Source organism: Vigna unguiculata, chromosome 6 (genome assembly GCF_037176805.1).
Source record: "Vigna unguiculata cultivar grain cowpea cultivar isolate G323 ecotype 2 chromosome 6, ASM3717680v1, whole genome shotgun sequence".
Classification (NCBI taxonomy): domain Eukaryota; kingdom Viridiplantae; phylum Streptophyta; class Magnoliopsida; order Fabales; family Fabaceae; genus Vigna; species Vigna unguiculata.
Window position 1 is genome coordinate 46,840,930 of NC_140797.1, and position 65,531 is coordinate 46,906,460.

The 65,531-nt window shown below is 31.2% G+C and overlaps 6 protein-coding genes across 6 annotated transcripts; 1 reads left to right on the forward strand and 5 right to left on the reverse strand.

The window, feature by feature from the left end:
• Positions 1-2,360: 2,360 nt before the first annotated feature.
• Positions 2,361-4,280, reverse strand: LOC114187579 (squamosa promoter-binding protein 1-like). Its single transcript, XM_028075857.2, has 2 exons — positions 3,891-4,280; positions 2,361-2,704 (listed from the first exon to the last, which is right to left on the reverse strand). Exons 1-2 carry the CDS (start codon positions 4,199-4,201, stop codon positions 2,599-2,601), a joined length of 417 nt encoding a protein of 138 aa, XP_027931658.1. The 5' UTR covers positions 4,202-4,280; the 3' UTR covers positions 2,361-2,598.
• A 19,476-nt stretch (positions 4,281-23,756) lies between these two features.
• LOC114189037 (Dof-type zinc finger DNA-binding family protein) lies at positions 23,757-25,256 on the forward strand. Its single transcript, XM_028077736.2, has 2 exons — positions 23,757-24,004; positions 24,210-25,256. Exons 1-2 carry the CDS (start codon positions 23,945-23,947, stop codon positions 25,215-25,217), a joined length of 1,068 nt encoding a protein of 355 aa, XP_027933537.2. The 5' UTR covers positions 23,757-23,944; the 3' UTR covers positions 25,218-25,256.
• Positions 25,257-39,062: 13,806 nt separating this feature from the next.
• LOC114186825 (uncharacterized) lies at positions 39,063-41,140 on the reverse strand. The gene has a single exon (XM_028074863.2). The coding sequence runs from the start codon at positions 40,327-40,329 to the stop codon at positions 39,406-39,408; it is 924 nt and encodes a 307-aa protein (XP_027930664.1). The 5' UTR covers positions 40,330-41,140; the 3' UTR covers positions 39,063-39,405.
• A 3,676-nt stretch (positions 41,141-44,816) lies between these two features.
• Positions 44,817-46,011, reverse strand: LOC114187445 (uncharacterized). The gene is made up of 2 exons (XM_028075705.2): positions 45,788-46,011; positions 44,817-45,543 (listed from the first exon to the last, which is right to left on the reverse strand). The coding sequence occupies exons 1-2, from the start codon at positions 45,908-45,910 to the stop codon at positions 44,944-44,946; spliced, it is 723 nt and encodes a 240-aa protein (XP_027931506.2). The 5' UTR covers positions 45,911-46,011; the 3' UTR covers positions 44,817-44,943.
• Positions 46,012-48,629: 2,618 nt separating this feature from the next.
• Positions 48,630-50,735, reverse strand: LOC114186695 (small ribosomal subunit protein eS6-like). The gene is made up of 6 exons (XM_028074669.2): positions 50,596-50,735; positions 50,449-50,513; positions 50,292-50,349; positions 50,083-50,191; positions 49,533-49,805; positions 48,630-49,039 (listed from the first exon to the last, which is right to left on the reverse strand). Exons 1-6 carry the CDS (start codon positions 50,599-50,601, stop codon positions 48,801-48,803), a joined length of 750 nt encoding a protein of 249 aa, XP_027930470.1. The 5' UTR covers positions 50,602-50,735; the 3' UTR covers positions 48,630-48,800.
• Positions 50,736-54,195: 3,460 nt separating this feature from the next.
• LOC114187303 (Telomerase activating protein Est1) lies at positions 54,196-59,972 on the reverse strand. Its single transcript, XM_085674749.1, has 6 exons — positions 59,678-59,972; positions 58,205-58,300; positions 57,519-58,121; positions 57,300-57,422; positions 56,981-57,183; positions 54,196-56,534 (listed from the first exon to the last, which is right to left on the reverse strand). Exons 2-6 carry the CDS (start codon positions 58,262-58,264, stop codon positions 54,773-54,775), a joined length of 2,751 nt encoding a protein of 916 aa, XP_085530875.1. The 5' UTR covers positions 58,265-58,300; positions 59,678-59,972; the 3' UTR covers positions 54,196-54,772.
• Between the last annotated feature and the right edge of the window lie 5,559 nt (positions 59,973-65,531).

Consider the following 65,531-nt stretch of genomic DNA (forward strand, 5'->3'; position numbering starts at 1 on the left):
AAATTATTGAATTAGATAACAAATTATAAATTCATTTTAATCCATTATTTTTATTGAAAAATATTGCATCCATCCATAATAATAACATTTTAAAAAATTAAATTGAATTAAGTTTGAAATTATATTTTGAAAAAAAATTATAAACAAATATAAAAAATGTTTTTTTAATTATTTAAAAATTAAAATAAATTTAGTTTTCAAAAATAGACTAGATTATTTTTTATCAGTTGAGTATTAATCGGAAGATCAATTGAATCTTAAAAAGAAAAATAAATCACTGAATATACATAGAGTAATATTAATGAATGTGATCTCATTTATATTTTTAATGTTTTTGTGCATATTAATTAAATATTTTAAAATTTTGGGGATAAATCACACTAATAATATAAATAAATAAATAATTTGTTTCATCACCATAATTATGCTTATATAAGATTTTACCCTTAATTTTTATTTAACTTTTGTGTACTTTGAATATTAAAATGTTGTAATTAAACAGAAGTGATTTGATGTTAATGATTTTCTTAACACCTGTTAATGATTAATAGGCTTTGGTATGGTCAACATTTGCCTCAAACATAAGATTGAACACGTAATTCACTCTGCATCTTTATTTTCAATCAAACTAAGCACTTTATTTTCTTGTTAACCAAAGTTGAGAATTTTCACACCTTTAATATGGTTCTTGCTACTTTTTTATTAAAAGTTGGTCGATTTACGTGTATACTAAACAAAATTCATATCCGATCAACCTACAAAAATTGAAACTAGATTTGAATATTTAGTCGAATTCGGTGAATAATTAAATAAATAAAATTAAATAAAATAGGTAATTATGGTTAATTATAAATATTTAATTCAATTTTATTTTATTTTTTAATATTTTAAACTTTATTCTTTGTACATTTTTTTTTTTAAATTACAAACCTTGTAATTTTTCTTACAAAATTTTTAAATTCTCTTTGTGCAATTTTATGATAAAAATTGCAGATTATCACCTAACACAGAATTATCAAAATATTTAATACATCCAAAGGCTTATTAATTTATGGTAAAAATACTCAAATTAACTTTTCATTTCTATAACATTTTATATAGTAATTGTTCAATGCTTTTCTCTTTTTTATATTAGTTAGTGTGAGATTTTAATTAATATGAAAACCAACACTAACACAGTATATGACTGATCCTTTCTTTTACTAATAACTCAAGTCAAAATCAAAATGATAAAAATATCATACATTTAGAGTTACCAATTTTCAATAAAATGACTTTAGTGTATAAAGTTACCAAATGAGATCTATATCTAAATAAATGTTATTGTGTAAAAGATATATACTGCACCTTTTAGATTCTCAATAAAACTTAACACCTTAATTCTCAAAGTAGATAAATTTAGATATTTTAATTAATGTGGTGAGATGGATGATGAATGTGATTAAATTTCATTTGTTAGTTGACTAATATGGATGTATTTGTAACACAAACATATTTATTTTGTATTGTAATCCCTATATAAAAGAAAAAAATTATTTACGTTTAATGTAATAAGTTTATTTGTACTAAATACTAACTAAATAATATATATATATATATATATATATATATATATATATATATATATATAAATGATTTGATTTGATTTATTTAATAACAATATTGGAATTTTTTATGATCTTCAGTAGATACCATTAATTAGATATCACATTTTAATTTTAGAGTTAAGATTTTGGAATAAAAGTTGACCAGAATTTAACAACTCATAATTATATCAGGAGAATTTTGAAAGAATAAATCGTTACAATTTAATATTTTATAACACTCAAACTCTTTTTTTTTATATAAAAATAAATAAAAACAGTAATTAGATTTTAGTTGAAACATTATCTCTATCTGAACAGAAAGCTGATGTATCGAGAATATAATTGTTAAGATAATAACATATTGCATACTTGTTTTATTTTCCAAGTATTTTCTTTTAAATAATTGTCTGGAGAGTCATATAATATAAGTGTTTGTATTTCAAGATATTGCATTGAAGATCAAAGGAAGAGTGTTATAGAAATAAGCAATTTTTTTATGGAAAAACATACTGTAAATAATTTATTCTTAAAAGTAATAATGTTGAATATTTACTTAGAGTTAGAATGCGGCCACTGGTTGAAATATCTGTATTTGTCTGATCAAGTGACAAATAACTGTTTTTTTCTCAAAAAAGTATGTGGTTGAATTCTTATATTCATGTTTTGGGCAATATTTTTGTTCTAGTTTTGGAACACTGATTGTTACTGTTTAAAGTACAAGACAGTAGAGAAAGACTTATGATATATGCTAAAAAGATTGAACAAACATATACATATTTCAAAAAGATATTTTATAATATTCTCATGACATAACAAGCACAGCAATTTCAGCATATAGGAAAAAAATTGATAGAAGATAGAGAGCTTTCTCATAGGCCATTAACATGGGAGACATTATTTAAATTATTTGTTCTTGTTTCTTTTGCCTTCTCTTGCTCACCGAATGGCAAAAAGGCTCTTTTGTTGCTGTTATTGTTATACTATCTTGCATCAATATTCATTCTTCACTTCATCAATGTCCATATTCAGATGCATTCTTGCGACGCCTCTCGTTATGTCCAGCCAAACGTCTTCTACAACTCCTTTTTGATTCATCAAATTCTGATAGCTCATGAAACCTGGAAAATCAAAATATTACTAACTCAACTCATCGGGAATTTTAACAACATCGTATCTTGTTCCAACAAAGTACTCATTACAAATGAACATTAACTGATTTGATCTTGATATTTTTTAAATGATCAAGTAAAATTAACAGCTTTTGTGAAAGTATGAAAGGACAATTTTTTTTACAAAATTCAATTTGTATATAAGTTGATTTCATATGTATTTTTTTTTTCTTTAATAAACACTTGGAGAGAAAATTATTTAAACTAAACTTTATACAATGACATGTTTGAACCTACATTTTCCCAGAAGTGAAAAGAAATACTATTTTATATGAAATCATTTTTGTGAATTCAAGTAGCTTGAAATTTTAAAAAGGGTGGTTCTTGATTGACATATTTGAAGTTTTCTTTCTTAGTGGATGAATGTGTGTATTACCCTAAATCATATGCTGAAATCAAAATGATTGATAATTCATATTGCTTTAAAATCATCCCAATTTTCCATCTTCATGGAAGGACCTCCGATCTGATGGATGAAACAAGATCAACACTTTTTGTCTGTCAACTTCATGGATTAAAAACAATGAAACCAAAAATTAAGTAAAACCTTAAGTCAAAATGCTATTCATTCTCTCGACAGAATGGTAACTGCCATTTAGAATGATTCTATGTTACTCTTGAACGCAGACAGTGTCCCTGTTTTAGCACAAACAGTTTGGCGTCAAGAATGTATCATACCTTTGCACAAAATGTTGGGGTAATCGATTTTCGATTTGAACACATTCCATAAAATGCACCTTAATGCATAATAATGTTCAAGAAGAGTCAAGACTATGTTCAGGAGGAGTTAATCTTTTTTCTTAGAACTAAGGCAATACAGTTAGACACTATCAGTTAACGTTTTCCTTAGCTCTATGCTATGTAGGAAATGAAAACAAAAGTGGATGAAATTTAAAAGACAAAACAACCTCAGACACATTTCATATACTGTTTCTTTGGACACTTGAGCCAAGTATACCCTAAGAGCTTTGTCTCTGGCTAGGGTTGAATGGAAAGGGCAAAGGGTATACATAAACAGTTCTAAAGAAAACTAACTGTTCAAACACAAACTCAGGCACTGTAGCTGGATCCACAGACACAACATGAAGGAACAGTTAAATTGCATAGAAAACATTGATTAAGGTTGTCAACCTACCTACTGCATTGTTGGCAAAACCGTTGATGCTGCTCTGCAATGAGCACCGCAGGAGCCTTGGCATGGTACTCACAAACCTTGTGACGCCTGTGGTAGGGCTTAGCATCACTGAGATCAGCATTACAACCATCAACCTGACACAAAGGTGGCATTGAGCCTCCAGCTTTGGACCCTCTCTTGTTAGTCACCACCCTCTTCTTCCGACCGTCCTCTCCGTACTCACTTCCCTCCTCCTCTTCCTCTTCCTCATCATCATCTTCTTCCTCCTTGTAATTTATTCTCCTTTTTCCCTCACTCCAACTTTCATCCATAACTTGAAGGAGATTTCGGAGAGTAAGAGAGATCGATGATGATGATCTGGCTGGAAAAGGTTACGGAGAAGTCAAGGAGTAGTCCACAACTACTTCATATAAATAGAAAAACTAGAAAGGTAAATAGAATGAGGGAATGAGTGTGGACCACTTAGGGTCTTCATTAATTGATTGCCACCTCCAGGGTAATAGTGAAACAACATTCAATATTTTCTCATCTTACCTTTTGTTTTTTGTTTTTCATAGCCCATTCTCATCTTAGTTGTATTTTACATACATCTTTCTCTCATCCATCACATCTAATACTTTTACCATGTCAGTTTTTTTCTTTTTTTTTTTCTCAAATCAGATGAGAATAACCCTTTTTGGTAATTTTTCATTTTTAACTTTAAAAAAATATATATTTTAAAGACAGCATAACTTGTATTTTTTTATTGAATATAAATATTTGTATAGTTTATTTTCGTTTTCGTTCATCGAAACCAGCAAAAAAAAATTCTGCTCTTCTTATTTACATGCATATATTATTTTGACTTTAATCTCTTTCTTTCTTTCTTTTATTTATACTTCTCTTATTTAAATCAAATACAGTCAAACCAGTGACCACTACAAGGACCCTAGAGAAGCTTTTCGGTGTGGGACAAGCTAGGAAAATAAAAGATAATAGATGTATGAAGAAAGAAAAGGTAAATATTAATGAGTGAATGTATAAGAAAAATAAATGAGAAGTTACAGAAGCAAACAAAATATATGCATGAATAACAATACATCAGAATATAAGTGATCAAGTGATCGTTGTATACAAATAGTTAATCAAAAACAAAGGAGAAAAAGGTGTTTTTAGATAACTATAATCACAATCAATGAAACCAATAGATTATTACCAGTCAAAATCATTAGGATTTTTTTTTTTAATTTTTATATTTACTTTTTATTAATAAACAATATTAAATGGAAGTGTTCTTTCCGCTCACCTTTTTTTTTTAAAGAAAATAATTTTTTTCCCACTCATTTCTTCTTCTTCTTCTTCTATTATTTTATCTTGGGCTCTTTTATTTTTCTTTTGAATTAAACTGAGATAAAGTGAAAGCTTCCAATTAGCTAGGGTGCAAGAAGACATAGTGAAGACTTGGGGGTTTGTGTTGTTTGAAAGGAATTTTATCTAGATAATACATGCTGATAGCCTAGTTAGAGAATCTACATGGACTACATTGATTCCTTTTTATTTTGATAAAAAAAAACTCGTTTCCATATTAAGTGGCTCTCAATCATCCAACCAGATTCTTTTGAGATGTGTTTGGTTAAATATAAAGAAAAAGAAAATGAGAGGATAAAATTAATTTAGATGGTGTGGTGTGCCACAAAGATAATATAATTGATTTTAAAAAATAATCAGACTTATTGTTTTTTTCACCTATTATGTTTTTTATTTTATTTTATTTTACTCTTACATATCTTTACTCGTTTTTGTTTCCATCTACTTTATTTCTCTTCTGAGTACCAGAAGAATCATGAACTATCTTACGACAGCAGAGAAATAATTATAGTCAACATTAAAGAGAGAAGGGGGGATCGAAAAAAAAAAGAAACGGAGAGGAAGGGAATTTAATTTAATGAAGTTCGTGAAATTCCAGAAATAATTAATCCATGTTAATGAAATAATTCGATGTTTACTCTTATTCTCTATAATTTTAAAGTGAATAAGTATGAAAGTAAAATAGAGTAGAGACGGACAGGGAGAGAAAAAAATAATTTATAGAAAATATGATATAATAAAATAAGGAAAATGTATTTATTAAAATTTTTTGAAAAATAGTTTGGTATAAAATATGATTATTACAAACTGAAAAGTTTTTGCCTTTTATGGCGGCTGTGCCAGGTCAAGTTGGAAAAAAGAGATTTATTTTGATTAAAAGAAATAAGTTTCATATAGCGTCATCCAATCGTGTTCTTTTCTAGCGGTACGAATGATCCAATCACGTTGAAGACATAAAACCCAACACGAATATAATAGCAATGAAAAATAAAAAAACAGCAATACCAATGCATGGTTTAAGTAGGTTGTCGTGTGCGTGGACAAAAATATTTCTGTCATCTAGCTACAAAGCAGTGGTAATTATTAGAAGACAACAGAAGGCTGTGCTCAAATTTTTGAAGAAAAGAAAGTGGGGTCCCCTCCTTCACACACACTCTCTCTCTCTCTGCCCAGATATAATATATATTCCATAATAATTTTTTTACACAAGTACGTTGTCTCCATTTTTATACTATTTTTAGTTTGGTCTTTGTCCAGAAAAAAAACAGTGAAGTGAAATTATTTACTGTATTTTGATGGTAAAAAAAAAATAGAAATGAAATAATTGTGTTGTCGAGAATAATAAGAGTTTGAGAAATATGAATGAAAGTGGAGGAGGGTGTGGTTGATGTGCATTATTGAAAGGAGAGGAGAAGAGAAGTTTTGGCGTATGTGAGTACGTACGAAGGAATGCATGTTTGGTGAAGAAGAAGAAGAAGAGAGAAGAGAAGAGAAGAGAAGAGAAGAGAAGAGGGAATACATAGCTTATAGCTTAGGACCACTTTTATTCATTATTATCGTTTATTGTATCTGCGCATTAATTGGTCCCCATTGGTACGAGGGAAACATCTCTGAAAGGGAACTATTTTGTTTGTTGTATAGAATATTCAATGCTTTCAATTTGAAGGACGCAGATTTTGTAAACCACCCTGGGCCAACCTTTTCTTTACTCCTACTCTTTCCCAACTGGACCTTTTTCTCAATTCAGATTCCACTCTTTTTTATGGACTACAAAATACCAAATTCAGCCCATTCCTCCCCATAAATATATATATATATTCAAATATTTTTCTCTCCCTTTTATTCAATTCTACTTCTCATTCCCATTCAAATTCTTAACACATATTTAGTCTTCTATTTTGACAATAGTATATTTTTTGAGAGCTAATACTCCTACTGCAAAAAATTGAAACGTTTCGAAACTTCAATTTCAATATTTTTTGTACTTATTTTTGAATTTTATCTTGATGTCAAATAATACACTTCGATTTTATAAAGAATTTAGGTATATTCCTTTACAAGGTTAACTTTTCACATATTTAAAACTTCACTAAAGACATCTATTTCATTGTGTCGCCGAGGATTCTTTTGTTTTTCTCTGCAATTTAGAGACGTGAATGTCACTATCATTTCTCTATTGCCATTGAAAACGCGAACATTGCCCCATATCTTCGGTGCTAAACTCGTGAGGTTCTATTTTCGCCACCGTTGTAGTCCTCTTCATTATTCTTCTATTTTCACCATTGGCTCACTTGTTTGTTCTCTCTTTCCTCTAAACATTTTGCATTCGGATTACATTGTAGCACGCGTTTCCTTGCTTTCAGAATGCATTTTGCATTATTGCGATACCTAGATGCTTCTAAGTTTTTTAAACTTTATATTTGATTATTTTGTTAATATATTATTTATATGTTTGATAAATCTAGTTTGTATTTGGTTGTTTCTAATTATTTTGTTTTTGTCTAAATTCATAACGTAGACAAAAAGAAAAAAAATTAAAAAATAATTCTATAACATATTTCAGTTATAGCAAAAACTTAAGCATATAGTAAAAAATAAACTTCAAAATATACAATATACAGTCAAATAGACTTCGATTATTTTCAAAATTGAAGCATATTCTCTACTTCAACTTTTTTTTTTAATCTTTTTTTTAATTGTTTTTGACTTCGGTTGGGAATACAACCAAAGCCTATTCAGAAACCGAAATAAAAAATTCCTTTTTTACCTTATCTGAAAAAAATAACTAGTATCAAAATCCTTTATTATACTAGTGACCACATTCTTTTTGAGGAATGACAATATAAAAATTCATTAAATTTTGTAGTAAATTAAAACTAAATTTCAAGAACTTTGTAAATACTTAAATTTAATATTCAAAATAAATACTTAATAAAACATCACTTTAAAAAAAAAATATAAAGTAATAAGACGATTTCTTTACAAAAATTATTAATAAAGTTAAATAAGTATTTATTTTTTACTAAGAAAATTTACAAGTTTATTGGAATTATGTTTCAAACATTTATCATTACATATAGATAAATTGTTGTTTGGATAATTATTTGTTGAAGTTATTATGTAATTTGAATTTTGAATTTTATACCATTTATATTTTAAATTTTTATAATTTTTTTAAGAATTTATATATTTTGTTATATTTTAAATTGATATTTTTATATTTTTCTAAATAAAACTTTTTAAAATATTCTATAAAATTATATACTTTTTTATTATTTTCTTTAATTATTTTAATAAATAAATCTAAATTTTTTATATTCATATTACAAATTTGTAACTTTACATTAAAGTTGTTTTCAAATATTTCTACCTATAATATAATCATATTATTATTTTATTTTTCTAACTTATTAAACAAAAAAGATATTATTACATAAATTATTTAACCAAATAAATATACATTTATTAAAATTAATTTTACAAAAAATAACCATAATTACAATATTTTATTATGATAATTTTTCTATTACCATAAGTAATCTAGAACAAGAAAAAAATCTATATCTTATCAACTTCTGTAACTTATAAACAAAATAAACTTGTTTTCCTTGTAAGATGCAACTTCTAATAAACCTAGATTCACACCATACGGATATAAGCCACCTGATTACAACATTAGAACATGGTGTTTCCTTTTACACTACGTTTTGAAGAAGTGAAAGCAACTCCTCAAATTACAACCACTGGATTTTCTAATCTACTCATCACACATCGTTCATCAAGCATAACTAATGGAAAATAAAATGAAGGAAAATTAAAAATCAGTTGGTTTACCCTTTTTTTTTTTTTTACTGTGTTCTAGCTCATATTGTCTTTTGTGCATAACAACTCTTGACCTTGTTATTTAAATTTAAATATTGTTTTTTTTTCATCAATAGCATGCATAATGTTAAACGAAAAATGAGAGTACTGTTTTAAAAATGGCAAGTTGCCTAATTGTTAGATCCGTTGTTCTATGAAAATTGTTAATATCTCGAACTTTCTTATTTGAAATTGCAACTCATCTAAATAAAAAGAATCCTATTAATGATTTTTGGATTAATATTAAAGATTTTATAACGGATTAATTGTCTCATAACAGACTAAATATACAAAATCATAATCAAATCATGAAATTTTGACTTTCTAATTTTAAAATTAAAAATATATATTTTATCTATTAATTATAATTTTTGTTCTAAAAATAATCATTAAATCTAGTATAATATTAGTATTATATATAAATTTCTTTAGGAGAGATTAAATCAAATAATAAAAGTAATAAGTTTTGAAAATACATAGAGATAAATTATTTTTATATCTAGTTAGTCATTGTGTATAATGGGATCTTATTCATGTTTGTATATATATTTTTTTAAAATTTAAATTTTGAAAGTAAATCGTATACAATATTTTTTTTTTTCATAACTTCATATTTTACTTTCTGAAAATTTATTTTAGAATTTAAATTTCTAAAAAATATGCAATTTATTTGAAGATTTCGTTATGTTGGATATTTATAGGATCTTTTTTATTCACCAAGAGAAATGAATATGAAAGAAGATATCACTTGTTTGGCCAAGTGATGAACTAAACATGCTAACCAACAGGACAACAAATGGAAAAGTAAGAAACATTATTGAACACTTAAATTATACTAAAAATATCAAGTACAGTGTCTTGTTATACCTCCATAAAGATTCTGAATTATAGTAATGCATTCACTTTGAGAGAAAATGGTATTTTGATATAACTTTATATTTATTGCATAGTTAAAATACAATGTAGAAATATGGATGACAATTTTTTTTAAAAGAATTCAGTTATAATAGAAATTGATTAATAGAAAGTTTTCGTTATATAAATTACAAGGTTTAATTAGTCACATGATATCCATTTTCATTTGAATGTGTCAGTTTGGTAATTGCTTTTAAAAAGGTATGTCAATTGAGTTTCAACTATTGAAAATATGCCTCAATCAGGTTTTTTTCAACAAAAATTATTAATGACATCAATGGTATTGATATTTAAAATGATTTACAAAATTAAGTATTGATATTTATATTAAAATTTAGTGGTAAAAGTCATAAATAACGGCATTAATAATTTTGGTCTAAAAAAGACCTAATTGAGACACGTTTTTAAAAGTTAGGACTCGATTGACACATTTTTTAAAGCGGGTACCAAACTGACACATCCGAACGAAAGTGGGTACCATCCGACTAATTAAACCAAATTATAATAATGAAAAAAAAAGATGTGAATTTAAAATTATTTGATATCTTTTCTTATATATTAAAAAAAAGAAGATATTATATTAAAATTACAGTAAAATATAAATTATTTGTGTGGTGTTGTATCGTTGTTACAATATAATCTAAAATGAATTGAATATATAGATGAAAGATTGCTGACATAAACATGCATAGTTCATGTATTTGCATCCAATGTTAAAGGATGTAATGGGGAATCAAATTCTGAAACTTTGAATTGGATGAGAAGAAGCCATAAGCATTTGATGAGCACATTATTGTTTGTTTTGGTGTTTTGTGGTATCATCAATGGAATTGACACAGAATATGTTCCCCACCAAAGATAGCATGGATTCAAAACCTAGTGGAATCCTCGCATGTGATCGACCACTCAAACCTCATGGCTATTCTACTTTTCTCTCCTCTTTAGATTAATACCATTTAATATACTTTTTTAATGTTTCACTTCTTTAAAATAGATAAACATTAACTAAACTTGTGCTAAAAGATATATATTTTTTTATGCAAAGTGAACAAATTAATGGTTAGTTTGTAAAATATTTGAACTAGAGTACCGTGTCATGTTTTAATAATGAAAAATAATGTTTGCTCTCTCTCACTTTATTTATTTACTCACATGGGTGAAATCCCTATATATCCTCCTTATGATTTTATTCCTATTTTTAGCATCTCACATCCAAAAGAGTGAAAACTACAACATTATAGAATCTTATCCCTACCTAGCTAGTTACATGTAAGTTAAAAGTTTATTGTCTTTCCTTTTATCACGTTTCCTAATTTTCTATTTTATACCTCATATTTATTTATTTTCTTTCTCTTCAAATTTTTTTATAATGAGGTTATGCACCAATTATTTCTGGTTATTATGTTCTTAAACCAATAACTACCATTCTTATTTTATTTTAAACAAATTAGTCTATCGGTAATCTATCACCTTATAACCTCGTGATCTATTCTTTAAAAACAATATATTCACTTGGTCTACCATTTTTTTTTAATAAACTCCTTACTTTCACTTTTTTTTTTCTTAAAAGTATTACAATTTATTAGGAATTCAACTTAGTTTAAGTCCCACATTAATTAAAAATGAGAAATTAGAGCATTATACAAGAATAAAGATTCTTAAACCTATTATCTGTAGGTTTTGGGTTGAGACTGGTGTCAATGACTTTGCCTTAATAATTGGACTCAGGTGTCATTGATGTTGTATCTCCTTAATGAAACCCTTTTTATAGATTTAACAAGACAATTACAGTACATTCACTCCCTCTATAGACCTAATAAGACAATTACATTACATCTCCGCTTTATTCAATATGCCTTTTCAAAAAAATGTAAACATATAAAAGTTTATATCTATTTTGTTAAATCTATTTGTCTTTTATAATTTTTTTTCTTTACTAGTTTTCTAGATTTTGCTGTAAATGTTTTAAAATTTCATAAGTTTAATGAGATAAAAAGAGGATGTTTCGTCAATATTAACTTTTGTTTTTGATGTCTCGGTGTTTTAATATTTTGAGGATGATCGAAGTTGCCGGAAAGAATTTCATATCCTCTTTGTTCCTCCAACATCCAACATCCCCAGTTTTTTTCCAAAATCTACTAAATAATTATTGACTTTTTGATTAAGTTAAAAAGTATTATTTTTTCCGTTTTTTATATTTATCCATCCGCAAGTAGTCATCCCCTCACACTTGTCACGCAGTTCAGGAAAAAAAAATGTTGAAAGAAGTACTGAATTTTGAAAACTCGATTTAGATAAGTATCGAATTTCAAATTCAAGATAAGAAAATTGTCAGAATTTTGAAATCCGAAAAAAATTTACCAGATTTGGAAATTCAATTAACACAGCTACCAGATTCGAAAATCTGATAAACAAACTTATCAAAGTTTGGAATATATATATATATATATATATATATATATATATATATATATATATATATATATATAAATATTTTTTTTTTCTTGTGTTTTTTCATAAAATATATTAAGAAAAATAAAAAAAAACACAAAAAATTAAAATAAAATAAAAATAATAATTAAAAAAAATAAATATACCAAATTTCGAAATCCGTCATATTTTTTAGTTTTACTTTTTTTTAAAGTATTAAAAAACAGTAAAACTAACCAACAATAATATTTAAAAACTAAAATTAATATATATATATATATATATTAAATATGTATAATTTTTTAATTTAATTGATTTTTTATTTTATTTTTCTTAACATATTATATAAAGTTTGACTCGTCCCCAAAATTTTGCCCTGATGTCTTCTTTATACAAGTTAGGTTAAGTTTGACATAATTCGATAGATCGGACCACGTCTGAATAAATAAACAATCTTGTAATTATTAAAAACACGTCAATAATCAACTTTAGAAAATAATTGTGTCATAATTAGTTTAATCTAATCATAAGGATAGATAGAAACTATAAATACAAGTTAAAAATGTGATTGTTAAAACTTTTTTCTATCATATTTATTACGACATTAATTATCATAGCTGATTTAATCATTGCTGCATTGCTGACTTAAGTATCAAAACTCTTTTAGCAGGTACACCAGTTGATAGGAGAACTAAACCAATTATAAAAGAATTGAATGACGAATTATAAGAGGATTGAATAAATGACTCTAATGAAGAGTTGGAAATCAAACAAATATTTTTAGTAGATATTGAGTCGCTATAATCAAAACAGATTAATTAATGGGTATGTTTATAATTAATTATTATTCTTTTTGTTTTGTCCAGAATGAAAAATCAATTTCTATACCAGTAAAAGAATGTAGTTCTTTCTATAATTCTATGTTTTATGAAGTGAATCGAATTGTACGCAATCCAATTAAAAAGTCGGATAAAATTAAGGGCTCATTCCTTCGTGAATCTCCATAATTTCAGCTCGTTTTTTTATAAATTTTTTGTATTTTAAAGGTATAATTTAAAATATAATATTTAATATTTTGGAAATTAAAAAATCATTTTGAATTACATGTTCGACATATTAATATATTTTTGATAAATCTAAATATAGCTTTATATTTTGCATTATATAGTTCATAATAAAAAGATTTATTTCTGTTGGGTTATATTTTTTCATATGTTGTGGGTTATGGTTATAATTATATTGAGAGATTATGTGACATTAGTCTTACACATATAAGTCATTTGACCCTATTTTTATCCTAAAATTTTAAGGCAATAGTGTTATGGGTCTTTTTATTCTTATATAGTATTTACCTTTGTCTATTCTATCCAATGTATGACTTTGACTCACACTTGAACTATTTCCAACAATTTCATATTTTATATTTAAAATATAAAAATAAAAAATAGATTTTAAATTGTATATTTTGAAATTTACATTCTAAATTTGAGATACAATAATATAAAGATGAAGAAAGAGATTTGTGGAGAAACAGGAAGAAACTACCAATTAATGGCGCAGCATTGCGGTGGCCCAAATTTTATGAAAAAGGTGAAGCGGCCCAATTATGTTGATTGAATCACCAACCCCACAAACAGATGTGATGGCCCAAAAAATCTGGGAACTTGTTTGTGTGCTACATAATGCATTTATTTATTTATCGAAACTACGATTGGAGGAAAGGTAAGGGGACTTTGTTTCTGAAAATAAAATCCAATCAAATATGAATTACTGGATACAATTTATATGTCTTGGAATGAAAGCAAATTCCAAATCAGTCTTGTTTTATGAAATAAAAAAAAAGAAAAAAAAAAATCCTTGATCAAGGATTCTCAAAACTGAAAAATAATAAGAAAAGATAATTTTGTATTTGGTATGGCCATTGATGGAGGTGTGTTGGCTTGCGGACCCCATTAGTGATAATATACTATTATTATGTTTCAAATTGCTTGATTAATGGCTTTCTCTTAATTAAATGACGTTCTATATTTGGTTCACAATAATCAGACACCTATATGTAAATCATGCAGAGCTTTTTTTATATACACGAATATATATATTATTTCCCCAACATTCTCTGATTTCTTATAACCCAAGCATCGAAAATTGGTTCCCAGAGCTCATCAACCTCTTCCAGGATTGCTTATTTTATTTAGTGCATAATTGTCACTTTGCTGTTACCCTATTTTTCAAATATTGGGAGGGCTACCTGCTATATATCAAGTGGGAGTTATTTGAATAGGGCAACTATGTTTTCCTTTCCTCATGAGAATATTTACAATATTTTCACTATCATTATCATCATGAGACAATTGTCAAATTGTGTACTTATTAAATGCAGAAGTTGGTGGATGATTGAGAACCCCATCCCAAACCACCAATTATATATATATATATATGCTAAAATGTAATTATCAGAGAATAGGTTTATACATGACTCAGTTCGTATAAAAGTCAAAACTTATTAACACACACATCAGATGAAGTTAGTTTTCCAATCTTCTAAGCACTTTTTAGGTCTACAATTCATTATGTTTTTCTTATTATACCGTTATCTTGCTATGATCATTTTCATCATAATTATTACAGATCTATAACTTGTTAATATGAATGAATCGAAATGTTGAATTGATGATATATGTATAATTTTGAAATAAGTAAGAATGTAGTAGAAGGTAGAAGAAAAATAGGTGGTGAAACAGTAGCAGAGGTAGTGAGGAATAGCTGTAACGATTACACAGCAGGAGGGAAAGGTGGTGGGATTTATCGTGTTTAATCATTCCTCTACAGATGCTTTTTGTAAGATATTAATCATAGTCCTACATTATGATCTGAAAATGATTCTCTGGCACACAAAGTAAATAAATAAATAATTAATTCCAAGACGAAAGGGAAGTGGTAGCTTATATTAATATGTAACGCATAATGTTATACTCTGATGATGCTAAATCTCATTGAAATTATTCATTTCTACTAGTATGTAAACAGGACTGAGTTGATGAAGCAATGGGAGATGTTGAACATATATGCAGAGATGAAAAGGACTTCAACTTGTCCTTTACTTGTTATGTAAAACAGAAACATTCAAACTATACTCTTGTGAAGTTCAACTATCTTACTAGTTTATGAAGAAAAATGTTCATAAATGTTGCTAAAAAAGTCTAACATATTGCTGATCCTAAGCTTAATTAGAAACATGATGACTATGAAGTTATCTGATGTACAGTTCAAACGCATTTCAAACTAAGGATATAATTATTATGGGAATGATAAAGAAAGAGGATGCAATGTGTTTGCATAATGTTAAATGGAAAGTAGGGAACAAGTGAATCTAGGATGTGGATTTTCTTAAAGGGTACGAAACCAATCATGGTAACTCTTCTTGGTTTATGTCAGATATCATGAACTCGATTACACAAGTTTCTTCATTGTGTAAACCAATTTTGTGGTTTGTGCAATGTGTATGAAAACTCCAAATTGTGCATTGCAAAGAGGACTAGAGTCGTGTAATAATACACATATTCAAAGAAGTTAAACATATTCCAAAATATTATAACTCACTCACTCTTAATTCTCAAGTTAATTATTATAGGTTTTACCTTAGTACTATAAAAGTTTACTTAACCAGTCCATCAACAGAACTAGAACATCATATTTCCCGTCAATTAAAACGAGTTTACTATTCTGTCCCTGTAGTTATCAGTTGTCACAAATTTTGGCTTTTAGCACCGAAGTTTTCAGCAGATTCACATAATCTAAGCGCACTCTTGGTGGTTCATTATTATATTTTTGGACCAAATATATTTTTTATTTTATGATTTAGTTTTATTCTTATTTTTTTTTTCTATATTCTAGAAGATTAGCTAAATTGGATTGTTGTAGAAATTCCATTTTGATTTGTGTCCTTATAATTTATTCAACATCAGTTTTGATGTTTTTCTGTTGTAGAGTACATATGTGGCTTATTGAAGGTGGCAGAAGGACCAGAACTTAAACGGAATGAAATTATAATAGCTAAAGTCCAAACTACTAAGTTCAGAGACTAAAATCAGGTCAATGATAATCACAAATATTTGTATATTTATATATAACGGAGAAGGTGATTAACTACTGGTTAAGAGAGAATTAGACCTACAACTTGTATCGGAATTTTCTAGGAAACGATGTAGTAAGGTTTGTGACCTAACTTGAATACAATTTGTATGAAAATCATAGTGAGGACCCATTGATACTAAATTTATCACACGCCATGTATCATGCCTCACAGTAACTGTGTATAACAGACAAGAAGAAGAATACAAAAGAAGGGAATTTGAGTAAACACATAATTACAAAGGGGTTATCAATTAAATAGTGATTAGTGATATAATAATGCTGATACAGAAATTTTATATTGCAAGTAAGACCTGTTGACAGGCTGCATGCGATCATTATCCTTTCGATTTTCTTAGTATTATTTTCACCCTTTCAATAATACCAATTAGTCTCTTAATATTGTCAAAGTGGAAGAATATTCAAACAAATGAATTCCGAGGAAAAGATTAAAATAGTTGTGTAGGACATAACAGTATAATAATATTCTGAAACAGCACGGGATTGAAGGGAGTTGAAACTTTGTTAAGGAAACAGTGGAAGCCAAAGTGAGTTGATATTAGTGATAGAATCTGTATCAAAAGACCGTATACAGGAATTGTATATGTTTGATGCATGCCTGTGGTCCATTTTCTGCTGTCACTATTCACTTTTCTCTGTTAATTTACAGTCCACTATTATCAAGTGCCTCATTTTATATTGCCACACCTTGTTTTAGAAGCAATTAACAGTACAAAAAGCTCGATCCACGTAACACAAATTTGCCAACAAAACTATTACCAGTGGGAAATATCATCTATAACATTTCATCGGTTAAAAAAACGATGTTTCAAAAGTATAGTTACAATATCGTAATTTTCGACTTACAGGTTATAAAAACAACTGATATAATAAATATTTAAATATTTTACCTCGTCTTCTTTTATATCTTTTCCAAACCAAAAGTTAAAATCTCTTGTTTTGTCTCTCACTACCTAACAGTCAAATTCTCCTTTACATTCTCTCCTATGTATCATCAATTGTGTTTCTCTTATCTTTCTTAAAAAGGTTGTTGTTACTTCATTTTCTCTTTGTCAAGTTGAAATCGTGTTCAATGATTCATCTTCCTCTCTCTTCGTTCAAATTGTTGCTGTTACTGTGATTCCTTTTATCATCACCAGATTTTCTCCACACTTTTATTATGACTTCAAATTAGCGTGTCTATGAAAAACCACGTATTAAGAGAGTTTAATCCCTTAAATACTTATTAATTAGTATTTTAAGGGATTAGCCATTCAGAAAAGGAGATACCCTAATATAAATAAAACATCTATCATTATGATAAAAAAAAAATAATGGATGCAATGCAAGAGGTAAGTGGTTAATTTTCAACCATTTTGGTTTTCTGTTATGGATTGCAATATCAAAGTGGATAGCGTTGATATTTTAACATTATTGTATGTTGAATAGGCCAAGACATTGTGTTTAAATATGGTTCAATGGAATTGGCTCTGGGCGTGACGTGCATGGCAAAATGCTGGTTTATCATCCTAAAGTCATACACTACCTTCATGCCAAATCATATGGTTTATGAATTATGCCCCTGATTTACAACCTAAGTGGGTTTTCAACTTATTCATGTATGTATAAATGGATTCTAATATCTAAGTATCACTATCTATATATATTCTTTTTAAAAAAACAATGTTGTGAACTAGTTGAATCATGGTCGAGGAAAACTCACATGAGAATCCTCATGTTTTAAACTTAAGATCGAAGTTGTCGTGTGTTGAGTCCAGGAACTATATATATCATCATTAGCAGGCGTTTCCCACTAGTGACGTAACATGGTTGTCTGAATTAAACTATCCATATTCATTAAATCATTACTTTTATTTCGCAATCTCTGGGTTTGGATCAGAAGATAAACATGAATAGAAGAGGTGAGTGGAAGAAAATCCATTAGTTTTTATCCATTTTAGTGTAAACATAGTGCAGAGAGATAATGAGGAATTATTGGGGGCAGGGTGGGACAAAAGCGTGGGTGTTAGATGGAGAATAGCAGTGGGTGTTGGAAGGAAGAGGACAAAAGAGAGGGAGGGCAAAAGGGTAAATGGAAGGAGATAATAATTAGAGGTGTCAATTTGGCCCCTAGCCCATGGGCCAGCCCTGGCCCACTCTTCATAAAGCCCCCTTTTAGGGGGCCCCCAAATGAGGGGGCCAAAAAAAAGCCCCAGCCCCCAAAGCCCCCTCTTTAGTGGGTTAGGGCTATGGCTAAGGTGGGTTAGCCCCCCAAATAATACTACATTAAGCCAAAGTCAAAGATTAAGTTGAGCGACCCAAATGGGCCCGATGACCCGGACGGGCTCGACAACCCAGACGAGCCCAATGACCAAGATAGGCCCGATGACAAGTACAGACCCGACGACCAAGATGAGCCCGACGACCAGGACGGGCTTGACAACCCGGACATGCTAAACAACACGGATGGGCCCAAAAACCCAGACGGGCCAGACAACCAAGATGGGCCCGACGACCAGGACGGGCCTGACAACCCGGACATGCCAGACAACACGGACGGGCCCGATGACCCAAATGGGCCCGAAAACCCAAACGGGCCAAACGAGCCCTACGACCCAGACGAGCCCAACGATCTAAACGGGACGACGACCCGAACGGGCCCAACGATTCAAACAGGCCCAATGATCCAGACAGGCCAATTGACCCGAACGGGCCGACGACTCGTATGGACCCGACGATCAAAACGGGCCCGACGACCTGAACGGGCCCAACGAGCCAAACGGGCCCGACAATCCGAACGGGCCCGATGACCAAGACGTGCCAGACGACCCGAACGGGCTCGACGACCAAAACGGGCCCAACGACCCCGACGGGCCCGACGACCCTGACGGGCCCGACAACCCAGACGGGTCCGACGGGCCCGACGACCCGAACGGACTCGACGGGCCAGACGACCCAAACCGGCCCTACGACTCGAACGGGCCTAACGAGCCAAATGGGCCGGACAATCCGAATGGGTCCGACGGGCCCGTCTGGGTGTCGGGCTCGTTTGGGTGTCGGGCCCGTCTGGGTGTCGGGCCCGTCCGGGTAGTCGGACTCGTCCGGGTCGTTGGGCTTATCCAGGTCGTCGGGCCCGTCCTAGTTGTCGGGTCCGTTTGGGTCGTCGGCCTCGTACGTGTCTTCGGGCCCATTCGGGTCGTAGGGCCAGTCTGGATCGTAGGGCCCGTCTGGGTCGTAGGGCCCGTCTGGGTCGTAGGGCCCGTCTGGGTCGTCAGGTCCATACAGGTTGTCGGGCCCATTGTGGTCTTTGGGCCTGTCTGGATCATTGGGCTCGTTCAGATCGTCGGGTCCATCTGTGTCGTCATGCCTGTTCATATGATTTGTCCCGTCCGGGTTGTTGAGCCTGTCCGGGTTGTCGGGCTCGTCTAGGTCGTATGACCTGTCTTAATCGTTAGGCCTATCCGACTTGTTGGGCCCATCTGGCTCGTCGGGCCCGTCTGGGTTGTTGGGCATGTCTGTGTCGTCGGTCCCATCTACGTTGTCAGGCCTGTTTGGGTTGTAAGACCAGTCTGGGTCGTCGGGTACATACGGGTCATCAGGCCCGTTCGGGTCATCAGGCTTGTTTGGGTCATAGGGCCTGTTAGGTTCGTCGGGCCTGTCCGGGTCATTGGGCCCGTCCAGGTCATTGAGCCCGTCCGAGTCGTCGGGCCCTTCCATGTCGTTGGGCCCATCCATGTTGTCAGGTTTGTCCTGTATTCGGGCCCGTCTGGGTCGTCAGGCCCGTTCGGGTTGTTGGGCCCTTTTGGATCATCGGGCCCGTTCGAGTTGTCGTTCTTGTCGAGGTCGTCGGGCAGGTCCGAGTCGTTAGACCTATTCGGGTCGTCGTGCTTGTCCGATTCGTTGGGCTTGTCCCACAGATAGTAATATATTTTAAAAAATAATATATTTTTCATGTGGAAGATGAAAGCCCATGGGTTGGCCCTGGCCCACAGGGCTTTTGTAGGGTTTTTGGCCCTGTGGGCTTCTTTGTTGGGGGCTATTTTTCAATGTGGGCTTTTTTGGCCCTAGCCCACATGGGCCAGGGCCAAACCCTGTGGGCTGGGCCAAATTGACACCTCTAATAATAATAAGAATAAAATGAATCTGAAATGGAGGAGAGTGAGATCTTTGTCTGGACGTTGTTTAGGGTGCATTGGTGTCAGGTTTTGATGGGTCGGGTTTGGTCCCCTAAGCTTTTTTACTATCTGTTTGCCTTTAACGTGCGCGTTGGGTTTCTTTCATCCTTGCTTCTCAAATTGGAATCTCTTGATGGGGTCCCCATAGTGAGTAGTGAGTAGGTAGGTCCCACTTCAGTGAACATTTCAAAATCAATTAACTTGAAAAACAAAATAAGAATAAAGTGGGGATTTAATTGTAAATAATAAAAAATAAAATTGAGAGATCCCTTGGGAGACTACAAAATCCATATGTTCCCCATCTCTGCTTTGCTTTATTTCACTTTAATTCCTTTTCCATAGAAGCTGAGCTGCCACCACATGATTCTCCATCTCCCCTCTCTGACAACCCCATTAACCCTTTCATTCTAAATTTTAATCGTTTTTATTTTCTACTCATTATTGCCAAATAACTGTTTATTCCATGTTCATGTGGGAGAGAGTAGAAATAGAAAGAAGGATCTCAGAGGCTCTTAAGGCCAAAGCGTGCCCTTCTTATGTTCTTTAACGTCAGGGCTTTTTGTCCCTTTCATTTGGAACCTTTTACTCCATCTTCTCACTTTTTAAATCACCTATGCTTCATAGACAATAATTTTCTTTTATTATTTTTCATGCACTTTATTTAAAAGTGTCAAAATTAAAACCACAAATTCAATGAGAAAGTTTTTCTCACATTTTGGTAAAGTTGAGATTTGACATTAATATTCTTAACGACGTGGAACTGTAATTGGAAGTGAGATTTTTATCCTCATTGGGATTCCCTCTTGGTAGCAATTTATGAGAATGTGTAGAAGTAGGAGGGAATGTTAGGTGGTGATGCGTGGACTCACCCCTCTTCGTCTCTGTAACTCGCACACATGGAATATCAATATCAAATTACATAAAACGTAAGTTTTAACCGTTGGTAAATTATACTTTCGTAATACTATAATTATTAATAAAAATTAACTGCAAAAATTAATGATTTATATTTTAATAGATTTCAAAAAATATTTTTATTTATTTATAAAATAGTGTAGCTTATTTTACTAATTAATAATTTATTGTCAGGAATTCAAGTGAGTCTAAGTCTCACGTTGACTAGAATTGAGAAAGTAGAATACTATATAAGAATAAAGACCCATAAATCCATTGCTTTAAGGTTTTGGGTTGAGAGTGATGTTAATTCCTTATGTAATTGGGCTCAGGTCTCTTTGGTGTTTGTTCTCACCAGTGATACTCTTCCTTTAAAAACCTAACAAGTGGTATCAAAGCCGAAGGTTAAAATTGACTATCAAAATATGAGTCTAAGTCTCACATTGACCAAAATTGAAAAAGTAGAACTCTATGTAAAAAAATAAGGTCTCATTAATGTTTGTTCTCTCCAGTGATACCCCTCCTTTAAAAACCTAACATTTATAAGCTAAAACCTTTTCGACTAATAATAACCTTTTTGGTAGCTAATTGATTTTTTCAACAATTTATCTTTCATGGTTTTCTCTTTTATCTTCTTTCTCTGGATTAAATTTTCTTATCACTTCTAAAGTCAAAGTGTCTCCACCTCGTCATTTTGTACTCAAAGATCAGATAGATGGGAGGTCTCGTTTGTGTATTTTAGGATAATCATGGAACAGAATGTTCAAAATTTAAATACTTATTTATTTATTTTTATTTTACTGTTGAATTGATGATGTTAATTATTACTACACATTTTTTACTATTTAATTTAATAGTTTAATAAAATATACGATCGCAAAATTTGTTCATATATGCATCCAAGCCCCATATTGACGTTTGATGGAATATTAATCAAAGACGTAATTACATGAGCACATATTGTTATTAAGAAAATATAATTTTGTTTCAAAACAAAGTGTCGAAATATTTATATATTCCAATAAAAATATAAATACGAGCAATAGAATAAGATAAAGAAATTAATTATTAGTTTATGTTAAAATATTTTTAACTTATATATTTTTTGGTTATAATATACGTTATTTTAATTTTTAATGACATATTGAATCTTTATCTTTATAAAAAATGAAAAGAATTCAAAGTGTTTGAAAAACACTAAAAATAAATTTTCCTTAAAAAGATATTTATTTCTAATAAAAAGATATTGTATCTATAAATAGATAAATATACGTTTTATATCATTTTGCATTTTTTTCACATTTTTTAATAAAATATTTATGATGAAAAATACACTATCATGCTGTTTTTTTCAACTTTCGATTTCAATTATAGCATTTAAATAATTGATATGCAAATCATTATTTTTTTTACAAGTTGATGTTTACGGAAGGGTGAAATTAGTTAGATTTTTCAGAAAAAAAAAAAAAACTTCTAATAAAACTCCATCCAAAAGTCAAACGAACATCAATCATTAATCTTAATTTTGATCTTTTGGATTTTGAATTTCCTTCTCATATTTAATCTTAATATATATATATATATATATATATATATATATATATATATATATATATATATATATATATATATATATATATATATATATATATATAAACATATACTAAACAATACTTCTCTTTTCTAATTGTTGCTTAAAAATGGCTATTCACATCCAGACAAGTGTATACACACTATGGACAGAAGAGAGATACCAACGGAAAAGAAAAGTGGATAGATAAAGAATAAAAAGAAACGAAACGAGGACAAGATGATATACAAATTGAAAAACGTGAAAAAAACTATAACTATTTAACTGCAATAATAATCCTATTTGAATTCTAATATAAATCAATCTCGCCACGTGAAATTAGGTCGTGACATGCAACTACACAATTTTTCTTTTTACATCAAAGCCATTAATATAGTAACAATTTTGGTCACGATTGAAAATTAAAAATATAATATTTAATATTATTAATGCGTTGCATGCGGTGGTTTTTAATAAAGAAGAAAAAAACCTGGAATATTATTTTTTATAAGAATGGTTAGTAAAAGTGCAAAACCAATTTAATTCATATATAGTAGTAGATAAATAATTAGGTGGATGTTGGCATGTGGTGATCGAGAACTTAAAATTTTGAGCTTCCGAGTCCCTTCTAAAACTGAAACTACATTACTAGTTGAAACCTTGGAGCGAGTCTCATATCTGTTGTTTGTCTGTTTACTCTTTGTTTTGAAGGATTCCTTGGAACCAGAAAAATGTCGGGTAACTGTGAGAAAATGGTTGTCATCCCTCCAACGACCAACCAATGGCCACAGGTTCATTTCTCTCTCTTCTTCTCACACACACAAACACACTTACTACACCAATACATGAGCAGTGCAATTTTGTTTCTTAGCTTTTGGAAGAGAATATCACACTGTGCTGTTATCATACATACCCTAGAACGCCACCTTAAACCAGATCTCCTTTTTCATATTTTATTTTATCAATTTTCCTTACCCTCCATTAATATGTTATCAGGTGGATGATCACAAGGTCTTGATGGGTTCCTTTGGTGGAAGCAACAACAGTAAGGTAATGGAAAAACCAGATCAAGAGCTTGTGCAGCAGCAGCTGCAACAACAGACCCTCAAGTGCCCTCGCTGTGACTCGTCAAACACTAAGTTCTGCTACTACAACAACTACAGTTTGTCTCAGCCACGACACTTCTGCAAAGCCTGCAAGCGCTACTGGACAAGAGGTGGAACCCTCAGGAACGTTCCTGTTGGTGGTGGGTGCAGAAAAAACAAGCGTGTTAAGCGTCCAATGACAAATTCTTCTGCTGCTGCCATCGACACTGCTTCTTCTTCTAATTCTTCTTCTGCTCTCACCGCTGCTTCGCAACCACAGATCGACACTGCTTCAACCTCCAATCACATCAACCCTTTGTTTTACGGGTTGTCCAGTTGCTCCAGCGATGTCAATCTTCCGCTGTTCCCTAGGTTTGCCTCCAGACTCTCCAGTTCCGGGTTTGATCTTCAGCTAAATAATGCCCTCGGATTAGGTTTTTCATCCGGGGTTGTGTCCAATGAAGCCAGCGAGAATAACAGTTTTAGAAACGGATTTGGTTCTAATAACGCGCTTCTTTCAAGTTATAATTCCATATTTGGTTCTTCCTCAAGTTCTACATCCACTACTCCAGCCATGTCTTCACTGTTGAGCTCTACCTTGCTTCAGCAGAAGTTCATCGGCAGTGGGTTGAAAGATGGTGTTGATAGCAACAGTTTCCAGCATGGCTTAGGCTTAACCCCACTAGAGCAGTTGCAAATGCCGAGTGATAACAGTGAGGCAGGGATGGTATCTTTAAAAGATGTGAAAGTAGAATTAGGACAAAACAACAGGTTGGAGTGGAATGGTGCTTGTCAAAACCAGATCCAGCATGTGGGCATGTACGATCCCTCGCTTTATTGGAATAATTCAGCAACAGCTTTGGGTGTTTGGAACGATCAAGCTGCTAATATCGGTTCTTCAGTCACTTCTCTGATCTAGGAAATACCATCCAATCAAATGAAGAAACATGTTTTTCAAGTTTGTCTCCCCCTTCTGTGTTTTTACTGCTACTTTTTCTTTTCTTTTCTTTTTTTTTTTATTCTCTTGGGGCAAATGGGGTTTGGTTTACTTAATTACATCAAAAAATTTATTGAACAAGGAGGACAAGTGATACATGTAAGAAAATGGGAAAGCTAAAGGTGAGAGGAGTTTGGATCGGAGAGATCATGTCAGCTGCATCCTGCAATATATATATATATATATATATAATTACTCCTCAGCCAGTTAGTTTTACATGTGAAGGTTGGGAAGAAAAATTGCATGAATTGCTCTGAGAGGAACCTCGGATCCTCTCCTCTCATCATCTCACAGTTGCTGCCACCTCGTCAAGCAGTGTTCTCCATAGTTGAGCAATGCAAGTTGGTCTTTGGTTTTGTTATGTATATACGCAATGACATCTCTTTTTTCTTATTGTAATGTATTACTGTTGTAGTTAGGTGGGGTAGGGGATTTACTGGGTGATGCTAAGTAGTATTGGTTTCAATTTTGTTAACTTTGAGATGATTTTAGTTTTGGATAGGGAGAATGGGGATATATTGGGTACATTTGGTATAATGTGGTATAGAAGAGAGGGGGATTATTTACCTGGTTTTAGGGGTGATTAATGATTTAATGTATGTCGGTGGTTTGGTGCTTATATTGTTGAACCTTTTTCTATGTATTGGTTCTTCCCAGAAACTTTGGTCCATGCACAGAATATTGGTGCTTTGATTTATGCATGTATATATGTTTTGAGATAGTTGAGATTGGAAAACATAACATAAGCACCCGTATATTTCACACTGAAAAAACAAATGAGCATGGCCTAGGGAATGTAGCTAATCTCTTGCACACGATAGGAACTTAAGCAGGGTTTGGACTGATGCTGTCTTATGGTGAGAGGGGACATAACAACGGTTTCGATATTCTCACACCTTTACTTTTACCTGTTAAAAATCAGGAGAATTTTATCGGTAAAAGGTCCATTGTTTCTTAAAGATTTAAAACCTAGTAAGTTAAGTATATCCTAAGATAAGAGCCATCGGAAGATAATTTAATTAATGGGTAAGCATAGGATCTGGACTCAGGCGAGACGCAGGAGATACCCTTATATCTTAGGTCATGTACCGTCTGGTCTTATTATATTTGGTCAGAATCTTACTACACAAAATAAGAAATGAATTGAAGGGCGAGCTAGTGCGTGTTGCTGGAGATTTCTCTTTACTCAACTCAAACTAGATCAATGGGCTATTCAGGTAAACCTAATTAATATTTAACCAGATATATATGTGGTCTCACACACTACAATGACACTGTTATTAAAAGCTTAAAACAGATTCAATGTTGATGGATGGGTCTATTCTTTTTATAAGGAAAGTTATCCGGGAGAGATTATTTATATGTGTTACATGAGTTTTACTCTGCACAAAAAAAAAATTGACACCACTTTTAATTTAAAATATTAAATCATCTTAATTCAAGATATATCTTCATCTTCAAGCAACATTTAGACAGCATCTTAATCCAAGATATCCATCAAAAGTTACAAGTATTTCAGGTTTTCCTCTACAATTTTTTTGCTTTTATCAAAATCTATGATTATTCTATCAAATGTATGAACTCTACCGGCAAATGTACACTAAAAAAAGGTAACATAAAAAAGTTTAGGTCAAAACTCAATTTCTGCCTATTTTTAATGATTTTTATAAACTGGCCCAATAGTAAAAACAAAAAATATAATAAAGTTTAAACCAACAAATAGGTTCATTGAAAACTTTTATGCATTGTCATGATAAAAATCTTTAAAAATAACGATTTCAATTTCAGCAAAATACAATGAGTTTTTTTTTTTTATAATTATTATCATATTTATAATTTCAATTTCTTATATTCATAAACAAATTACGAAATTTTACAACTAGAATCTCCGATAAATGTTTTTTTATCATACTTTGATAATTATAATATATTGTAAGGATAATATAATCAAACCTTAAAATGATTTCCAATAAACATTCTTATGTGTATTTGCTATTAATTAACTTTAATTAAATAAAAATAATAATTTTAATTCATTTTTAGTTTTTTAGACCGATTTATAATTATTTGAATTGTTTCAGTTTTAAACACCCTTCGAAAATTTTCATCCTTTTTTACAAAGATAATCATCATTTGCTTTTCTTATGATTAAACGATTTGGCCAATTGTTGCTAGCTAGGAGAATTATATATATATATATATATATATATATATATATATATATATATATATATATATATATATATATATATATATATATATATATATATATATATATATATATATATATATATATATATATTTAAAGTGTTTGCAATATTTTAACCAGTTATTCAAAATAAGTTGTTAACTCAAGTGAACAAGATTTTGAATGCAAACAATTTTAAACTTGAACTTTAGAAGGTTTTGGTTAAGGAAAATAATATTTTAACTCATTTTTTTTTTATTTATTTTTAATCTATTATTTCAATCATCATTAGATATTTTTTTTATTTTTTGTAATACATGATGTGATGATCTAATGATAATTAAAGTGATGGATTAAAATATGGATTAAAATATCCTTTGGTTAATGATAGATATTTTTCTTATGTCTAAGTTAAGTCAGTTTGTTAGAAAGAAAAAACTGCACCCTTTCTGCCATCTAAAGTAAAGTACGGCCTATTTCTAACTTGTAACAATTTCTTTTTTTCAGAGTTCCTTTTTACTTTAATGGTATATATATGGTGGACTGGATATAGGTCAAATCATAGACATAATTTTAGACCAATATATTGATGATGTTCTTTTTTCTTTTTGATATATTCATGTTGTCCTTGGTCCTTTTCTTTTAACTCAGAATTAGTTTAGTAACATTTTTATGTTACAGTATGTCTTGTACTTTCTTTTTTAATGAAAATGTGCAAAAGAAGTTACAATTAGTTGAAACTACATCTGTATTACTGTTGTGGATAGCATTAATTAATGTTGTATCTTCTCGGTAAGTAATTTTTTTCTTGAAGCATAAATAAAATGAAAATAGTGAACAGGGGAATTCTATTTTCTAAATTTCCTTTTTTGTTAGAAGGATTTTTACCTTATTATAGTACTAACTTATGAATATACTTACTATTTTCTTTGTTCACAAAAAAAAAAAAAAAACTATAAATGTTAGTGAAATGATATAAAACTATAATACAAATCGTAGTCATTTTTTTTTTCTCTCAAAAAGTTAATAGAAATAATTCTCATTGATTTATGTAAAAGAGTTTGGATATGCTTATGTACAAAACCAAGTAGAATTTCCTTGACTGATATTAGAAATTAATAACAAGATAATTTGTTTTCATATATGGTATTAAATTCACACTTAAATTCTAGTCTAATCATCCATAAATTACCCCAACCTAACTCACAATAATTGAAATAAATGACCAATCTAATTAGATTAGGCAATTCTATACACGTTACAAAAATGTTATCGTGGTCCAACATATTCATTATTGAATGGAATTGGTTTAAGTAAATAAATGGCAACTCGTACCTCACATTTAATATTCAAATTAACCAAAACGTTGTTCATAACCTCACATTTAAATTAACCCACAAAAATGTTTATTCATGGCTAGCTACACAATTCACAGGTTAAAAGAGTTGATCACGATTAAACTTAATCAATTTTTGTCATTTAAAATAATTTGCTTATATGTGGAGTCCTTTGAGACATTACAATACCTATATAAGTAACTCTTAATGATATTATACTTGTATAACTCATATTAAAGTGAGTTACTCGAGCTTATTAGATACAACTTAAATTTTAAGTCAATTTAATCTATTTTTTTTATTTAATTTTCTTTACAATTAAACTTAATTCATTACAGAATAACGAATTCTGTGAATTCCTTCACTTAATTACGTGATTTGTTTTCAATTTATTTCACCTATTGTATAAACTAATTATTGAATTTTTTTTTTACAATAACTAACTACTTATTTAAATTTAAATAAAAGAAATTATAATAAATTTAGGGATCCATATAGAAAAATAATCTCTCTATCTCTCTCCATATATGTATATTCCAATGGCGTTTTCTTTTATCTTAATTCATTTTATTTATTATGTATTTCAATTTCAAGTAATATTAAGATGAAAAAGATTAGTACTATTATTATTATTAATGTTTTAATTTTTTGGTTAACTAAAAGAAAAATAAGTTTTCTTCGATTTGTCCAGAAACATTGATTTGTCGAGAAGCAGCCCCAAGCTCAGTATACAAAAGTCAAGTAATTAATATCTCTTACGGACTTTAAAGTGTGATTAATTTGAAAGGGCAATGCATTGATTTAGTTTATCGACAATTGTACAGCTATAATATAAGATTGTGTAAAAGAAGTACTCATTTGTGTTTGTGATTGTGTCAAACGCTTATCTTGATTAGCAGATTAGGAAGGATTAGGTGAGAATTATGAGATTAATTACTTGGTAATACTAGTAGTGGTCGTAACTTTGCAACCAAACACGCTGCAATAATTAGATCCTTCTCTTTTCCTGTGTATGGGCTTTTTAGGGTTTTAAGACTTATGGCCTAAACGGGCTTCAAGCCTTCAAGGCAGAAACGAACAAATCCGTTTCTCTTTCTCTGTCTAAGACAATTTGTACCCCGTCAAATGAATAGAGGATTTGCTTGATATACAAAAGAAAAATATTTTAACTATTAATCTCCTTAAATTCACCTTATTATTTAAAGTTAAATCAACAATTTGTTTATGTAAAATATTTAATATATATTTATATTTACTCAAATAACTTGTTCAAGTGAGAAAAAAAAACCGAATGCTAAATTTAGCTGCCACAGCCGTATGTAGTAATAATATATATATATATATATATATATATATATATATATATATATATATATATATATATATTATTATTATTATTGGGAATAGTTCACCTGTGACTAAAAAAATTGATCACGATATGCCTAAAAAGAAATATACTATATAAAGAAAAATCATTCTTAAAAAAAATTATTAAGAATAGTTCAAGTATAAGTTAAATTTCAATTTGTAAACATTTTCCAATGATTTTCTTCACCGATCATAATTCGAAGAAAAAATTTATAATAATATTGTATTGAATTAATTACATCTAACTTTCTCTCAAATATCTACTAAAAGAATCTAATAACTTAAGTTTGGATTGAGTACATAAAAGTCATTCAATAAAGAAATTCAAAATAAACCTGGACGTATGATTTGATTAATCGGATAAATGAGTAATCTATAACTAAAAAGAAAATTCTATTTTGAATTATCATTTCATAGTTTTAATTTTATTCTTTATAATATAATTATTTGTTAAATTTTTAAAAATTAACTGTTACTTTTATATGTTTTTTATGAAATATCTTCTCTCTTCCTTTTCTTTTCATATTCATCAATAATTATCATTTTATTTTTCTTTCCATTCATTTTATTTTACTTTTAATATATATAAGTTTGTTTTATAAATTAACTAAATAACATTACAATATCATAACCTACTAATAAAAAAATTGTATACACACAGAAAACGTCTATATTTACATTAATTAGTATTAGATAAATAAAATTGATAATAATGATATGTTTATAGATATCTGATCTAATCTAATTTTAATATTAATAAATTTGTTTTAAATATTTCAAAATTTAATATCACTTTTAATAGATTTTTTTTTTAAATTTAATAGTAGAATATATAAAATTATAGTTATTATAAAAATAATTATTAGAACCATACATGCATTTTTTTATCATCAAAAATTTGTTAACTAATGTTATTGACTAATTTAGAATCTAATTAATCATTAATTATAATTTTTTATTCATAATATTAATTATTTTAGAAATAATGTTTTTGTAATTTATAAAGTAGTATCTAAATTAGTTTGTAATTATTGTTTTCCTAAAATTAGTTTTTATTTTAAGATTTTATTATAGTGTAATATTAATATCATATCGTACTAACAGTATTTTAAACTTTTTTCACTAAAAATTGAATCCGAAATTATTGAATTTCTTTTCTTTATATAAAAAACTTAAACAACAGTTATGAATAAGTGATATCGTATTTGTTTATAGACCCAAACCCCTGCGTTGACTTATTATAGACCCAAAACTTCTTTTTCGTTGTTTTCCCCCAACAAAATCTAACGTAATAATACAAGAGTAGTAGTTTATTGTGTTTTATTAGCATTGGAAAGCAGAGTCTAAAATAAAATAATAATATTTTGAAGAGCATAATCTTTGCCGTTTTCTTACATCCCACCAAATTCATTTTGTTTAAATATTATTTTAGACAAAGAGAGGGTCTCCACCAAAATCATCCTCGATGGCAGCCAAGTAAAAACACGACAAATGGTCACAAACCAGACACGAGCAGTTGTATGGCATGAGTGCACACATGTCGTCACCCACAACCTTTTTCTGTCAAACACAACAACAAAATATGCGTCTGATGTCAAGCCTTCAATTTCTTCCTCTGATAGCGTCAAACTCTCAAAACTTTACTCACACGGAACCCCCAAATAAAAAACTAAGGTTAGAGATATGTTCGCAAATGTTTTGGTGGAACCAAGTCAAAACTAGGTTGAAATGCGTGTTAGGGAATAATGTGCCTTCTTCTTCGGACTAAAGAAAAGAATCGAATAAATTCCATCACCACCACCACCACTAAACTTTTTCTTTTTTTTCTCTGCTTCCACTTTTTTAAGTCAATGCTTACTATTGTTAATTTGCAGTTGGTGGAGTGTGATCATGTACAGATAAACTAATTAAAATATATCATATATAAAAACCTGGTGCACAAAATGCTCATCAATAAAGTATTTAATATTCTTCGTTGAGTTATTGTTATTATTAGTACTTGTGTATGGTATATGATATTAAAATTGGGTCTTTGTGGTCTCATGTTTATTCGCGCATTGTTGCTGCATATTTAGTTACATAGACATTACAATGAGTTTTACCCTGTGGTGACACTAGAATAGGTAATGTTTGCGGTAAAATTCTGCACCCATATAAATCAACTAACTAATTCTTTTTTCCATAAATGTTAATTAATCAATTGAGACTAAAGGGCTTCACAATTCGTGTGTAATTCATATTTGTCAATCTCAAGTTTATTACATAGCTATACTAACATGTTTTAAATATTACTAATTAAGAAAATTATATATATATATATATATATATATATATATATATATTAAGTCTAATTCATATAAAAAATTAATTTATTTTTAACTCAAAATTTTGAAGTAATGAGTTTATGATTATTTTTTTTTTAAAATATGATATTTGACTTTATCATGTGAAACCTGGGACTTATTCTTCGCACAAAACAATTTGGTGAATCCCGAACTTTCTATCTCATGTTCACTTCTAAATTGCAAAAGCAGATTTTGTATTTGCCCGAGTTGCATAATGATAACAAATATCAATTTAACGTATATTGTTGTTATTATAACTTTATAGCAGAGATGTACATAAGATTTCACATTAAATAGACAGTTAAAATTGTTAGTGTCAGTTGGAATTTTATTTTAGATAAAAAGTATTTTGTTGGAGAAATGATGGGTTTGTCCTTACTAATTTTTAAGCATGAGCTATTTAACTACAATAACAGAAAATATGTTGAGGACTGTTCTTCAAAAATTTGTTGAAGCACTGCATATTCCAATGATAAGATGGACAATGCTAATTAAAGGTTATAGTGAAGAGATTTGTCAAGTAAAAAAAATGAGGTTAAAGTTAATCAAGTTGATTAAGATAACAATTATTTTAAAATATGAATAAATTTAGTTATGGAAACTTCGTTTAAAGATTTTTTTTGTTATCGATAATAGTTAGTTGTTAATTTTTGTTAGTGGGAGAGTTGAATCTATAACTTCTCTCGTCCTCGTTTCTAAACCTTACCAAATCAACTTTATTTTTTAAAATTGTTAGCAGGGATCAAACCCATTATCTTTCCTTCCAAAAATATATTGAGAATAGAAAGACCTTTTAGAGGGGATTGACTGCCTCTATAACAGAGGCAACAACTTCATATCTGTAATAGAGGGGGCTGAATGTCAATAGTTTCATAGATGCTGGAGAGTCTTATGTGTAGTGTCATGGTGATATATTAAGACTACCTCTTTGTTTTGGGTAGGTTTTGGCTGATGGTTCTTTTTTGTTAAGTTATGCATCAACATTTAGAGATTGTGTTTTTTGTATAAGGGTTAGAGCACCCCCTCGAGTGCTCTACTTAATATATTGTTTGTTGATAAAAAAAAAAGAAAGACCTTTTAGAACTAAAACCATTTAATAATTTGAATTTTTACAAAATTAATTTTGTTTTATGGTAAAATTCAAAAGTGATAAAAAGGTGAGGAAGGGTGAAAAAATGGCAATAAGAAGAAAGTGTTTGTCCTGTTAAAGGTTTCAAACCTCATTGAAGTGTACATTCCAGTACTATTTCTTTGTTCATTAGCCTCTATAAAATTAAAAGTGAATTTAATTTACAATAACTCTGATCATAAATTTGTAAATGTAATAATTGAAAACTGGGAATGAAAGATGTATAAAATGAGTTTTGTGGGGCACATAAAGTGAGATATATTTATTTAGTTTTGATGAAAAGAGAAACAGTGAAAATGAGGTTTTATAAGAGAGATTTGAAGGATTATTAGAGGTGTGGATGAAGAAGGGTAAGGAGTCCCATCAAAGGTAGGGTGGGATGTTGGTAATGATAGATTGTCTGGAAGAGCAAAGAGGAGAAGAAAGACACATAAAAATGATGAAGGATGAGATTGTGGTGCTAAAGCCAGACACTGGATTCTTCCTCCATGCATCTGTCACTAACACCTTTAACCAAACACTGCTACGCTACACCACCGTTTCTAGACCCCACTCCACCTCTTTTTTATCTCACTTCCATTCTGACCCTTCACAAATACAAATATCTCACCTGCTTCTTCCTCTCTAAATTTTTCAACTATTAGGGCGTTATATAGCTGCCTTAAAAGAAGGGATGTTCAAACTTCATGTTATATGACCTTTTTTAAAGTTTGTCATTTGGAATTATTTTAGGTGTTATTTTATTTATTTATTTTTAATAATGATATAAATATAATTTTAGTATAAGATAGTTTTTTTCTTCTTCAGATATTTTGTTTGTATAACATGTTAGAACTCGATTAATTTTTTAAGTTTTCGATTGCACAACGTTTTAATGTCTTTACTGTAGTCTTTCCTTTGCTGTCTTCTTCACCCAAATCATCATCTATGTCGTGCCGCCATTATCAGAAGATTAATTAACACTACATCAAAGTAGTACACATATGTCTCCGTTAAGCAATGTGATTCGCAGCTTGAAGTTATTACTAAAAAATGTTGAAGGTGATGAGATTGTCATGCACGAAGAACTCTGACCCCGTATGATGTAAAACTTCAATCCAAGCGTTACACTTAGAGCTATCAAAACGGATAATTCAATCCGATCCGACTCAACTCATTACGGATTGATCATTTAGTGAGTCAATCCAACCCGACTTATTTATTAGCGAGGCAAAAAAATTTCAATCCAACCCAGTACACCGCAGGTTTGTGGATTAAACAGGTTGGCTCACGGGCTCAATTAAAAAAATACAATTTTTTTATTTTGTTTGAATCAAAACTAAATTATAATTCTAATTAAAATCTAAATAAACTTTAATACAATATAAATACATACCAAAATCACAAAAATACAAATTATCTATATGTTGGCTAAAAACAAAACCAAACATGACCCAGATACAAAGCTCAACTTAACAAAAAATATTTTTGTGACCCTTTATTTGTGGGTTGGTGAGCGAACCCGGCTTATCACGTGTTCAATCCGGGTGAGCCGGGTCAAAAATCAACCCGTATTGAAATTTGTAAAAAAATTTCAACCCAACTTGGCCCAAATCCATGGTGAGCCGAGTTAGCTCACGGGTTCCAACCCATTTTTATAGCTCTAGTCACACCCACTACAATACGAAGGCTATGTTGATTAGTCCATGTTCTTTTACATAGTAAAAATATTTCATACTAACATATAAGTTATTTACACTGTTTGACATGTTCTTCCTTTTACGCATGCTGAAAAACACGTTTGGTACATTAAAAAAATTAAACAATTTTACGTAATTGAGTTAAAAAAATTATATCCATTGATTTTTAAAGTTCAGAAATCAAAATATATCAATATTTTGAACAATAACAAAATTCAATTTTATATAAAAAATTCATGACTTTTAAATATACTTAACATACACTGAGTTAATTATTTTAATTTGTAGGAATTATTGAAATTCCTAGTCTAAACACAAACTATTTCTTTAAAAAGGACATTGAGGTAATTAGGATTAAAGTTGTAATAACAAAAGTATCATGGTTACGCTATTCTTATCTAAACATGTTTCTTTCGTGATTGGAGCTGGACCATATATGTATGAGGGTCAAATTTGTACTCTTGGACTTCTTTGGTAATTACTTGAATGCTTTTGGTTAAGTACAATGAACGTGATGGTTGTAAACATTCACGTACTCTGGTTATTAAAAACTTACGTAAGATAAACTATATTAGGATGACGGAAAAGTAAGTGTGAAATGTGTTCTGAATAGTTACTCAAAACGTCCCGTCATCTTAGCATAAAATGTGATTTAAATGTCGCTAGTTTCGCCTTTTTATCAAGAAAAAAAGTAAATTCCACCTTCTCTACTCATTTTTTTTTCTTTGGTTGAGCACTAATAATACTGTGTTAATATTTTTAATATTTTTTTAAAATATTAAAATTAGTAATAATAGGTGTATTATAGAAATACAGTATTTAATAATACAACAAAATTTAATAAAGAATCTAAACTAAAAAAAAAAAAAAACTAAAATCTGAACTGTGTATTAACTTTGATCTCCAATTTATGGCTTTAGTTTCGTTACTTTCTAAAATACACGATACAATTTCAGAGAAAGATATTATAGTTGACAGTATTATGAAAATTCTAAAGGTACATATGGATATTATTATATCTTAAAATTTGTGTTTACGTGAACATGAAAATATGATGGACTTACACAAAAATAATATTTTATAGATTTAAAACTTCTACGTTCCCCTTTCACAGTAACAACAGCAAAGAAAAACATATTTTTCTAATGCAAATCGGATTCATTATTATTAACTCATTCCAGATACTGAATTATTGGGTCACTAATCAAATCAATAATTGAATAGCGTGAAATGATAAATACAAAATAACACAAATAATTAAAAAAAAAATGCATTAATACGTTTGCACATGTATACTACAATAAAATCCAATAATATTGCGATAAACTTCTACTCTTTTTATAGAGCTTTGGTTTTGAATCGAAGTTCACCAAATTTAATTTCATTTAAATACACGAGTAGCTTGTAATCTTTATATTTAATAAACTATATAGTGTATTTTATCCAACCCTAAAAGAATATAAAATAGTTCATGTTTAATTACTCAAATTTAATTTTATTTATTTATTTATTTCTTTTGAAATAAACTATCATCTAAAACTTATTTTCTTTCATATTTATTGCTCGCTTATTTATTTATTTATTTTATATATTTTAAAATATTTAATGACCCAACTCAATTTAATTATTAGTAAAGTAGATTGATTTGGTTGTATATTTGAAAGTAGGCTGACCCCACTTAACATAATCTTTTTATCTTTGAGAACAAATTGCACTTTGCTCTTTCCACATTCACTCCAAGTAATTATTTAAATCTTAAATTTAAATCCTTGTATAATTATCCATAACAAGATACTTTGTGTTTGTATCAATACAAGAAACACAAATATTAGAGTAAATATTGTATCAACCATGACAATAACATTAGTTGCCTCAACACATATGTAATTCTATTTTTTTGTTTGTTTAATATGTTAATTAAATTAGAGAATACCGTCAGTATAGCATTGACCATGATCCACACAAATGATGATTTTAACACTTAATTTGAGAAAAAAAAATACAGTAAAAGTTATCGCTTGCGTTGATTTATATTAAAAAAAAAAATCAGTAAGACAGACATTTTTAATGTCAGAGGAAAAACAAAAAGAAAAAAGTTAGTTTTGAACTGCCATTAACTATGGCTTGTGCTATTGTCATGTATTAATTTGTACACTTAGTAGAATATCATTGTTTCTTTTTCTTGATCTCCTATTAACATTCTTCATATGAAGTGTGTACTCATAAGCGATTCAGATTTTTTATAAGGCTAATGTTGTGAACTCAAACTCAACTTAATCGAAATCCAACAAAGACGAGACAAGATTGGGACAACAGAACTTATTTCCATGAAACATGACTTTCTACCTTGTCTTGAATGCACTCAAGCTTTTTTGACTAGAGATTTGGGGCTTGCACTTCGGAAGCATCTGATGTGAGTTTTCTCCCACAGTGGAAATATTTTCCTATCGAAACAGCAAATTTGTTAGATTGCAAGCCCTAATGAAATGCTAAAACAGGTTTTGGTGGTATTTTGGGATTTTACATAGTGATTGGTGATGCATCGTATGGTGTCAGAAGTTGCACATTCGTGTGACAAACGATGCGGCAGAGTGGGGAGTTATCTCGAGATGTTTCACTGCTTTTATATTCTCTGTGCTTGAAGATCTCCTTATGGCAGACCAAAGATATGCTTTAATCGAAAGCCACGACTCACACACCCCACCAACCCCGCCATTTCGTACACATTTTCGTCACTTCGTTCCTAGGCCACTTTTCCACAACACCAACACCAGTAATTAAGCTCCTCTACAATTGCTTTTGCTCTTGCCAGCCTCAACATATCATCATTTCACGTGCAATTTCATCCCAATTACGTATCAATTTTCTTTTCATTTCCTTATGTTTAAAAACATGCACTTGTACGCATAATAATTAACAATTCACCAGATGCAAAATCATCTCAACCATTTGCATCTAACATATATAATTTTATTTCTGTAGTTTTGGAAAGCCTGCTCCTATTTATATTATGGAACAGTTAAAGGAACATGGAGCATCGTTCAAACGATGTAGCATAGTTGGGCCAAAAGAAAAGGCGAAAATGAGAAAGAAAGAGCCATGTGGAGAGTGGGTTAGTTAATGATCGGATAATCAGGGAAACCCATGCAGGTCACATGCGCCTTTTGATTTTGCACTTGGCAACGTCGAAATACAAGGACAAGTAACAGTTTGCATGCATTATTAGCTAGGTGGAGTGAGTAAGATTGACTGACATTCCCTAATACATGGTACGAAAAAAAAATAGCTTTTTTAACACACGTATTAGATAATGTAACGTTATTTTCTACATTTCAAGGTATTAATGTTATACCAGAAAAAAGGACCAAATGAAAAAATTATGAACATTATCTTCTTTTCTTTTTTTTAATGATCAAACAGCGAATCTGATTCTAATAAGCCAGGACGAAGTTAAAGCGTAACAGCAAAGCGCACAAAGCATAGTTGCAAATAAAACAAACGGGACTCTTTAAAGCGAAAGAGAATTTGGATCTTCAGTCACCCACATGCTCAATATGGAACCGTTCCATCAACTTTTTCACCAAAGACATCATTCCCTTTGTGCATGTATTTAGCAAAGTTGCCTCGTTAATTTGGAATTTTACATTCCTTTTAGACTTTGGCTTAAACTAACAAATCACACTTTGCTTTGAGCAAGACAATAACTCAAAAAGGCAGAGGATAATCGATGGTAACTGTGTGTAATTAGAAAAATATTATATGTGAAAGTTTCGAAACAACCTGACCCAACCCAGAAATTCTCTATTCAACTATCTATGACAAAGGAAGAAATAAAATGTTACGGTTGATCACCGTTTACAGCAACTACATCGACAGCACAAAATTCTCTGGAGTCCAATGTTTGCACAATCAACTAAGACCAATACACCTGCTATAAACCTATGCTACAAGATCATATACCTAAAAAAAGTTATCAAACAGATGAAGCTGGTGAAAAGACAAATCAATTGCTCAGAACTGTGCCTTAGCTTTCAGGATTTTCAAGGTGAAACAGGCAAATGAAATCACGGTGGAGGGCCATACCCTGGAATATCAGGCCATTGATTTTGAACCAAAGACGACCCAGAAACAGTACCAGCAGCAGCACTAGTCCTCTCGGAGTTACCTCCAATAGTGGTACTGATGGTGCTCCACAAAGAGGCATCAGAGGCTCTATTGCTGGCATTAGTATTATTACTCATGAAACTCTGAGGCCAATCATGGTGAGAAACGTTACTGCTATTGGTATTAGCCATGCTTGATGATGATGGATTAACCAAACCTTGATCATAGAGAGACACCACCTCCCTCTGACCACTGCCCATTTGATACAATTGCGGCGGACGAATTGTCCCAATTGACCCAGTTGGCCGCTGAACGTTGAAAGCAGATAGAAGGCCCAAATTGGAAGAACGCAAGGCGTCACTATTCAGAGACTGATCAAAAGGGTGTGATGATGGATTGAGCGAATGAATAGCAGCCAGAGAAGACAAGTACCCACCACTTTGGTAGAAAGGTGAAGCCAAAACTGAAGAAGGGTCTTTAGCCCTCGGCACCGTTGTTAAAGGTGGTGGTTGGGTTTGAACCACCACGTCTTGCGATTGTTGTTGTTGCGGCAGCGACCGAGAAGAGGAATTCTCCGATGATGATGATGGATTGGAACTCTTGGCGCGCTTCCCCTTGCGGCAACCACCACCGACGGGAACGTTCCTTAAGGTTCCACCTTGAGTCCAGTAACGCCTGCATGTTTTGCAGAAGTAACGAGGCTGTGACAAGCTGTAGTTGTTGTAATAGCAAAATTTGGTGTTGAGAGAGTCGCATCGAGGACACTTTTGGGGTTGTTGAGGGGCCTGAACCTGAGGCTGTGCATCCCCTTGTTGCATCTCCTTCATTCTTGAATCCTGAGGTAGTTTGTTCATGTCACCTCCTTCTCCACCTCCCTGCTCCATCTCTTGTATCTTTTTCTCGACCCTTTTGACTTTGGAGTATGTGTGTTTTTGAGATGTGTTGTTTTGTATTTATATTCTAGAAACTATAGTAGTGGTTGGTGGCGGCTTGGAGGAGCATGCAGTTAATATGGGGACGTACGATTGAAAAGTGTGTGTGAGGGGTTTCAGGGTTTCAGATTTGAGTGGTACGTGTCTGCAAAATGTATCTGAGAATCTAGAATGGCTAGAACTGTGGCAACTTACCTTGTGCATGAGTTCCCACCTACCCGCAATTAGACAAAAAAGAAGAACCGGGTATCTGAAATTTGCATAAAAAACATTGAAGAATAGGTAATGAGTGTGTAAATGGTATTAATTGAATAGGATCGATTGTGAGAAATGTAACGATCTTGAAAGAGAAGAAATTTCCATGTTTTGAAGTGTTGAGAATAAGGAAAAAGAGTAGGAGAGGTGGAAAATTGGGAGATTGGTTTATTGATGTGCAACGTGTAGAAAGTCCAAAAAGGAAGGGTCTCAATCAGAAAGAGAAACGGAGTGGAGTGAGTTCCATTGAGAAGTGCAGTAAGAATTTTGAGGGCACTTAAAAGGAAAGAAGGGAAAGGGAAGAAAGAGAAAGATGAGAGAGAGAAAAAGAAATAATGGAGTAGGAGTACTTAAGAAGTGAAGAAATAAAGATGATAGGAGAAGTAGAATAGGGTAGAGTAAGGACCAAGAAGAAGGGTGAGGCGGCTGTAGAGGAAAGTAAAGAGCAAGACCAAGAAGAAGAAGAAAGAGAGTAATTGGAGTGAGTGAGTGGTGAATCAAATGGTGGCTTTCTATCTCACAACTGCTCAACTCTTTTTTCTCTCTCTTTTCTCACTCCCTCCATCTTTGATTACGGTTCAAAACATTGCGGGTACTAGAAATTAGATTTCTAATTAAATGACATTTGATAAAATTAAAAAAATAAATAAATAAAAATATAAAATAAATTTAAATTTAAATTTAAATTAACAAAAATTTTAATTAAATTTTAATTTTAATTTTTTATATGTAACAAATACATATAAATATGGATGGATAATATAATACTAGTATTCAACTCATTTATGAATGAATATTAAAATACCTAATATCTCTCACTTATATAAATACATGCAGATAATATTTCATAATATTACTATAAATAAATATTCGCACGTATCAACTATTTTCATAAATACTCACATATGAATATTTTTGTTATAGCTATCTTTCTAAGATTTTTTATTTTTTATTCTCCCATTATTTTTAAATTAAAAAATATATATGATAGATTCTAACATGAGACACTCATTCTTGATCCACTGACCTTTTTATTATTTTCTTTTATTTTTTAAATTAAAATTATTAAATTTTCTATATTAAATTTTTTTAAGATATAATTCTAATTTTCATTGAAAGTTCAAAAATGAAAAATATATTTAATCTTTATTTTATTTATGTTTTTACATTTAGAAAAAAATTTATCTCAAACATATCCCGAATATGTATAGGGTTATCATGTTGCAACTTTTTTTAATTTTTAAATATTTTAAATTTTAATATTTGATTATATGTTTTGGTTTAAAATTTTTTAAAAAAAGTTAATTCTCTAATCAATTTATTTGGATAAGTGTTAATTATAAATAAAATTCATTTATATTATATAAAATGAGACAATTATAGATGTATTTGGTTCAGTGTTGGATAATTGATTATATGTAATCCTTGCATCAGGTTTGTAATGAGATGAGAAAAAAATAAAGTGAGAGATATAGAGAAAGAAGTTGTGAGTGTCTCTAGTGAGAAGCCATTAGAGAGGGTGGGGAAAAAGAAAAGAGCAATCAGTTTATCCTTTGCAAGTCTGTGCAGAGAAGCTACCTTGGAGAAAATGTTCTATTCCTCTTCTCATATATTGGGATTCACTCTATTGTTTATTTAAAGTACTCATTGGCATTTGTTATCCACCCTTGTTGGTGAAGATAGCAGTGCTCTGTTGATCATTGAAATATCCAAGAGAACTTGTGGTGTACCCATTAATTTTTATTAGTTGAAGTTTTTACTAGACAAGGTCCCGTGGGTTTTTCCTCCATTTTGAGATTTTTTCCGTGGGTTTTGGTGTGTGTTGGTTTCTGCCTTCTCTGTTTTATATATTTTATTATTTTGCATATTAATTATTAGGGGAAGATTTGATCTGTTTACTTCCACACTTAGTTATCTATTATTTTTTTGTTAGATCTTTCCAACAACTCTGGTATCCAACTGAATCAATTCTCCAACGCAGAGATAAGAATTAGTTGTTTCTCATTTCGCATGAATTGTTTATTCATTCTGACCAATTACGTACTGATTCTGTATTATAAAATCAAATCTAATTAATTTGACACAACCAAACATGCACTATAACTAGTTAAACTGAAGTAATAAGGTTGAGTTAAAGCTAAATTATATCAAATCATTCGGATATCTTGCGTTATTGTGTGATTGTGTTAAAATATATTAAAATCTTGACTTTAATGATTATTAATCTTGACTTTATAATTTAGATAAATTGTTATCATTAAAAATAATCTATCTAAAATCATATTTTAGAAAACGTTACTAAGTATCTTCGTTTTTTTCTTCTCATGCGCAATCTATATAGGACGTAATTAATATTATTGAAGTAAAAAGACTAATATTAATGTAAGGAAAAAAAAACCTGAGATTTGAATAGTAATACCGTACTATTTTGATTTACTTTGTGATATCATTTCGTGTTCCGTAGGCAAACCTTTGACACCCATACATTTGACTATTTCCGAGGAACATGTTCCTACAACCAACATTTTCTTGGTCCCCTTTCTGTGTTCTCTCCGGTTCAACTTGGACGGTTGTGATATTCTTCCTTCTCAATATGGGTACACCGGATTAATTCATCATGAGTTTGATATTTCAAACAAACTCAATGAATTTTTTAGCTTTGATTTATTTTATTTTAACCTGAACAAATTTAATGAATCAATCAACTATATTTTTAACCTTTTACTATTCTTTTTTTTTCTTCTTTTTTAATTTTGTTATTGAGAATATTAATCTGGTCATGTTACATTTATACATATATTATGATCATATCCAAAATAAAAAGTGAAAATATATTACATAAAAAAGTAAATATTGAAAAAGTAAATATTTCATGTATACATTGAAAAACAAACTATATGAATGATATATTTATTGCATTTTACAATAAATTTATTTAGTAGTAATTGGTCGAAGTGAAAATGTTTATATTATGTTTAGAAGAAACTATGGAGCATATATCCTTGGACAGGAAAAGTGATAGTGTGGTGACATGAGATGGGTGGGCAGTGGCAAAAGATGTTGTTACTTCTTACCTTATAAATAAATAATTTATGATTTCACTAACCTTCATGGTCCACTTCTGACAACTCTAATCTGAACTAAACTATATATGCAAATGCCAGGAGTCACGTGATGATGCAATCAACCAAGATGTTGCTGACCATGCGTGATAGAGGGGTTACAACTGCTCCTACACCCTTCTCTCTTCTCTTTCCATGTCTAAATATAATTAATCATTTCTTCCAAAAAAAATTATCTTCGTTTTTTTAACCCTCTAAATTCTTAGATCTTCAATTCGTGGTCCCAGATAACCTACCGTACACTACGCCATCAAAACTCACAATTCATTGAGGTTATGATAAGAGTAGTTAAGATCATTCTGAGCTTATTTAAAAATCTTAGTTTTATACAATTATTTGTTTTCAGTCCAAAACTAGGCCTTAAGGAGAAGGTGAAGTCTTTGGTCCTTTGGTAAGTATGATGTCCTTCAAACGAAGGAGCATGTGGGCCATGGAATTATAATTTGGCCCAAGCCATCGCAGACATGGGCTTCTCCCTGCACCCCCATCCAAACCATCCAAACCTTCTCCTGTACTTCCAGTAATTAGACTATTGAATGAGCCTTAAAAGACATACTCGTTTCAATTTGACCCAAAAGGATAAAAAATTGTGCTCAGTAAATTGTGTCGGATTCTGATTTTAACACACCTTGGGGCTTTGTATTAAATAAGTTCACTGCAAAAGTATAACCTTAAGAAGTCAAGTTCTCACTTTTAATCTCTGCGCTTTTATTAAAAGCATCACCCCTTTTGCTTTTTCATGATTCGTTCTTACGTTTTCTAGGTACAATTAACTTTTCATTTTAAAGTCTGATAACGTAAACACGAATGAGATGTGTTTGAATTCACCAATTTATTCCTCACCTTTTGTATACTTGAGAAAATGTGAGAATGATAAACCAAACACACTGTCTTTTTGCTCTGATAAATTCGATGATTTGGTGCATACATCAGCATTGTTCGATAAGGAATTATGGATTTCAATTGCCTTCGTGGGTTTTAATAGTTTATAACCCGCCAACAATAAGTTCTTCATCAAAAAATTTCCTTCGAAACACACACTTCAGAATTGAAAAAAAAAAATAAAATGGAATGCATGTAAAGTTTTATTCCAAGAGGATATATCAGCACATTGAGAAGCAGCAATACAAACAAACATACTAATATTGATACATATACAGCACCACAATTAAACTAAGTCATTTATCCTCTAATAATAGCCCTTCTCATCAGAACTCTTCCCAACTCTTCTCTTCAACCCTGAAACATCATCGTCATCATCCTTCAGAACAAAACCACCATGTCCATGACCATCATTATCATCATCGTCCTTCCCAACCAAGGTTTCCTTAATCTTGTGTGTGGTGTCCTTCGCCGCGTCCCACGCCCCTTGCACGCCCTGCTTCGCCTTCTCCCCCACGTTCTTCAGCGTCTCTCCGGCCGATGCCGCCACCTCCTCCGTCTTCTGCTTCGTCCTCTCCGCCCCCTCCTTACCCTTCTCCGCCACTGTTCCCGCCGCGTCCTTTGCACTTTCTTTGGTCTCGTACGCATACTCTTTCGCCCTCTCTTTCGCATTCTCCGCGCTATCCCTCACTGACCCCGCTGCATCCATTGTCTTCTCCTTCGCGTCTTGTGCGTATTCTTTGGTTCTGTCTTTCGCTTCTCGCGCTTGATCCTTCGCCATCTCCACGCCTTCTCTTGCCGTTTCCTTCGCCCTCTCCGACACGTCATCTGCCTTACGCTTTGGCTCTGGAGAATCATATGTCCAATTGCGTCTTGCGTCTCTCGTTCCTTCTGACGCATTTCTCCACTGCAAATGTATAAACGTCAAATTTGTCTTTCAACCTAACTTAACTACCCCTTGATCAACAAATTCAAGTTTTAAGAAAATCTTTGAACAACTCAATTATATGTTTTAAGAATTTGTTTAACACCATAAAAGTATCAAATTTTGTAACAATATTCACAACATTTGCCATTGTGATGAAAGTAAAGTTTGTAACGTAAATAGCAGAGTGGAAAGAAAAAAAGATTTGCGATTGTGATGGACTTACCTCTGAAGAGTTGGGAGAGGAAGCGAAGGTGACCCTGGAGGGTTTGAAGGAGAGGTAAGGGGCGTGAGGGAGAGACTTTGAGAAGCGAAAGAGAGTAGTTCTGGTTATAAACATGGCTGCCATATCTTTTTTCCTTTGTTTTTCTGAGAAGGTTTTGTTACTTGCTTCGGTTTCATTTGTACTAGAATTTTATCCGCTTAAAAAGAGAATGGTGTGACACCCTTTTGGGAAACCTGCATGTTGGAAAGAAAAGGTGGCAAAGAAGAGGGTTGCCATGTGTGTTCTTTCCTGCCACGGTTCTTGGAAACTTGCCACGTTTTCAGTCGCTGGTTTGAAGAATGACGTGAAGAAAGTAAGTAGTTCAGTGAGTAAATCCAATGAGCCAATCTTTTGTTGACCACCGTTTACAATGGGAATCAAATCTATTGGCCGATTTCATATGTCACTCGAAGCCACTACAATGATCTTCACAAAAACAATTCTAGGCTCATAACAAAGACAGATAGTAACTCTCTCACTCATGCTTCATCCTATCATCTTATCCAGTAAAGAAAGCATAACCTCCAAATTATTTTGAGATTTGGCTAATTGATTAGGTTGACGAGTTCAGTCTATAAATAAATAAAAAAAAAGTAAATTTAAATTATAAGTAATCTTGTTACGTAGATGGGCCCAATTTTAGTTAAATGTAATTTAGGTTGTTTAATTCTTGAATTAAGGACAAACATAAATACAATATATAACAAAATGAAGATGGTGATTAAGACCAAAATTTTAATAATATTAGCATAGGTTGCGTGATGAGAATAGTAATCAATTCCATAAATATTTCGAAAACACAGATTACACCAAAGAGAATATTTTTTAAAAATTGAGCTGATAAGATTAAACTTCGAACATGAGTTTTTGTAAATCGCTCTTTTGTTTTGGAAATAAGAAATATAAATCAATTATCACCTCTACTCTCTGAAATCATGTTTAAGGATAGAGGAACAAGTAATAAAAATATAATATAATTATTCATATGTTGTTTTCTATGTTAAATATTTATAATGTCAAAGTTGATCAAGCCATAATAAGATTGTCAAAATGGATCAGACCTGATGAATCGGCCTATCCTGAAAAGTTGGATCGCGACCGTGTTTTCAACCAACAAACCCAAAATCAACTCGACATGCCAAACCCATAAACCGTCGAGCCAAACTGTGAGCCAAGGTGGCCAACCCGCAACCCGTTTAATAAAAAAAATCCTAACATCACAAATGTTGCATCAACTCTCCTCTCCTCATTTCGCTTTTTTTCGTTTCTCACTCTCAATCTTAAACCTCACTCTCCTTTACCAAACCAGATATTCATCTCTCTTTATATACTTGTCTCTTTCTTTCTTCTCAACTCTTATCTCAAATACTCATTACCCCTCGTCCATCTCACGTTCATTGATACTAAAGCAGGATGAACCATTCAGTCCACGTCGTTAACGATCCACGACAACGATTTAGTCGTGCCACGAACGACAACAATCTAGACACCATGTTTACACCGAACATTAATGCAGAAGTGACGTGTTAATGGCTATGCGAGCTTGGCATGCGCAAAAAGAAAACTCAAATTGGTTCTCGAAATGCAAATTATAGAAAAATAAAATCAGAACTAGCATGCCAACCCACGTTCCTGCGGAGGTTCCAAGTTGTAACTTATTTAAAATTGAAGGCCCAACCGAGGCCCAACACATTTTCGGCTTCCGATCAAACCCAATACAGTCCGAGTTGACCCGTATTGTCTGTCACTCCTAACCGAGAGTTGATTTAACTTCAGCTTACAAGATAAAAAGTAAAATAAACATGTTAACTAAAGTTGTCTTAAAACATGTAAGTTGCTTGGTTGGTTAATAAATATTAAAAAAATAAAGGGTTAAATATGTTTTTGGTCCCTCAAGTTTCAACGAAATTTGGAATTAGTCCCTCATCAAAACTTTTAACCAATTTAGTCCTTCATCTTTCAAAATACGTGAATTTAGTCCTTTTAACCAAATTTTGTTAATTTTATCTAACGTTTCAAGCGCATTTCATGATAGTATTTAAGTTAACATTGAAGCAAAAATATGTCAAACAGTATAAATAATTTAAATACTATCATGAAATGCGCTTGAAATGTCAGATAAACTTAACAAAATTTGGTTAAAAGGACTAAATTCACGCATTTTGAAAGATGAAAGACTAAATTGGTCAAAAGTTTTGATGAAGGACTAAGCCCAAATTTCGCTCAAACTTGAAGGACCAAAAACATATTTAACCCAAAAATAAATAAAAATTAACTGCTTATTTCAATTTCACTAGACCTACAGTACAATCAAAGAGTCGGGAAAGAGCTGAAATTATAAAAAATTAATAAATACCAATTAAATGCAAAGTTCAGTGTCAGACCGTCCACCAAACTAAATCTAACGAGTTTACTCGAATTCGCTCTGATTGAAAGATAATATTAATCTTCATAATTTTAGTGGCTTTCCTACACTTATCTTTTTTACGCTTTGACATGATTAAAACGTTTTTTCTAGACTACCTTTCTCAGTAATACAGCGGAATCTGCACGCTTTCCTCCAAAAAATCACAAAATCCACTAGACCTGCTGTTGTCAATAAACTAAGATGCTCGAGATGACAAGATCATAAAAGAAAACTAATGTAGAGCATGCACGACAACAGTCTAATCTTTTGAGAGAAACTTTCAAACCCTATAGTCCTTTTGCAGCCTCTTACCTTCATTAACGCATAAACCATAACGACAAGCATTTGGTTGGGAGGGAAAAAATGGCAGTATAAATATCAACAAAAGATTAATAATTCCACCGGAACAAAAAATCAACTCCATTAAACTGTCGAACAATGCATAAAAGAAATATTAAAAGAAAAAGTATTTGAATAGCAAAATAGAAACATACCCAAAAAAAGGATCATGAAATGACACTATCAAAAACTAGAGCGAAGGTTAAACTTCATCTGTCTCAAAGAAGCTTATGCTGTGGCAGCTTGTTTAGTAGCACTGGAAAGTCTTGATCTTCTCTTAGCCAAGCTCTCACTCCGGCGTTCTCTCTGCTCCTTCAATCTGGAGGCGAGAAGTTTCTGGTACTCCGCTGCCTCTGATTTTGCTTTGGCAATTCTCTTCTTCTTATCTGCGATCCTTGCTCTCTTTCTTTGCAGGGTCAGGGGAGTGACCAGTCGTTGGATTTTTGGAGCCTTGCTCACCTTTTTCCCTGTAACCAAAATATGTAAACCAGTTACAACCACAACTTCTATATCTTCTCAAAAAATAATCTCCTATATAAATTGCCCCTCTGTTCAAAATTAATCTACCAAAATATGCAAAAACCAAAGGTTTATATTTTTATCCAAAAGAATGAGAAGTGACAACTCATAGCAGTTTATCTCTTAAGTTCACGCTACTTTTTTTAGATTTTTCAGAAAGAATAATGTCAAGAAAACACTTTTATACACAGCTCCAGGAATAGATAATATTGATAAATTATTGCAGCAAACAAAAATACAGAGGTACAAATTGAAAAGTAATACAACCAGAATAGCTCTGTTAATGTAGTCACCACCAAGCAAACAAAATTGATAAATTCAAACTTAGATGCACAAAAAAGGCAGCAGTAAAGATTACAGGTTATAAATGGGTTAGGCTTGAAATTTATTCGCAAGAACAACATAGCTACATAGAACAGTGGCAGAGAGAATACACATTACCAGCTTTAGTTGTAAAAGTTCTCCTATATGTGTTGACATACTTCCTCACATCATCATCCTTAGACAGGTTGAAGAGCTTTCGAATTTTGGAAGCTCTCTTTGGTCCCCTCATCCTTGGCTTCTCAACATCGGTCAGACCTGGTAAATCACTGTCACCCTTCTTTACAATTACCAAATTCAGAACAGAGAGGTCTGGGCTGACAATGCACCCACGAACAGACTTCCTCCTGCGCTCTCCATTGCGCCTTCCATATCCACGGAAACAAGGAGTTCCTGCTCGTGTAAGCAATGAAATAAAATTTGACATCAGACCACAAATGAATGTTGCAAAAATATCAGTATATCTGAAACAAGTATATCGGATATTTACAGAAGTTATTAAATAAAAATGTATGATTTCACACACAATGGAGTGATTTACAAAATATTTACAGAACATATCCATATCCAAATATAGAACATGAGAAATATAGAACATAAGATGAAAGAATGCTTTCGTTCCGACGTATTTATAATCAAACAAAACAAAAGAATTTTTAAATAGTCGGACCTCTGTGCAAAAGGAGACGAACACGGCCAGGGGTCAACACTCCTTGCTTCATTGGAAATCCTTGCTTGTCACAACCTCCAGTAATTTTAAAGACATAGCCTTTGAATTCCTGAAAGTAGCAAAACAAAAAGGAATGATAGGTTAATAACTAATCAAAGTTTATCAGGAAATCTAAGCAACAACCAATCGACGGAATCCAAAAATCATACCTCGCCCAAAGCATCACCAAGAACCTCTTGAGAGATCCTCTTGTCCCAAAATGCTCGACTGCGATTAAAACCCAAATTACCATAACACTAACTAAAATTATGACATTTATCATTTTTTTTCTTCCTAATATTATGCAATGGGTAAAGAATAAATTACAGCTTCTGGTCGTCATCGATCTCCAGCTTCTTCTGACAACCGGTGGTCGGATTCGCAATGTTGAACTGCAAAAGAAGGTGTGTTTGTAAAATTCAGACCCAATGAAGAAATCAAATGAGCAAGCAGGTTAGGGTTTCAGAGACAAACCTTCATCTTGAAACCTGGCTCCGAGTCTCCCTGTGAGCGTCGCAGCAACTGAGTGAAACGATAGAAGAAATTAGGGTTTATGACTTATGAGCGTGGCGGTGACTTTGTTTATCTTCATCAAATAATTGGGCCTGACCAGCCCATGACCCGAAATCTAACGTTTAGTTTTCTTTTTTTTTAATTTCACAAATTTTGTCTTTATACTGTTTTGTAGATTATAATTTTTTTACTATTTTACTATTATAATTTGGTCTAATAATTAAAACATTGTTTCAAATACTTCTCTCTGTACAGCATCAACTTAGTACTTCAATTGAATTCATGATTGGTCCAATTTTCAAAATATTATTTCAAATATTTCTATACTTTATTATTTATTGGTTTAATTACTCGGATGATACCCACTTTGGTAGGAGTGTGTCAATTTGGTACCCGCCGAAAAAAAAGTGTCAATTGCGTCCCCACTTTTGAAAAAGTGCATCAATCAGGTCCCTTTCAGAAAAAAATAATTAACGCCGTTAACGGCAGGACACGTGTCACTCTCACGTTTTTTTAATATTTTTTAATTTTTAATTTTATTTTTTTTAATTTTATTTTTAATTTTTTTAATTTTTTTTTAATTTTTTTTTTTTTGTAAAATTTTGTTGTTGCCACGTGTCAAGTCCCTGTTTTGACACGTGGCAATGTCAGTGCCACGTGGCAAGATAATGCCACGTGTGATAACTGTTATTGTACTGATTTCAATTTAGTACCCATATATACCTAATTGTTTCAATTTAGTCCCCACTTTTGTGCCTTTGGTTCAATTTTGTCCCAATTTTTTTTAATAATTGAATTATATTTTTTAATTCATTTTTTTATAAGATTAATACTAATTAAGTATAAATATTTTTACAAAATTAAGTACTTATATTTATCTTAAAATTTAGTGGTCAAAGAATACATGGACAAGATATGGGTTAATAATATAAAATAACATAATATGCTAAAAAGTTTTTTTTAATAAAAAAATATTAGTATAACATTTATACAAATAATATATTTGGTCTTGAATTGGACAGAAACAATATTGTTTTAATTTGAAAAAAAAAGTAGATGATTATATTGTTCTATTAGTATAACATTTTTTGTACAACTAAATTTTAATATAAATATCAGAGTACTTAATTTCGTAAAAATATTTATACTTAATTAGTATTAATCTTATAAAAAAATGACTTAAAAATCTTCTTCAATTATTTAAAAAAATTGGGATAAAATTGAACTAAAGGCACAAAAGTGGGGACTAAATTGAAACAATCCGGTGTATATGGGTACTAAATTGAAATCAGTACAATAACAGTTGTCACACGTGGCATTATCTTGCCACGTGGCACTGACATTGCCACGTGTCAAAATAGGGACTTGACACGTGGCAACAAAAAAAATTTACAAAAAAATTTTTAAAAAAAAATTAAAAAAATTAAAAAAAAAATTAAAAAAATTAAAATTAAAAATTAAAAAATATTAAAAAAACGTGAGAGTGACACGTGTCCTGCCGTTAACGGCGTTAATTATTTTTTTCTGAAAGGGACCTGATTGATGCACTTTTTCAAAAATGGGGACGCAATTGACACTTTTTTTTCGGCGGGTACCAAATTGACACACCCCTACCAAAGTGGGTACCATCCGAGTAATTAAACCTTATTTATTTTTTCTTCCATTCCTCCTTCGTTATCACACAGTTGTTTTTGACTATTTTTCTCAAAATGTCACTGATTCTTCTCTCGCTCTTTTCTTAAGTTAAAAGTCTCTATTTTAAGTTTTTTTTTTTTTAAATTTATTTTAAGTTTGAAATAATAATAAAAAAATCATATAATATTTTAGTAAAAAAATATATGTTTTATATTATATTTACTATTAATCTTACTTTATATCTTAATATTTTAAAAGAATTTCAAAAAATTTATCCAATGAAACTACAAAATATATTTATATTGATCCTTAAATATAATTTTAAATTTAACTACAAAACTATTATCTTTTATGTGATGTTTTTAAATTTGTATAAAACTATAGAAATATATAAATAGGAATAACATCTATTTTGATGTTCCTAATCCTAAAAATAAAATAATTTTATGCCTAGAGTCCATAATATTAAGCAAACTTGGTCAATCAAGAAAAAAAACATATACTAAAGTTGTGTAGATGGGTCGCAATCTGCGAGCCAATCTACTTCACCACAGATTTAGATCAGGTTGGGTTAAAAATTTTGTACAAAATTTCAATATGAGTTGATTTTTGACCCGACTCATTCAAGTTGAATCTGTGGTGAACCAGTTTAACTTACCAACCCGCAAATAAAGGATTACACAAGTATTATTTTATTAAGTTGAACTTTGCATTTGGGCCAGATTAGTTTTTTTAGCCAACACATTGATAATTTGTATTTTGTGATTTTGGTTTGTATTTGGAGTTTAACATCTTTTTGAAATGTATTTTTAGATTGTATCGAAGTTTATTATATTTTTATCAAAATTATAATTTAAATTTGACTGAAAAAATAAATAAAAATATTATATTTTTTTAATTAAGTAAGTTAGTGAGCCAATCCGTTTAACCCACCAGCCCATGGATCGAACAAAGTTCGAATTTTTTTATTCACTGACCAATTCGTAATAAATTGAATTAGATGGAGTAAGTTATCCATTTTAACAATTCTAGCATATGCATGAATATAAGTAAATAAAATGTAATTACAGTCCTCTGAACTAAAGTTAAAAAAAAAATGTTTCTAAATATAACAAATTAGTGCCCAACATTTTGATGTTTTCACCCAGTGGTGATTTCCAACGTCCAACATTAACCCGTGAACTCACTATCATGTGAGCACATAGCGATTTTAACGTTACACCCAACATTCTGGCTTACTATAACTCACAACATCAACTGAGTGACCGAGAGTCATTAGAATCGCACCAAACTTTATAGTAACGGGAGCTCATTGACTTAACTTTCCAAAATAACAGTCGACGATGTTCTTTCAAGAAAACCGGATAATTAATACAAGTCTGAAAAATGTAAAATAGGTATAAACTTAGAGAAAGTTTGGATACCCAGGATCATTACAACATTGTTATAAAAAATTACATTCTTAATATAATAATTTTAATTTTGTTAATTTTATTTCAATTTCATAAATTATTAATATTTAATAATTGTAACACACATTTAATAAAAAAAATAATGCAATCAATCGAAGGAACGACAAACAAATGCTACGTGCTTTGCCATCAGAATGATGGTACGTGTGCATCGACATCATTAGCTAAAGGTCACAGGATAACTAGTTTGAATTATGATAGGTGGAAGTACTAGATTCTAAAGATTAAGCACACATTTTATTTTATTCTAAATAAAAGGTGGGAACATGTTGAGGTTACACTACAATAATTACACCCATTCCAAAAATTTGTTTGTATTGCCACAAAAATGAATAAATTTGAATAACAATCCACTTTTAAATGAGTTTCCTAAGCAACAATTTTTGGATAACGTACTCAAACATAAATTTGTCATCATAATATCACATATCTAGCGATAATTTACGTCTCACTGTACATAATCTCATATATATTAGCAAACACGGCTAGTAAACTTGTTTTCAGAAATCACGTGTCCACTTCTAAGAATGAGATATTTCTATTCTTACTCTACATATTTTACATGCATATCTTAGCAAAGATGAATACAAATTCAACTGTGAATTTCCACGAGATAAAAGCTTGAATGTTGGATACTTCATCTACTGTATGAGATTCCTCAATTCGTTCAGCAAATGACCGAAACATCTCTATGCATGAATCATATACTTACATATGCTTGGTAAAGAAACAAACTACACAAAAACTTTTTCACCACTGAAATGGTCCCTGTAACAAAAGTTTCAGATAGACGTTGCAATTTCAGATAGAAGTTCCAGTTTCACCTCTGACATTAGGATCTAGCTGGAGTCACCATTCCTTCACCTTCAGACAATCTAGCAGAGACTGTGGCTCATTCCTCAGGTTTGTCACTGCACCACATCCATTGCGGCTTGGTTTTTGAAAATTGTTGCAGACACTAGTTTTATCATCACCAGAATAAGATAAATAACCAGGCTGCAATAGTGGGTGCCTTGGGGGCTACATTTAAGTCATTGGTTAGAAGACAAAGGGTTGTTGTTGCTCCAACTATCAAATTGATCAAACCTGTAAGTATCATGATAGAGGAAATTTACAGGACCAGGAGTATTCAAATGAGTAGGTAGCATGTAATTGTTGGTCGTTTCAGGTTTGTAGTTCTCTCTATACCAACGCAGCCATTCTGAAGACGTCATTCTTCCAAGTGATGGGTATCCATTAGAAAGAACAGAAAATCTAGGATCATATCCACGTGGTACATAAGTAGAACTCCAATCTGAGTTGTCTGGAAACAATGGAGGAGATAAAGAAGACTGTGCATCCGTAAACCACGTAGCATTGTCAGGAAGTAATGGAGCAGACGGCACTGGAAGGGAATATGTAGCAGAAGGGGAATAATGGTAGATTGAAGACTCGTCCACTGAACTTGCGACCGAATTTTCAGTTGCATTGATGGAAAGACTGACCAAAGATGAAGAGGCTATTTCCTCAATTGGCTGCAGCCTTTGCCCACCAAGGTCATTTGTTCCATTATTTTTGTAATCGCTCAAGGTTCCTCTACCAAGCACCCAAGCATTGAGAGAAGGAGGGCCTGCAGAGATTAGGGTTTCAGAAAAAGTGTGTGCATTTGATTCCTTTGTTGAAGATTCTTGTTGTTTGAATGATCTGTCAGTCCTTAAATCCAAAATTCTGTCATGGAATTCCCATGGATCACTGTGAGTTTGAGCTGGGTTTTGAGCCATAAGCAGAGAACTAGCACGGCGCAAACAATCGTTAGACTGAACGCTTTGGTTGTCCTTGTCTTTTGGTGACATCTGGTCAACAGTGGACTTAGAGGGGTGTGATGGTGCTGAATTATACCTTGTGAGAGGCCTGAAGAGAATAACTTCCTCCTCTTCCACCACATAAGATTTTCCATTGCTGCTGGATCTGCTTGAATTATCCTCTCTAACCCATTTACCATGCCCTCCTGTGTCTTTTTCAGATTGCCGATTATGCTCTTCCAATTTTGTGTTATTGCTATTGGACTCCGCATTTTTTGTTTCTTCCTTGTCATGATCTTCATCTGGTCTAACCACTTGAAATTTACTTCCTAAATTATCATATGTAATCCACTTCTGCCAAGTATTTGATCTGCTAGCCATCTTTATTGCTGCTGCTCTGATGCGCTCAGTGCGCAATTCAATTCCACTTTCAAAGTTGTCTAAGTGTTCCCAATTACCACAGAAACCCAATGAGACATGTGAATGAGCTATAGGTATAAAGCCCCTCAACTCATAATCCTCCCACAGAGGAGATCTATCAAGAGGCTTTTTGGTTTCTTTTCTATCATCCTTTAGTTGATTCAGAAGTTGAACAAACACATAAAAAAAATAGGAAATAGCTCTTGTACTATTTTGATCGGTTGCACTTATGTCATTTATGCTTGAGCACCACTCCACAAAGACAAGAACTGATGGCAACAAGGGGCAATGGTTCAAAGAACTAGCCTTTAGGCATCTTTCGATGAAACGTCCCATCAAGCTAAATGCAGCAGCTAATGCCAACTGCATCAACTGCCTTTCATCCTTGTGTTCAGATTCACTTTTTCCAAGTAGATTTGTGAGCGAGAATATGATAATAGAAACTGCTTGTATGGCTCGGAAAGGACCTCTTCTGGCTAAGTCCATTTGACTATAGGATTCCAACAAGGTCTTTAGTTCTCTGTCTTCTAGCTCCATCATTTTATCCAACCCTCCAATTGTTGATGCCAATGCGATAGAGAATTCCTCCAAACTGATTAAGTAAACAACGGTAAACAACAGAAAAACACACACAAAAGGAACTAAATGTACACATGAATCTATATTAACCTCTGACCCAACACATAATTCAGAAGAGCATCTAGATTTTTAGATATTTTCTACAGCCGACTACGAAATTACTTTTATTCTATTTTCTCCCTTTTAATTATAATGCATGCAGATATTACCAGTGTATTTAGAAACTTATAATCGGTATATTGCTTTTGATGTTGAAAACCTTTAAATATGATGTTCACAACATAAACAGTATCCACGATGAATTAGTTATTGACTGTGAACTCAGCAGACTTGTTCAAGAAGAAATATGGAAAATATGCACGATTCATTGACAAAAATAAAAAATTTGAAACTGTAAAAAGGTAAGATAACATATGCCAAGAAAAGTTGTAAACAAAATAAAATGAATCCAAGATATACCTTGACGATATGAAGAAGAAACTCATTGTTCTAACGATAAGTGACCATAATTTTGTAAAATGGTTATTTTTGCCTTCAAACTTGTTGCAGTTTGAGCTATCGTCTTTGCCTTGCACCTTGGTCTCTTCACCAATTCTGCAAAAAGGTTTCATGAAATCTACAGAGACTTCGCTAGTAACAAACTCCAGAGGAGATGATCTGTTCTGTAATATCAATAGAGACAGACACTTGAGGAGATGAAAGTATAAGATGCTTAGAAACATTAAGCATACGGATAAAATAAATAGCATTGCATTAAAGAGCCTAAATGTCGTATTACCTTTTCAAATAACAAGATAAGGTTGTTCCAGGCATCAGGAAAAGGTTGTTTAACTGCTAAACTTCTTATACAGTGGTAGAGAGCAAGAAATTCATCACCAATATATGTTGCCAGTACAGCCAACTGCAAATGAACAAGATTACCACCATTTGATAAAAAAGACTGACAAATAGAAGATAAAGTTTCTCTTGCAACACTGCAATAGGTATGAATGATTACCTGATTTTGTGGGTTACCACTGTCTGGCCAAATCCTTGTCGCTTCCAAATAATGTGTGGCAGCAACCGACCAATTATGATGTTGAATATCTGGGTTTTCACATTGTTGCTTATACCTGGAGAGATCCCCCATACAAACTAGGCAGCGATGACACAAATACTGGCATTTCTGCATCACATCTGGTTCGACAGAAGCATAATTCCAACCCTTTTTATAAAACAAAGCCTCCACGGGGACTCCAAAATGTTTTCTGAGTTTGACAATCAAAGTTTGGTAAAACTCAATAGCTTCTGTCAGAAATATCTTAAATAGCTTTAAATGACTATCATTTTCTCTATTCACAACATGATTTTGAGGCCTCCCTGATATTTTTCTCTCCACGTTACCAGAGCTTTTCTTTATTACTTTGCGAAACTCATCAATATGCTTATAGTGCAGCTTCCACAGAGAATATTCAACATCCTGAAGTTCTGAAAGCATGAGATCACTCAAGATTTTGATCTCATAACCAGACCGAACCTTGCGGTACAAGTCTTGAGTATCAGAGTGCAAAAGTCCTTTAGAATGCATGAATGCCCACAACTGCTTTTCATAATTCGCAACCTGTACAAAAGTTAACTGATATCAATTAAATCAAATTTCCCAAGCCCAAAGCATAACAAAGAATTCTAGTTTTGGAAAGTCACCTCTGAGAGAACCTTATCTTCTTTATGAATTCCGGGAGAAAGGGATAGATTACTTGTCATGGTTCAAACTAAAAAATTCCTTCAAAGATGACGCATCTGCTTGTAGCGAAATCAGGGCCTATTAGTTGTTTCATTCTTGGTACAAGGATAGGGGGAAATTTTAAAAATTAACGCAAAAAATAAGTATAAAAATATTCGATTTCAACATAGCTAACAGTTTATACACTAAATATAGGTACCACCACCAGAATCACAATATGAAATTCAATTCCAAGGCTAAAATTTTAATTTCCAGTTTGTGTGGTGTCTGCACAGAGAACAGAGCTTTTGTGCTCTGTTCAAAGAATCGAAGGACTTTTTAATGGATTCTACAACTAACATGGAAGTCAAAACATGGATGAACTTTTGTAGATGAATGAGTGGTCAATGCAACCAATAAGGGAATGACCGCATAGACGCAATTGCTCCTAGTTGTTTAATGCAATACTATGACTACCATTACATAAAGCATACTTTTGTCACATAGCAAGTTCTTTAAATCGTGAAAATAAAAGGCATTTGATTTCAATACCACTAATTAGCAGAAATATCTTTATTTTATCTTATTTGACACTCCTTTTACCCGAAAAAAGGATTTTGTATTTCTGAACTAATATCTTGTCCCCTAATATTCCTCTCATTTCAACACCAAGCAAAATATGCGAGTATTTGAATAAGCAGCAACAACTTTTCAATGACTGAGAAAATGTGTAAAACGACAGCAAACTCAAGACAGAGGTTAGTTTTGCATCTTTTTGAGTCAGAAAGAAAAATTCAAGATTGCGCAATATGAAGAAAAGGAAAAAAAAAAAAAGGAAAAGGGACTGGCCCTTGAATTTTCCACCCCATATTTTAAGGGATATCAAAGCGACAAAAAGAATAACAGACAATTAAGCACATGGTATCAAGAGGCCAAGTACCTTTTCCATTCATGGAAAACACGCATCCCTAAATACAATATCTAACTCAAAGGTTGTGCTGTGATCTGTGCAGACGACTTCTTAAGAGAGGAACGACAGTGACCTTATTTGAGAAAAATCATCATCATCTTTGTGGATAAGTACATATGAAATAATTCAGGAAGCGATATAGCCATAATTGAGAAAAGAGGATATAGAGAAAACCAAATAACTCAATATGAGCTTTTTTAGGAGTAACGTATCAATCAGACTTGCGTAGCAGTTTGCTAACATCCCAATATCCATACAACGCATCAAAACGCAACACAAGGGGCAAACAAGAGTTGCCACCACAACCCTAAATAACGCAAAAAAAAAAAAAGACCAAGAAGTAAAACCCACATCAACGAAAATAGACACAGCATAAACAAAACCAAAACGAAAGAAAAAAAAAAAAAGACAGAGTTTGCTATTCTTTAAGGTGATAAGCAAGTACGAAAATGAAGGATAAGAATTTAGAGAAAACAAAGATTACCAAATGAAGAGGAAAGTCGTTACTGAACATTTGTAACTGCAGTAAGCTAGCGGCATGAAATGAAGCAGAAAGCGATCCGAAATCAGTGAAAGCAAGAACAAGAGAGAGAGAAAGAGAAAAAGAGGAAGATTTAAGCGGAGAAAGGAAGAAGCAAGAAGCAAGAAGAATTGGACCACTAGTAGGGGTTTCAGTTGTGAAATAGACAAAGTAAAAGGTGGGATTATGATGAGGAGACTGAATACAAGACAACAATCTTAACCATATTCAGGATTTTGATATAGCTTTTTTCTAATGGTAAAGAAATATGTAAATCGAATAAAATAAAGTGCTTTATCATCATCATCATCTATTTTTATGACTAAAATATGAAGGATCACTGTCTGAACGAGGATAAATCATCTGTGTGTGTGCCTAGTAGGGACACATCACAATGACTAATCCAAGGTCAATAACAGAAATAAAACCCATCATCACACTTTCTTACATACAGAATTTAATCAGAACACCAATTCAGCGCCAAGAGTAAATTGAATAAAAAAGGTTTGTTTTTTTTTTCTAAATTTTGTGATTTTTAGGAATAATTTAATTAAAATAACATAATATCTTTGTAGCAGTGCAAAAATTCAATTAGAAAAATTGTTCCTCACCTCATGGATGAAAATTTTGAGTCTGGGAGGACACAGTGATAACTACTTTAAAATCTCGATATCTTCACTGACAAACTTTCTACCAAAGCAGAGACAAGAGACAGAGAAGGCTCTGGAACGATACAACACATCACTATTCGGATTTATATCTAAAAGTGACAAATAACATGAAAACGTTAAAAAACGGGACAATCATCCTGATTCGTTTATTCAATTTTACTTTCGAAATTTTAATTTCCTAAACCCTATATATGAATAGTTACTTCACTCCAAAACATTTGCAAAATTTTGTATTAAAAGTTCATATAGGAATATTTGGGCAATTCTTTTGTTAATTGTTCATAATCATTTTAAAAGTTTTATATTTTATTGTGACAGTTTGAATAATCTGATTTTGAGGGGGATATGACAGAGGCTTGACTGCACAGGTGTGCATGATGGATTGGGTGTGTTGAAGGGTAGTTGGGAGGTCATGCATTCAATTCAATTTTCAGAACCTCTCAAAAACAGAACAATGTCTTTATGCCACTGGCTGAATCCCAAGTCTCACGTCACAACTTAGTTTTGGTGAATTTCACATCTTATTTGTTGGTTAAAATTTAATAAATGTTATAATTTTTAATAAGTACTGAAATATGTGTTATGTGAGAGTAATGAGAATGAGCACCTATATTAAACCATGTGCTGAAGAAGCAATTTTGAGTAAGAAACAGGATTTTAGCATGCGTTTGTCTCAATCTACTCAGAGGATGAAAAAATGCAGATGAAGGTTATGTTTGTATCGATGGATTTGAAAAAAAAAAAAATTATAAAGATGAATTTGGAAAAGTGGGGTGAGAGTTATCGTTGCTAGAGCGAAGAGAATTGAGTGAAAAGTCCGAGTTCATCCTCTACACAATCTATGTCACCAAATAATTAACATAATTGAAACAATAAACATTATCATAATTAAATAAATTAATAAATTATGTGAATATTAAAATTAATTTATGTAACAAGTTTTACTAATAATAATAGGAATTAACATAAGTATGATTAAGATATTAAAATTGTAGAACTTTTTATTTTACTCTTGAAAATTGTAGTATTTTATAAATATGTTATTTTTACTTTTAGTTATTATATATTTTTTATTTTAATTGTAAAAAGTAGAGATATGTATTCATTCTTATAAATATACCGTTTTATTTTAGTTATTAACCACATCATATATTAACATAAATGTTGATAATTTTGTTGAAAATCTTACTCTTATGTGACGATATTATCGTGTCGTTACAATAATTTTAAGTTAAACTAAAAATTCTTATGTCACGAAAAAGAAAAATTAATTAAGGCTTATCATTATCATATCAAAATACAAAAGAAATTATATATGCCAATATTTCCTCACGGGATTTTAATTCCTGTAGGAATGCCACCTATCTTCGCATTTAATTAAGATCTCGGATAGACATAATCTTTGACTCGTATAAATTATTTTTGGTACCCAAAAAAAAAAACTCGGCGAAGTGAAAACTTGCACGCTTTGTCTTACTTAACTGTGTCAATAAATCCAAGAAAAACTACCAAACTCAGATGTTAAACACATACATTACAAGTTTATATTTTCTCTATTCATTCATAATAGTTATTTAAGATTTTTTTCTCGTAAATTAAGAACATTATTTACTTTTATTCTATTTAATATAACTTTAAATAAATTACGCGTTATAGTTTATTTAAAAGTATATTTATGTATCCTAATTAATTTTCTCTCTATTGTAATAGCTAACTTTTCTCTTCAATGTTAATTAAATTAAATATGATTATAAAAGTATATATTATCTTAAAATTTGACAGATAAAAAACATTTTTATTAAAAAATTTCATCTCAAACTATTTTAAAAACAAATTTCACAGCTTTTAAATTTTGGAGACTCTATATTAGGAGAAGTTGTTCTAAGGATATGAGATTTTTTGCATGCCTATTATGTTGATGATGATGACGATGAGCACAATCATCACTCCAATTTGGGGTTAGTTAACATCCCAATCCGAATTCTAGAGTCACGAGTTGGGTTAAGATGACAGAGACAGAAAGTGATAAAAGATTTATATTATGAAACATTTTACATAATAAAAATATTGGTTGTTAGAAGTACGGGGTGGCGTGGGGCTAACGTTGTTGTTGTTTGGTCAGTGATTTGGTATTTGTTTTTGAGCAAAATTCAAAGTTGATATTATTCATTAAACATGTTACAGGTCCCACTTCTGTCGTCTCCATCCTACAGTAACAGCTTATAATTGAGGTCATCGTCTCTGCTGAAGAAGCTGGAAACAATGACACTTTTAACTCTGAATTCGAACAAACACACCAATTCAATTCTTGTTTTCGACAATTCCAAAAGTTGCTAATGATAAAGAAAATAATGTGAACACAATAATCTCACGAGGTTAACAAATTTTACCACAATAAAGTGGCTTGGTTTGGTTGACATTTGCAGATAGCTTGTCCAATAAGCCATAAACATGCAAGTGTGAAGAGAAACGTTGGAGAATAATTATTAACAGTCATATAGCGTTGTGAGTTATTATTGATTAGCAGAGTGACATGATGTATATGATGTAACGAAATACACTTTTTCACTGTATTTGCTTCACTTGCATCGTTCATGCATTTGGTTAGGTTTTCTACCATTACCGGGGAATCCTAGGTCATCTTAACTATGTACCTGTCTGTCGGGTGATTTTGAGTGGATGCAAGAATAAGTGTTGACTAATAGACAAAACAAGGAGACCCTATAAAAAGGAGGAATAACCCATTAATTTATTTTTCAACGTAAAAAAGTTATGTACATAATTTTCTAAGTCTTGAAAATTATCCTAAATCTGATTTCTAAAGATAGTAATAAAATATATTAATCCATATTAAATTGACAGATTGACCAGTTCGGCGACTAAGTACTTTAAACCAAAGAAATTTAGACACTCAACGACTAGTCTTCTTTGAGTTTTAAGGTTTTTAAGAAAATGAATTTTGTTTGGCAAATGATTAACTCACCTAACAAGAAACACTTGCCATTTTTTTCTAGATTTTTAAAATTGAATTTGGTTCAATGAATCAATCAATTACTCACTCAACGAGGTGCTCGTGGTAAAACATTTTGTTTTCAATTTCTATATGTTTCATTCATCTTCACCAGTAAAAAAATTTATACATTTGTAAAGTGAAAATCAAACTTTACCAACAATCACAATATTAAGTAATTCCTATGTATTTTTACTACTTTAATATTTAAGTTTAATTAATAATTTAAATTTTATATTCCGTAGTTCATATTTTTATATTTATTTTTTATTCAATTGAGTTGTAATATTTATTAAATAGAGCTAATATTATTCATTATGGTAAATTAACAATAACACAATTTATGACTTGACCATATATTTCTATAGTAAAATAGATTTAATTAGTAATTTAATAGATATATTTAAGCTTATGATTTATTTTTGTCCCTATATTTTTTTAACTTAATCAATTTTTCAAATTGTTTAAATAGAAATAATGTGATCTCTTACATAAAATTAGCATTAAAATGTTACAAGGTGATGACATTTTGAGTCCAAATTCTCTATTCTCCTTCAAATACAATATCACAAATCCATAATTTCCATTTTTGTCAATTGTATCATCGAAAATGGACATACGAACCCAATTGTAACCTTTGGGTTCATTTCAATAATTCATATAAGACGATGCTGATAGAAAATGGATTAATTGGTCTCCCATCTAAAAAATACATAAAAATATAAAAACTCAATTGAGATAAAATAAAAAATATCTAAAAACTAAATTATTAATTCACTTTTTATTGGACTCACACGTACTTACCTTTCAAACTAAGTTAAATACAATTTAATAGACACACTCTATTTAACTAATAGTGAGACTTAATTAATGAACAAATTAGTAATTATATCTAATGTTTATTTTATATACTTAAATGATGAAAAATTATGTCATTTTTTTATATTTTGAACATTATATATGTACCATTATATATATATATAGAGAGAGGGGAAGGAAGTTTTATACTTGTACATTCCACTCATAAAAAAGTTCACAATGACTCAGAGATCATTTTGTAGCAAACATCGGAATGCATAGAAAACAAATAATGTAAAAAAAAAACTTAATTAGTAATTTATTTATTATATTTACGCCTAAGACTCATTTTGATTCAAATATTTTCCTTTTTGAGCTTCAATATTTTTTTTATTTAATTAGGTTTCAATATCTATTAAGGATAAAGATAGTTTAACCAGTGGCAAAGCCACGTAGGAGCGGGCGGGACCACGATCCCTAACTTTTTTAACTTTTTTTTTAAGTTTTATGTATTTAAAAAATTTTAAGTTATATATTTTTAAAGTTTTTAAATTATATGTATCATTTTAAATTAGATAGTAATATACCAAAAATTAATAAAAAACAAATTAGGTATTTTTTTATTTTTTAATAAAGTACATCATTTATTTTTAATAAATAGCACAGTATAAAATTAAATATAATAAAGAAAAAATTGTTAAGATAAATTTTTTTTTCACATTGTTTTTTGTGTTTTTTCATATGTTGTACTTATTTTTTACCCTTACGTGATTTCTTTTGTTACTGAAAAAAAAAAAGTTAAACAGAAACTCATTATTTTTGTCCTCATCTTTTTCATATTTCTCTTATTTTTAAAGGAAAAAAATTTTCTCTTGTCTCACTTGGTAGTGCAATACTTGTTTAATATAATTAGCCCTATTTTTTTTATCTCATTACCCTATTGTATATTTATTTTTTATGGAAAGAGAAATGCAAATAATGTATTATGTGATTTTTTATAGAGGATTTTTAAGTTTAACTTGATTATCATAGTTATTTTTAGTAATTATGTCTCTCAATTTTTGATTAAATTATAATAAATTATTTTTTTAGTCTTAAACTTGTTTTATAGATAGGTATATTGATAAAAAAAACTAAAGAATAAATTTATTTTTTAAAATTGATAAAAAAGAAGTGAAGATGAGAACAAAAGCTTGTCAATATTCTTGAATCGATATGTGCATATTAGTAAAATGGAAAATCAATATTTTGCAGATAATATGGTTATCTACATTGAAAAAAATATAGTTATGATTTAAATATTTGATAAGTTCAAGAATATGAAAAAACGAATGACAAT

Coding starts and splice junctions, on each gene's coding strand:
- LOC114187579 (XM_028075857.2), bottom strand. CDS start 4,201: ATGGATGAAAGTTGGAGTGAGGGAAAAAGGAGAATAAATTACAAGGAG. Junction 2,705..3,890: donor TTTTGCCAACAATGCAGTAG/GTAGGTTGACAA, acceptor TTGATTTTCCAG/GTTTCATGAGCTATCAGAAT.
- LOC114189037 (XM_028077736.2), top strand. CDS start 23,945: ATGTCGGGTAACTGTGAGAAAATGGTTGTCATCCCTCCAACGACCAAC. Junction 24,005..24,209: donor CGACCAACCAATGGCCACAG/GTTCATTTCTCT, acceptor ATATGTTATCAG/GTGGATGATCACAAGGTCTT.
- LOC114186825 (XM_028074863.2), bottom strand. CDS start 40,329: ATGGAGCAGGGAGGTGGAGAAGGAGGTGACATGAACAAACTACCTCAG.
- LOC114187445 (XM_028075705.2), bottom strand. CDS start 45,910: ATGGCAGCCATGTTTATAACCAGAACTACTCTCTTTCGCTTCTCAAAG. Junction 45,544..45,787: donor CCTCTCCCAACTCTTCAGAG/GTAAGTCCATCA, acceptor ATACATTTGCAG/TGGAGAAATGCGTCAGAAGG.
- LOC114186695 (XM_028074669.2), bottom strand. Junction 50,350..50,448: donor ATCGATGACGACCAGAAGCT/GTAATTTATTCT, acceptor TTTTAATCGCAG/TCGAGCATTTTGGGACAAGA. Junction 50,192..50,291: donor TTGGTGATGCTTTGGGCGAG/GTATGATTTTTG, acceptor TGCTACTTTCAG/GAATTCAAAGGCTATGTCTT.
- LOC114187303 (XM_085674749.1), bottom strand. CDS start 58,264: ATGACAAGTAATCTATCCCTTTCTCCCGGAATTCATAAAGAAGATAAG. Junction 57,184..57,299: donor TTATCTTGTTATTTGAAAAG/GTAATACGACAT, acceptor TTGATATTACAG/AACAGATCATCTCCTCTGGA. Junction 56,535..56,980: donor TTCTTCTTCATATCGTCAAG/GTATATCTTGGA, acceptor TTACTTAATCAG/TTTGGAGGAATTCTCTATCG.